Source organism: Coregonus clupeaformis, chromosome 2 (assembly GCF_020615455.1).
Source record: "Coregonus clupeaformis isolate EN_2021a chromosome 2, ASM2061545v1, whole genome shotgun sequence".
In the NCBI taxonomy this organism is placed as follows: domain Eukaryota; kingdom Metazoa; phylum Chordata; class Actinopteri; order Salmoniformes; family Salmonidae; genus Coregonus; species Coregonus clupeaformis.
In genome coordinates, this window is record NC_059193.1 from 20,715,030 (window position 1) to 20,787,118 (window position 72,089).

Sequence of the window (72,089 nt, forward strand, 5' to 3'; positions counted from 1 at the left end):
GAGGACATTTCTCCAAAAAGTACGATATTTGTCCCCATGTGCAGTTGCAAACCATAGTCAGGCTTTTTTATGGCAGTTTTGGAGCAGTGGCTCTTCCTTGCTGAGCGGCATTTCAGGTTATGTCAATATAGGACTCGTTTTATGAAAAGCAAGGTATGAAAAAAAGTATGAAAATGTATGCACTCACTAACTGTAAGTTGCTCTGGATAAGAGCGTCTGCTAAATGACTAAAATGTAAAATGTTTTACTGTGGATATAAATACTTTTGTACCCGTTTCCTCCAGCATCTTCACAAGGTCCTTTGCTGTTGTTCTGGGATTGATTTGCACTTTTCGCACCAAAGTACGTTCATCTCTAGGAGACAGAACGCATCTCCTTCCTGAGCAGTATGACGACTGCATGGTGTTTATACTTGCGTATTATTGTTTGTACAGATGAGCGTGGTACCTTCAGGCATTTGTAAATTGCTCCCAAGGATGAACTAGACGTGTGGAGGTCTACAATTTTATTTCTGAGGTCTTGGCTGATTTCTTTAGATTTTCCCATGATGTCAAGCAAAGAGGCACTGAGTCTGTAAACAATTGTTGGTAAAATTACTTGTGTCATGCACAAAGTAGATGTCCTAACCGACTTGCCAAAACTATAGTTTGTAAACAAGAAATTTGTGGAGCGGTTGAAAAACGAGTTTTAATGACTCCAACCTAAGTGTATGTAAACTTCCGACTTCAACTGTATGTCTTTCAACACTTACTTTTCCCATTTGGTTAATTCTAATATATAACAAATAAATACAACCCTTTTTTTTCCCGTTCCAAGTAAATTTTTTATTTGGAATTACCCATCCACATTTATTCAACTGGGTTACAATGAAATACATTTCCTGTAAATCAAGAAATAAGTTGGTTCAATAACTTGAAATAATGTTTTCAAACATACTATTTACACAAGACTGTCATATATAGTAGACACAATATATAAACCTTACCCTTCTCTTTAGTAGCGCATGCACTTATGCAAGTATAATTACAAAAATGGTGGCAGTGTATCAGTTTAAGTATAAATAACAAATGCAAAAGACCACATTAACTGGAATGACATTCATTCTCACGGGTAGGCAAAAATAACAAACTGAAAGCCACGCCATCAATAAGCCACGCCTCCAACTCTTCTTATAGGCTGCCACCACTACATTCAATGCACATGCGCATGAGGTGTTGAAAGCAATTTAAAAGCTTTCATTCAATTAAAAAAATCACATTGATCTGTCGAAATTGTTATTTGACATCAGAAAAAATGAATAATAGGTTGAACGAACCAAAGCATAATTTTAAATATTTCCAACAGTGTCATCCCACTTTGTACAGTGTAGGCTCTAGGGTGGCCTAATGCAAGGGATAGTTCATCCATTTGCAGAAAAATTGATGTTCTTCTCCAATTTTTGCCGATCAGGCATTTCAATTTCTGCTTTGGCACAGACCGGATTTCTCTTGTAGGATAATTACGCAGCAATAGAAATTAAACACAATACAGTGGGGGAAAAAAGTATTTAGTCAGCCACCAATTGTGCAAGTTCTCCCACTTAAAAAGATGAGAGAGGCCTGTAATTTTCATCATAGGTACACGTCAACTATGACAGACAAAATGAGAAAAAAATATCCAGAAAATGACATTGTAGGATTTTTAATGAATTTATTTGCAAATTATGGGGGAAAATAAGTATTTGGTCAATAACAAAAGTTTCTCAATACTTTGTTATATACCCTTTGTTGGCAATGACACAGGTCAAACGTTTTCTGTAAGTCTTCACAAGGTTTTCACACACTGTTGCTGGTATTTTGGCCCATTCATCCATGCAGATCTCCTCTAGAGCAGTGATGTTTTGGGGCTGTCGCTGGGCAACACGGACTTTCAACTCCCTCCAAAGATTTTCAATGGGGTTGAGATCTGGAGACTGGCTAGGCTCACTCCAGGACCTTGAAAAATGCTTCTTCTACGAAGCCACTCCTTCGTTGCCCGGGCGGTGTGTTTGGGATCATTGTCATGCTGAAAGACCCAGCCACGTTTAATCTTCAATGCCCTTGCTGATGGAAGGAGGTTTTCACTCAAAATCTCACGATACATGGCCCCATTCATTCTTTCCTTTACACGGATCAGTCGTCCTGGTCCCTTTGCAGAAAAACAGCCCCAAAGCATGATGTTTCCACCCCAATGCTTCACAGTAGGTATGGTGTTCTTTGGATGCAACTCAGCATTCTTTGTCCTCCAAACATGACGAGTTGAGTTTTACCAAAAAGTTCTATTTTGGTTTCATCTGACCATATGACATTCTCCCAATCCTCTTCTGGATCATCCAAATGCACTCTAGCAAACTTCAGACGGGCCTGGACATGTACTAGCTTAAGCAGGGGGACACGTCTGACACTGCAGGATTTGAGTCCCTGGCGGCGTAGTGTGTTACTGATGGTAGGCTTTGTTACTTTGGTCCCAGCTCTCTGCAGGTCATTCACTAGGTCCCCCCGTGTGGTTCTGGGATTTTGCTCACCGTTCTTGTGATCATTTTGACCCCACGGGGTGAGATCTGCAGTGGAGCCCCAGATCGAGGGGAGATTATCAGTGGTCTTGTATGTCTTCCATTTCCTAATAATTGCTCCCACAGTTGATTTCTTCAAACTAAGCTGCTTACCTATTGCAGATTCAGTCTTCCCAGCCTGGTGCAGGTCTACAATTTTGTTTCTGGTGTCCTTTGACAGCTCTTTGGTCTTGGCTATAGTGGAGTTTGGAGTGTGACTGTTTGAGGTTGTGGACAGGTGTCTTTTATACTGATAACAAGTTCAAACAGGTGCCACTAATACAGGTAACGAGTGGAGGACAGAGGAGCCTCTTAAAGAAGAAGTTACAGGTCTGTGAGAGCCAGAAATCTTGCTTGTTTGTAGGTGACCAAATACTTATTTTCCACCATAATTTGCAAATAATTCATAAAAAATCCTACAATGTGATTTTCTGGATTTTTTTTTCCTGAATTTGTCTGTCATAGTTGACGTGTACCTATGATGAAAATTACAGGCCTCTCTCATCTTTTTAAGTGGGAGAACTTGCACAATTGGTGGCTGACTAAATACTTTTTTTCCCTACTGTATATACTGCAGCTTCCCTTTATACTGGCACTGCCTGGAACCTAAACTACCTTGTGTTTATATAGAAAAAACATTCCTACACAACGCAGCACGCATTGGTGGTGGATTGAGGTGTTTTATAGGCTTATGTAATGGAATGCAAATAAAAGTCCTAATAATTGCTATTTTTTTCTGTAGCTTGTCTGCAAATAGTCTGGGTTGCATTTCACCTTTGATTTCTTCTTCACTACAGCTGTTTCCAATAGGGGTTCACTAGCAGTTTGGTCACTGTAATGTCATGCCACATTCATTCATAATGTTCTGTGTGTTCCGGTCCAGCACGAGCAACAAGTCCATCTAACAAGGGGTTACTAGTGTTAACATTGTGAGGGGTGGCAAAGCCGCATTACGGACCTCTTCATGCAAATGATTGCTAGCGATTAGCAAGGCACGAAGGCTAACTGAGAGGTTACTCTGATGGTGGCCTGTCAGTCAGTCTGGAAACATTTTGAGCTGAATTCATAACACAATAACACAATAACCTTAATGATCTGTCATTACCCCTGGAGTTAGATGTGTTGATGTTTTCATCCTGATGATTAGCACATGCCAGAGAAGCTAATGTGGCTTACCCCACACGCATCCCCCGTCTGGTCAAATATACAGTACATAGATCACATTTGTACCAGTCAGTGCTCTATTTAGAGTGGTCTCCAGATGTCTGATTCTGTATAGAGAGTCTGTCCCTGCCCATATATGTTTGATCTGTAGAAACATAACTAAGGAGACCACTTTGTTTAGCTGCATGTGAGACTTATTTACATCATATGATTTTGACACCACAGCAAAACAAGCTCTCACTCATAATCAATGAAGAGGCCAAAATTCTCTCTCTCTCTCTCTCTCTCTCTCTCTCTCTCTCTCTCTCTCTCTCTCTCTCTCTCTCTCTCTCTCTCTCTCTCTCTCTCTCTCTCTCTCTCTCTCTCTCTCTCTCTCTCTCTCTCTCTCTCTCTATCTCTCTCTCTCTCTCTCTCTCTCTTTCTCTCTCTCCCTCCCTCTCTTGCTTTCTCTCTCTCTCTAGCTATCTTTCTCTCTCTCTCTCTCTCTCTCTCTCTGTCTCTTTGCTCTCTCTCTCTCTCTCTCTCTCTCTCTCTCTCTCTCTCTCTCTCTCTCTCTCTCTCTCTCTCTCTCTCTCTCTCTCTCTCTCTCTCTTTCTCTCTCTCTCCCTCCCTCTCTTGCTTTCTCTCTCTCTCTAGCTCTCTTTCTCTCTCTCTCTCTCTCTCTCTCTCTCTCTGTCTCTTGCTCTCTCTCTCTCTCTCTCTCTCTCTCTCTCTCTCTCTCTCTCTCTCTCTCTCTCTCTCTCTCTCTCTCTCTCTCTCTCTCTCTCTCTCCCTCCCTCTCTCTCTTTCTCTTTCTCAGAACCTTTGCAGATAATTGAGCTTCAAAGGAGTATTTCCTAGAAAGACCGCATTTCTCAAATCCTACTCTTATTGTCAGCCAGCACACTGTAAATCCATGACAAAACAACCTATGAAACTGGGAATCCAAGTCCTAAATCCCAGGAATTGCTACTAGAAAATAGCGGCCTGGTGATGTTGTTGGTCAAAATGCTTGTCACAGCTGTACGCTGTAAAAGTCTGTTAAACTGGTCCTCGATGATTTTCAGACACTGTATTGTGCTGTGCTTTTGTTGTTGTTGTTTGTTAATGTAACATATGACCTCCGGGACCCCTTCAGAAACAGGGGATATCGACTTGCCGAAAGAGCTTCAGCACACAGCCATGTCCATATCTGGAAGAGTTTACGATTCTGAGCACCCTAACTTCAAACGTATGAATAGCCCTTGTCTTTGTTTAGGGAAGACAAAATCCTTTAAAACAAGAGAAACCATTTTTTGATTATGTTGCTTGGCCACAGGCCTCTACGCAGTACTATGTTTTATTATTATTATTTCTCCCCCTCTGAAAAAAAGCTCTAGATTCTACTAGTCTTCTGGAGCAGACCGACTGTCCCTGGAGATTGTGATTGAGCATCAAGCAATGAGAGCCATTTGTGTGAGACAGCATGCAGGGAGAGAAGAGGGAGGGAGAGAGAGGAGGAGAGGGAAGAGAGAGAATATAGAAAGAGAGACAAATATAAAGAGTAAAAGGAAGCGAGTAACTTTCCATAACAGCCATCACCTACAGAGAGATGAACTTGGAGAAGAGTCCCCTATATAAGTTTGTCCTGGGCTCTGCCCACAAACACAAACAGACCCCACACAGCCACAGGACACACTTAATACCAACAACACAACTAGACCCAACCAACCATGAGAAAACAAAAAGAGAATTACTTGACACATTGAAAGAAACAAACAAAAAACAGAGCAACTAGAATGCTATTTGGCCCTAAATAGAGAGTACACAGTGGCAGAATACCTGACCACTGTGACTGACCCAAACTTAAGGAAAGCTTGACTATGTACAGACTCAGTGAGCATAGCCTTGCTATTGAGAAAGGCCGTAGGCAGACCTGGCTCTCAAGAGAAGACAGGCTATGTGCACACTGGCCCACAAAAATGAGGTGGAAACTGAGCTGTACTTCCTAACCTCCCACAAAGCATGACCATATTAGAGACATTTCCCTCAGATTGCTAAAGCATCCACAAAGAATTCGAAAACAAACCCAATTTTGATAAACTCTTATCTACTGGGTGAAAACTACAGTGTGCCATCACAGCTGCAGATTTGTGACCTGTTGCCACAAGAAAGGCAACCAGTGAAGAACAAACACCATTGTAAATACAACCTATATTTATGTTTATTTATTTTCCATTTGTACTTTAACTATTTGCAATAACACACTGTATATATATACATAATATGACATTTGAAATGTCTTTTTATTCTTTTGAAACTTCTGAGTGTAATGTTTACTGTTATTATTTATTGTTTATTTCTACTTTTAAGTTTACGTCCACTCACACAATGTTAACACACGTTTCCCATGCCAATAAAGCATCTCAATTGAGCCATTGAAGAATGAGATTACAGCACGAGCAGGCAGGGAGAGAGAGGAAAGGTGAGAGAGAGAGAGAGGGGAGAGAGGTGAGAGAGAGAGAGAGACAGAGAGAGAGAGAGAGAGTAGAGAGACGATATAGAGAGAGAGACACAGAGAGAGAGAGAAAGAGTGGAAGAGAGGGCGGAGAGCTTGCCAGGTTCTCACTCATTGCCCAGCATTGCGCAACACACATAGTTCGCTCCATAAACCCTTCTCCAATGGCACGCAACAACAATCAGCACGCAACACCACTCTGCAAGCTCATGTATTCATATAAGGACACAGCATACATTCACTCAGCCATTGGAACATGTAGAGGGTAGGTTAGAGACCTTTACCTGTAATGTATACTCTGTAACGCAAGACCACGTTAGCCTACTGAGCCAACACCTCCACTCGCTAACCTCTAAACATTGAATTAAATTATATCACTATCCTCAGGTCTCTGGCGATCTCTCTACAACAGCCAAGCAATTGAACTATCCCATCCACAATGAGAAAGCCAGCCTTATAAAACGTCAGAATGGTGGAAGTTGGATACATATTTTGTGCTCTCCAGGGACAGACATCGTGGTTCCTGTTGAATGTTTCTGTGTTATACGATGACTCGAAGTGACAGAAGATATTTCGGGAGGGAAATTCGAATGACTCACTCTGCCTCCTGGAATGGCACTTTAAATGGGAACTGAATTTAGGCAGTCGTTCACAGCTCTGATTGGAATACATCTCACAGAGAGAATAGCGCTAGAGAGATATTAATCGCTTGAGTGGTTACAGTACGATAATATTTCACCGTTGTTACTTTTTTATTTTCTAATAATACAGAGCAGTTTGAGTTGTTTCACACCCCAGAAAAAAACAGCGCTGTAACTGAATGGCTTTCATTTAGAAATAATGGTCCGTTCTTAAAGTTTCTAATTTCATGCAGATATTTTTGTCTTGCCTTTGCAGCTTGAAAATGTATTATTAATATACATCCCAGCAAATTGAGTACTGGGTTGAGATTAAATAACTCCCTTGACAGAGACAGCCATTCAATAAGTATTTCAGCTAAAATGTTATGGTCCCCACTGAATAGAACACATTTTCCCTCATCCTAACCCAAAAGGCTGATTCAGTTGGTTAATGTGGTCTGTTGTTCGGCTTACACAGCACTGCTATTTAATTTTTAGGGCTATCCTGCAGACACTGTACAATAACACAAACACAGTTTCTAAACTCTGGTGGGATGGTTTGTCAGCGCTCTTATATACAGTAGATCTCACCCAGTCCCCTCAGAACACTGGCCATACAGGAATAGAGATAAGGAAAGAAAGACGGTAATGATAGTTGGCACCCAGCCATAGCCCTCTTAACGTATTGACTTTGATCTTTCCCTATAGATCGCCAGTGTAATATGGATTTCTGGACCTGTCAATCACAGGTCTGTTAGGCGTGGTAAAGTTCAGAGAGGCTTCTCAGGTTTCTGTCCCTAGATGAGCTGTTATTAACAAAGGTGCTACGTCCCAAATGGCATCCTATTCCTTATATAGTGCACTACTTTTGACCAGAACATATGGGCCCTGGTCAAAAGTAGTGCGCTATAAAGGAAATAGGGTGTCATTTGGGACGCACTTAGGATGTTCTAATCACATTAATAGCCCCACATTAACGCCCCCCTCCCAGAGACCCTGTTGTTGCCACGTTGAGCACAGCACAGTTCAGAACAGCACAGTACAGTTCAGAACAGCACAGAACAGCACAGTTAAGAACAGCACAGAACAGCACAGTTAAGAACAGCACAGAACAGCACGGTTCAAAACAGTTCAGTTCAGAACAGCATAGCTCAGAACAGTTCAGAACAATTCAGTTCAGAACAGCAAAGCACAGTTCAGAACAGTTCAGTTCAGAACAGTTCAGAACAGCACAGAACAGTTCAGAACAACACAGAACAGTTCAGGGAGACAATAAATGTGTATTGCTCTCTCTCTGTCTGTCCCTCTCTCTTTGTATTGCTCTCTCTCTCTCTCTCTCTCTCTCTCTCTCTCTCTCTCTCTCTCTCTCTCTCTCTCTCTCTCTCTCTCTCTCTCTCTCTCTCTCTCTCTCTCTCTCTCCTCAACCAGCTAAATAAGTTCAATCATGTAGTTTTGTTGCCACTGTGCTAGAGAGGGCTATAAGGACACCGTAATCTTTTGGCTGTTGAGTAGTATGGATGATTAGCTTTTGTTATTGGCAATGGGGCTTGGATAGCATGCAGCTCTGATGACTGACAGGGAAGAGAGATACTGTGAAACACTGTGTCCTGCCTTCTGTCGGACAAAACACACACACACACACACACACACACACACACACACACACACACACACACACACACACACACACACACACACACACACACACAAACACACAAACACACAAACACACACTGCTCCTCTCCTCTTTTCTCACTTCTTCTCTCTCACCATCGGGAGAAGTTACCACGGCAGCCCAGGTGGTGACAGTCACAGCCCATACAGTTATATACACCAAGCCACCCACTATTTACTACCACAGGTCAATATGAGCCCAGAGGCAATGAACAGGTGGCCACCGGGTGATTTCTGCCCCTCCACAATCAAAATGCAAGCCTGGCACTTTCTGAGGAAAGTGGGGTCATTCAACCTGCTCCATTAATATGATGGAGCAGGTTGTTTGACAGAAAAAGGCAGGGGAGTATGAGAGGTTAGATAGCCACTGTGTGTTGTCATGTGGGGTACAGGTTGGCATGTCTATCAGGTTGAATGCCTGCATGGGCCTCGGCTGGCTGATGAAGGGGGGACTGTTGTTGGATGAAGGGATCTGTCTGGCAGTCACCCAACCTGCTCGCAGCAGGTTGCTGAGTGGACGCTTTAGCTCGGAGTCTGACCATTAGATGATTGAATTTCTGGCTTTCTGAGGAGTGTGGTTCGTTATACAGTATATCTTCTGTTGGGTCATGGTGATTAGAACTCTGACCCTCACGGTCCAGAACTGTCCTCTGTGCTCTATACAATACACACATAATCCAGATTTATTTTATAACTATAATTATATACTGTAGGATGAGCCATGACTATAATAATGTATATACATATAAAGTGGGTAAAACAGTATGGAAACATTATTAAAGTGACCAGTGTTCAATGACTCTATGTAAATAGGGCAACAGTCTCCAAGGTGCAGGGTAGAGTACCGGGTGGTCTAAGATGAAGAGGTGATTTTCCATAGACAGAGAAAGGATTAATGGGAAGGTGGAAGTATCATTAGTGTGGTATCTCTGATGAACAATCTCAACCATATTGTTATTCACATTCTCAGACTGGAATGTGTGTTTTAGCAAAGAACTTAGAACTATTAATAGTAGTAAAAAAAAGAACATTTCACACGCATACACACATGTACACGCACACCACACACACACATACACACACCACACACCACACACACACCACACTACACACTACACACTACAAACACACACCACACACCACACACTACACTCCACACACACACCACACACCACACACACACCACACACTCACACACTACACACTACACACACACACACACCACACACTACACACCACACACGCACCACACACTACACGCTACACACACACACACACCACACACACCACACACTACACACCACACACACCACACACTACACACCACACACACTACACACCACACACACTACACACCACATACTACACACTACACACTACACACATACCACACACTACACACTACACACACACACTACACACTACCACACACCACACACTACACACCACACACCCACACCACACACCACACACACCACACACACACACCACACACAACACACACCACACACCACACACAACACACACACACACACCACACACAACACACACTACACACCACACACACTACACACCACACACACTACACACCACACCACACACCACACATACACACACACACTACACACATACCACACACCACACACTACACACCACACACACACAACACGCCACACACACCACACACACACACCACACACAACACACACCACACACCACACTCAACACACACCACACACACCACACACACACCACACACACCACACACATCACACACACACAAACACACAGGCTCTTCTTTCCTCCAGACTGAGATAACAGGACATTCTTACTGGGATTAAATGAAAATAAAGCTGCTACAATAACATCAGTCTATTTTTTGGATCATAGACTTACAGCGGCAATCAGCAGTTGAAACAATAACAAAGCTGTCCCCGCCCCTGTTTTGGTAAAAAGCTGAGAGATGGGGCTGGAGAAATGTAACCACTCTCAAATTCATAGACAGAGCTATGGATACAAGGACTGACCATCCATGATATCAAAATGATAGTTTAACCATGTTTTGAGGCTATACAGTCTTTGTTTACATTTACTTTGTTTACAAACATTGGAGTATAACAAGCTTATATGTTGGGTTCTGATGGGGTACGACACTTGAACTCATGAGGCATTTGTAAGTTATATTCTTTAAGAATAAATGGGTACATGTCATTCATTTATAAGTCAAAAAAATGGATGGAGCAACTGCAGATTGCCCCTTTAACCAACTCACCCAACACAAAGTTGGACAAAAGTTCAGAGTTCTTTTTTTTAACATTGCTGATCAAAGAAAATAAGGTACTGGTACTGGCCTGTATATACAACCACTCCAGTATCCCTGCACATTGAATAAGGTACTGACACTGACCTGTATATACAACCACTCCAGTATCCCTGCACATTGAATAAGGTACTGACGCTGACCTGTATATACAACCACTCCAGTATCCCTGCACATTGAATAAGGTACTGACACCGACCTGTATATATAACCACTCCAGTATCCCTGCACATTGAATAAGGTACTGACACTGACCTGTATATACAACCACTCCAGTATCCCTGCACATTGAATACGGTACTGACGCTGACCTGTATATACAACCACTACAGTATCCCTGCACATTGAATAAGGTACATTTCATTTAAATCAATTTCCCTCTTTGTTTTCCTCATCCGTCCCATACAGTGAATAGCTACAGGAGACCAAAGAATCGACTCTGTCATCACTCTGTGTCTGAGAAACTGAAAACATATTCAACTCTGCTACTTATGTAATTCCTCTACTCTGTCCATCAAGGAAATTAGCTTTAGCAGGAGAGGAGAGAGACCTTTAGAAAATGAAGTCAATGAAAGGCTGGCATCAAGCAGCACTGTTTAATGGAGCATTTGAAAAGGAGGCCTTTTTTCGTTTGTCAATGAGGTGCTATAAAAATGACATTCGATTTGGCATTATGCCTTCACTACGTAATGGAATGCTTTCAGCTAAAGGCTACTCAGAATATAAATTATGAATTTATAATCCCTCCACAGATTTGCAATCTGTCATTTTCTATTCCAGTGGCCCAGACTGTGTGATTTTGTATACTGTAGTAAATTAACTTTCTGTTCAAAGCATACAACAAAAGAACAATACTCAGTGTACTGTTTGTATTTAGCTCTATCTGTGTGTTCAGCTTTTCCATCTCTTCCAGAGTAATGTGAATTTGAGACTAACGTCATTAAAATTAGGACAAACAAAAGTCATTAAAACTGCAAAAACCCAGACAGAACAAACAACGCAAGAAAAACTTAGTGGTGTTCCATAGGCCTCAATATCTTGTAACTCACTTGAACCGGACCACCAGCCAGTTAGTGGAACATAACTCTTATGAAGTTTCAAGAACCAAATGTCAACGTTAGCAGCTGGCAGAATCAGGAGGAGAGGTAGAGGCAGAGATAACCACAAGGCATCCATGCAATTACAGGGATCATCTGCTGAAGTGGTCAACATCATCTGATTTTTCATTTCCTTGGGTAGAGATGCAGAATCGAGATCTGTTCAATTTTTTTATCAAATAATTGGGATGTTTTGCACGAAACGTTCATCTCAAATGTGCCCTTTTGTAAAATATTTTTCGTCTTTTACGACAAATCTGAGCAAAAAAGTATGTTTAGTTTCATCTTATGCAGATCAAAACATACACACCATATGGCCATAGGGGAGAGTGGGGGAAGTTGAGCCAAAGGGGAAGTTACGCCAGGTTTATGTTTCTAGGAAACCATACACAAAATGTATCATTTTACCAAATAAGTAAGGTACAAAACATTGGTTTTCACCAAGTCAAATGAATGTATTGTGTTAGAGGTTTCATAATGCTTGTATCTAAACCAAAGTAGATCATTTTAAGATTGTTCTATAGATCAGTTGGGGTCTTTTTAAGCTTCAATATGAGGTCCTAAACCTACCATGAAAGTGCATCCTTGTAGCTGTGTGGGCTAATATAGTCCAAATGTTTGCCTTGGAGTAAGTTGAGCCAATGGTTGAGCCAATGGCAAGTTGAGCAAATTGAAGTGTTTTCTTCCCAAGCCTAATGCAAGGCATTATTGCTGGGATAGAGGTAACAACAGGGTCTATGTTAAAAGTGTTTAAAAAAGTACAAAGTGTTTGTTAGGTGTTAAGGATGTGTTAAAATATGCTTAAAATTATTTAAATAGTGATTGTGATCGTGTTTAATTGTGTTTGGGAAAAAAAGATAGACATGGTTTTAAAAAGGTTGTGGTAATATTTAATTCAGTACAGAAATGTGTAGGCGGCTCAACTTACCCCGTCCCACTGCTCAACGTACTCCATACCCAGGGTAAGAGAGACCACTTTTTTTGGACAAGTTATGTTTTCAAAATTGGAATGTGTACATTAATTCTGATTATTTCCAGGGATACACAACATCCTGAAATATATGTAGATGTTTTTTGTTGTTGAAATAATACTAGATTTCCCTTGACGGAGTGATTCTGAATTTAAACAAATATCCTCTACTGATCAAAAACATACAACAAGACCAACTGGTTCTGTAATCGAGAGGGGGTCTTTCATTCATATATAAATTATATTTATAGATGCTAGCATGCATTTTGCTATATGAAGACTGTATTTCTCACAGAGATCCAGGCCTGTTTAGTGAACCCAGACATCTGACATTGCTGAAGCGCAATATCTTTGAAAGCTGTGAAATCCCTCTGATGGAGCCTTCAGGGGCCCGGGACCCCTTACAGCAGAGTTAAGGCCCCTGCAGGGCCCCTATTGAGATATGAACTGTCAACACAAGGGCTTAGTCCCAAATGGCACGCTATTCCCCATACGTGCACTATTTTTGACCAGGGCCCGTGACTTTATATAGGGAACAGGGTGCCATCCCGCATTCAAAATACGCTGATTCCACAAGTGAAGATTTCCCAAGAATGCATTGTCTAAGACTTTCTACTTGGCAGAGTCTTTTGGCTTTATATCTGGTCTGTTGTCAAGTTGCTGAATGTTCTGTAAAGTGTTGTGCAGGCTTTTTCTGAATCACTCATTCGATCCAAATGTCACTCTATTCCCTTTGTAGTACACTACCTTTGACCAGGGTCCATAGGGCTCTGCTCAAAAGTAGTGCACTATATAGGGAATAGGGTGCCATTTGGGATGCACACATTGAGTGCCACACTCCACCCTGCCAGCTCCCCTCAGCACTGTCCCGATACATGTTCTAGTGAACAAGAAACTTTACTGGAACACCTGTAGAGGGAGGGCTCAATGATGATGATGATGATGATGATGACGCAGGTTAAGGTGTGCTGTGTTGGCATATTGGTTATTAGACAAACAGTCACTGACCGGCAAGAGAGATCCGGGATGAGAGCAGAGATGCTACCCACAGCACAGAGTTATTGGTCTCCAAGATGGAGATTGTATTTATAGGGTCATATGTTTTTGCTGCCATAGTAAATGACAACCCTGGGGTGTTAAGGAACAGAGTGTGGTCATCAACCATGTCTTTACCGGACAGTCAGTAATCAGTAATAGATTCCATGGATCTGCTGAGGCTGCTGGTCTGACTTTACTGTAGATGATCATAAACCTGGATGGCTGTTCTAGAAGTATTGTTCTGGTCAAACTCATCTCTGAGAGATGACACACACATATGGAGTGATTTCAGTGCCAACATAAATTTTACTTGAAATCCATAATTTAGAATTTTTATTAGGATATTGAATGTGTGTGTGTGTGTGTGTGTGTGTGTGTGTGTGTGTGTGTGTGTGTGTGTGTGTGTGTGTGTGTGTGTGTACGATTTCAGTACCAACAGAAGTTGTATATGAATTCCATAATTTTGCATTTGATATTAAATTTGAATTTCAATATTTTGGAATTTGTCATGCACAAATTGAATCATTGAATTCATAAATGTAACTTGTATGTTATGTTTTGAAACTGAATTGAGTCAATGTCACGGTTTCTGCCGAGGCTGCTCCTTCTCCTTGTTCGGGCAGGCTTCGGCGGTCGTCGTCCCCGGAGTACTAGCTGCCACCGTTCGTTGTTTCTGTGTGTGTTTGGTTTGGTCTGTTTTGTTACACCTGTTGCTCATTTTGTCTTGATTATGTGTCCTTTAAGTTCTCGTTGTTTCTGCTCTTGTGGTTGTGTGTAGTTGTTCGATGTCAGCAGGTGTTGCTCTATTTTTATAGAGAGTCCCGCACTGTTGTGCGTTGTTGTACTTTTTACGCTTTAGTGCGTTATTTGCCTTGTTCTTCCGGCTCAGTCTGTAGCCGTTCATTCTGTGGACTTTATTAAAGTATTTTGGACTTGCATCTGCATCCTGCATTTGATTCCACACCACCTACGCCCGTCCTTGACAGTCAATATTGCATTCAGTTTAAAATTCAATTTCAATTTAATTTAATATTCAAATTCAGATGCATTCAGATTCAGTTTTCAAATTCAGTTCTCCTAAATTCAGATTCAAACCAGAGACAACATCCTGGTACTTTGCCAGACAGGAAAATTAGAGGAGAACAGATAGAATAAAACACTCTCTCTGTGGTGAACAGAAGCTTGGCTGTGTTTCTGAAGCCAATGTGGCTTTTTTTCTTCCTATGAATTTGGCTCTAGCGTTCGGACTGTTTCGGCTATAAACTATTATGAACCCATTCCTAAGACTGTCTGGAATATATCTGTGCCTTCAGTTTCCCTCTATGATGATCACAGGCCGCGTTAGAAAGGGAGTGTCACAAAAACCACAGTTTGGCCCCCCATAAGAATACAGTTGAATAGCCCTGTCATAGCCCTTCTAAGGATAGCCTTTCCACTCCCTATTTGACCTTGGTCATGTGACTGACTGGGTTCAAACCAGGTCTCCTACATGTCACAAGACTGTGTTAGCCCACTTAGCTAAAGCCCATGAGTTCAGGAAGCTAACACAAGTCTTCAGCAAGGTTACTCATCAAAAGAGCATGGTCATCGAACTACCTGTGTTACACTTCACCCCCCTTTGACCTCCTCCTTGAAGAGACCCATCCAAGTCACAGGACCAATGCCTAGGCTTTAGCTCAACAGGCTAACACAGTCTTAACCCAGTCAGTCACATGTAACCTTTAATGACTACCCTTGCCAGAAACGTTAAACTAACACACCAAGAGCATTGTATTTGGTACAAATCATTCCCTAAGTTCTAGACCTCAGCTGAATCTGATAATGAATAATGTCGCTGTTGAACAAGTTGAGGAGACTAAATTACTTGGAGTTACTTTGGATTGTAAACTGTCATGGTCAAAACATTTGATTCAATGGTTGTGAAGATGGGGAGAGGTCTGTCCGTGATAAAGAGATGCTCTGCTTTTTTTGACACCACACAAAGCAAGTCTTGCAGGCTCTAGTTTGATCTTATCTTGATTATTGTCCAGTCATATGGTCAGCTGCTGCAAAGAAGGACCTAGAAAAACTGCAGCTGGCCTAGAACAGAGGCAGGGTTTTGTCTTCATTGTAATCAGAGGGCTAATATCAATACTATGCATGCCAGTCTCTCTTGGCTAAGAGTTGAGGAAAGACTGACTGCATCACTTCTTGTTTTTATAAGACAAATTGTGTTAAAAATTCCAAATAGTTTGCATAGACACCCAGCTCTGACACACACACTTACCCCACCAGAAGGGTCTTTTCACAGTCCCCAGGTACAGAACAAATTCAAGACAATGTACAGTATTATATAGAGTCATTATTGCATGGAACTCCCTTCCATCAAAGATTGCTCAAGTGAGCAGCAAACCTTGTTTAAAAAAACAGATAAAGCAACACCTCATGGCACAACGCCGCTCCCCTATTTGAGCTAGATATTGTGTGTATGTATTGATATATATTGTAGGCTTTGTGTGACATTTTCAATTTATGTAGTTCTGTACTTGAGCTGTTCTTGTCTATTAATGTTCTGTATTATGTTTCATGTTTTGTGTGGACCCCAGGAAGAGTAGCTGCTGCTATCGCAACAGCTAATGGGGATCCTAATAAAATGCCCAAAATAACAAGTCTTCAGGTCTCATGCAAGGTTCTCATCACATAAGCATGGATCACCAAACCTCTTTTGATGATTAACCTTGCTGGATCTTAGTGTAGCAGATGGGGATCTGTGAAACTCACTCATCAGCCTGAAGTGTCGCCCTTTGCGCAGTTGACAAAGGCCTTTTTCAATAGCATGGTGGGCTGGAACACTTCAGGAGAGCTGGGCGACTTACAGGAGCAATTAGGGTTAAGTGCCTTACTCAAGGGCACATTGACATATTTTTTACCTAGCCGGCTCGGGATTCAAACAAGCTACCTTTTGGTTACTGGCCCAATGCTCTTAACCGCTAGGCTACCTGCCGCCCTATAAATCAAATCAAACCAAATCAAATTGTATTAGTCACATACACATTTAGCAGAAGTTATTGCGGGTGTAGTGAAATGCTTGTGTTTCTAGCTCCAACAGTGCAGTAATATCTAACAATTCACAACAATACACACAAACACTCAAATATAAATAAATATTAGGACGAGCAATGTCGGAGTGGCATAGAATAAAATACAGTAGAATAGAATACAGTGTATACATATGAGATGAGTAAAGCAAAATATGTAAACATTAAAGTTACTAGTGTTCCATTATTAAAGTGGCCAGTGATTTCAAGTCTATGTATATAGGGCAGCAGCCTCTAAGGTGCAGGGTTACGTAACTCCGGTGGAAGCCACCTAGTGATGGCTATTTAACAGCCTGATGGCCTTGAGATAGAAGCTGTTTTTTCAGTCTCTCGATCCCAGCTTTGATGCACCTGTACTGACCTCGCTTCTGGATGATAGCGGGTGAACAGGCAGTGGCTCCGGGTGGTTGTTGTCCTTGATGATCTTTTTGGCCTTCCTGTGACATCGGTGCTGTAGGTGCCCTGGAGGGCAGGTAGTTTGCCCCGGATGATGCGTTAAGGGGCAGACCGCACCACCCTCTGGAGAGCCCCTTCGGTTGCGGGCGGTGCAGTTGCCGTACCAGGCGGTGATACAGCCCGACAGTTTTTTAGATATCTCTCTGGACATCGTCCTTTGCCAAGCCTCAGTGAGGAGTGAGGTATTTTCATCCTCAGAAATGTGAAGTGTCCTGAGATCCTTCAGCTGAGAGGAAAACAGGAGGAGAGTAGGTAGGAACAGAGGACACTATTCAGATCCCTTGACTTTTTCCACATTTTGTTACGTTACAGCCTTATTCTTAAATGTATTAAATTGATATTTTTTCTGATCGATCTACACACAATACCCCATAAGGACAAAGCAAAAACAGGTTTTTAAAATTTGTTGCTTATTTATAAAAAAAATACAAAATAATTTAATTTACATAAGTAAAGCCCTGACTCAGAGGACGCTTATATGTTGAGTCAGGGTGTGTATATTCATTGTTGTGATGTTCTATGTTGTATTTTTCTATGTTTAGATCTAGGATGTCTAGATCTATGTTGGCCGGTGTGGTTCCCAATCAGAGACAGCTGTCGCTCGTTGTCTCTGATTGGGGACCATACTTAGGCAGCCTATTGGCACTAGTGTGTTGTGGGATCTTGTTCCAGTTAAGGTATGTTGTGTTGTGCTGCCTTGGACTTCACGTTTTGTTTTGTTTGTTGTTTTGTCGTTGTGTTTAATATTTAATAAACATGTACGCATATCACGCTGCGCCTTGGTCTGACCCGTGTGTAAACGAACGTGACAGAAGATCCCACCAAACGAGGACCAAGCAGCGTGCCCAGGAAGAGCGAATAGCCATGTCACAGGTGGGTAAATTGTGGTCATGGGAAGAGATATTCGCGGGGAAAGGGCCATTGGCGAAGGTAGATGCCCAGGCAGGAGAGGAGCAACGGCAACACGGAAGCCGGCCGAGGAGGAGGCCTGAGAAGCAGCCCCCATAAATTTTTTTGGGGGGGGCTAAAGGGGTGGTCGGGGAGCGATAGAGAATAGCCCCGACCACTGCACCCGGTTGGGTTTCAGATTGGGTCCCTACGACCTTGGGAAGAGGAGTGGGAACAGTATTACACTGAGGAGTCGGAGGATGACGACGACGAGTGTCTGTTCCCTAACTCGTGGGGGCTCCCGGAGGAGTCCTCACGGGAAGAGAAGTGCCGACAACGGAGACCCGAGAGGCTACCCCAAGAAAATGTTTGGGGGGTCACACGGTGTGGACGAAGAGGCAGAAGGAGGCCGCGACAGGGCGGATCTGCAGGTTAGGAGAGGAGGCCACCATGTTACGGGGGCTATTGGTTCAGAGGGAGCAGGGGTTATTCGGTCAGAGGGAGGAGCTACAGGAGGCTAAAAGGGAGAAGGAAAGTATAGAGGCACGGCGAGAGGAGCTGGTTAGGCAGGAGAAGGAGCGGGGGTTAATAAAGGAACCCAGTCCCGCTCCTCGCACCAAGCAAGTGGTGCGTGTCGCCAGTCCGGTCCGGCCCGTTCCTGCTCCCCGCACTAAGCCAGTGATGCGTGTTCCCAGTACGGCCTGACCCGTTCCTGCTCCCCGCACTAAGCCAGTGGTGCGTGTTCCCAGTACGTCCGCCCGCACCTACTCCCTCGCATCAAGCCAGTGGTGCGCGCCGCCAGCCCGCGTCCGCCTGTTCATGTCTCTCACCTAAAGCCAGTTGTGCATCGCACCCGGTCCGGCCTGTTCCTGTCCTCACCAAGCCAGTGGTGCGCGTCGCCAGCCCGGTCCGGTTCCTGTCCTCGCACCAAGCCAGTGGTGCGTCGCCAGCCCGGTCCGGCCTGTTCCTGTCCCTCCACCAAGCAAGTGGTGCGCGCCAGCCCGGTCCGGCCTGTTCCTGCCCTCGCAGGGCCAGTGGTGCGCGCCGCCAGCCCGGTCCGGCCTGTTCCTGCATCTCGCACCAAGCCAGTGGTGCGTGTCGCCAGCCCGGCCCGGCCTGTTCCTATCCCTCGCACCAAGCCAGTGGTGTGCGTCGCAAGCCCGGTCCTGCCGGTTCCTGTCCCTCGCACCAAGCCAGTGGTGCGCGTCGCCAGCCCGGCCCGGCCTGTTCCTGTACCTCGCACCAAGCTGTTGGTGCGCGTCGCCAGCCCGGCCTGGCCTGTTCCTGCCCCTCGCACCAAGTCAGTGGTGCGCGTCGCCAGCCCGGTCTGACCTGTTCCTGCTCCTCGCACCAAGCCAGTGGTGCGTGTGTCCAGTCCGGCATGGCCCGTGCCTGTTTCACCTGTGCCTGATCCAGCTCCGGTCAGCTGCTCCACTCCGGAGCCAGAGCAATCCGCTCCACCGGGGTCCAGTCCAGCTCCGGTCAGCGGCTCCACTCCGGAGCCAGAGCAGTCCGCTCCACCGGTGCCTGATCCAGCTCCGGTCAGCGGCTCCACTCCGGAGCCAGAGCAGTTCGCTCCACCGTCGTCGGGTCCAGCTCCAGTCAGCGGTTCCAGTCCAGACCCAGACGTCAGCCCCTCTCCAGGTTAGGGGTCTCCCACACCAGGATCCAGACAGGGCTTGGTACTTCGTGGGAGGAAGGAGAGGGCAAGCAGTGCGCTGAGGTCCAGACCAGACCAGGGGCGCAACAGGGAGGCGGAGAATCGGTGGTTGTCACGTCCTGAGCCGGATCTGCTTCCGAGGCGGAATGCCCACCCGGCCCTATCCTGTTATGTGTATGTTGTGCGGTCGGAGTCCGCACCTTTGGGGTACTGTCACGCCCTGACTCAGAGGATGCTTATATGTTGAGTCAGGGTGTGTATATTCATTGTTGTGATGTTCTATGTTGTATTTTCTATGTTTAAATCTAGGATGTCTAGATCTATGATGGCCGGTGTGGTTCCCAATCAGAGACAGCTGTCGCTCGTTGTCTCTGATTGGGGACCATACTTAGGCAGCCTATTGGCACTAGTGGGTTGTGGGATCTTGTTCCAGTTAAGGTATGTTGTGTTGCCTTGGACTTCACGTTTCGTTTTGTTTGTTGTTTTGTTTAATATTTAATAAACATGTACGCATATCACGCTGCGCCTTGGACTGACCCGTGTGTAAACGAACGTGACACTTTGCCAGCGATTACAGCATTGAGTTTTCTTGGGTATGACGCTACAAGCTTGGCACACCTGTAATTGGGGAGTTTCTCCCATTATTCTCTGCAGATCCTCTCAAGCTCTGTCAGGTTGGATGGAGAACATTGCTGCACAGCTATTTTCAGGTCTCTGCAGAGACGTTAGATCGGGTTCAAGTCTGGGCACTGGCTGGGCCACTCAAGGACATTCAGAGACTTGTCCCGAAACCACTCCTGCATTGTCTTGGCTGTGTGCTTAGGGTCGTTGTCCTGTTGGAAGGTGAACCTTCGCCCCAGTCTGAGGTCCTGAGCGCTCTGGAACAGGTTTTCATCTCTCTGGACTTTGCTCCATTCATGTTTGCCTCGATTCTGACTTGTCTCCCAGTCCCTGCCGCTGAAAAACATTCCCCCAGCATGATACTGCCACCACCATGCTTCACCGTAGGGATGGTGCTTGGTTTCCTCCAGACGTGACGCTTGGCATGCAGGCCAAAGAGTTCAATCTTGGTTTCATGGTCTGAGAGTCTTTAGGTGCCTTTTGGCAAACTCCAAGTGGGCTGTCATGTGCCTTTTACTGAGGAGTGGCCTCCATCTGGCCACTCTACCATAAAGGCCTGATTGGTGGTTGTCCTTCTGAAAGGTTCTCCCATCTCCACAGAGGAACTCTGGAGCTCTGTCAGAGTGACCATCTGGTTCTTGGTCACCTCCCTGACCAAGGCCCTTCTCCCCCGATTGCTCAGTTTGGCCGGGTGGCCAGCTCTAGGAAGAGTCTTGGTGGTTCCAAACTTCTTCCATTTAAGAATGATGGAGGCCACTGTGTTCTTGGGGAACTTCAATACTGCAGAAATTGGGGTGGCAGCATCATGCTGTGGGGATGTTTTTCAGCGGCAGGGAGACTAGTCAGGATCGAGGCAAAGATGAACGGAGCAAAGTACAGAGAGATCCTTGATGAAAACCTGCTCCAGAGCGCTCAGGACCTCAGACTGGGGCGAAGGTTCACTTTTGTCATATTCAGAATTTCTATGTCATGTTCCATATTTGCTCCTTTGGATATAGTCAGCTTAGCTTCTACATTTTCCTTCACAGTATTTAATGAAGGAAGACTCAGTGACTGAGGGCTGAGGACTGCTGAATGAAGCATGATCTCTGTTCTGCCTCCCTATGTCTCTCAGGCTTGGTGACTCTCTAAAAGCAATTAGACGACTCACTTTATCAGCACCTAACGAGGAGAAACAGCTGAGCTTTATTTCATTGAGTACTCTCCCTCCCTCCCTCCTTCTACCTCTCTCTCTCGCTCTTTATCCTTCCCTCTCTCTCTCTCTCTCTCTCTCTCCCTCAACGGGGCTGTTGTGGAGCAGGTTGAGAGCTTCAAGTTCCTTGGTGTCCACATCAATAAGGACCTGTCATAGTCCAAACACATTAACACGGTCATGAACAGGGAACGACAGGCTGAAAAGATTAGGCATGGGCCCTCAGATCCTCAAAACTTTCTAAAGCTGCACCATTGAGAGCATCTTGACTGGCTGCATCACCGCTTGGTATGGCAACTGCTTGGCATCTGTCCTCAAGGCACTACAGAGGGTAATGCGTACAAGCTCCCTGCCATCTAGGAACTCTATACCAGGCGGTGTCAGAGGAAGGTCCTAAAAATTGTGAAAGACTCCAGCCACCCAAGTCATAGACTGTTCTCTCTGTTACCGCACGGCAAGTGGTACCGATGCACCAATCCTGGAACCAACAGGACCCTGAACAGCTTCTACCTCCAAGCCATAAGACTGCTAAATAGTTAATCAAATAACTACCCAGACTATCTGCATTGACCCTTTTTGCATTACCTCTGACTCATCACATACGCTGCTGCTACTGTCTATCATCTATCCTGTTGCCTAGTCAATTTATCCCTACCTATATGTACATATGTACCTCAATTACCTCGTACCCCTGCACATCGACTCGGTACTGGTACCCCGTGTATATAGCCAAGTTATCATAACTCATTGTGTATTTATTCCTTGTGTTATTATCTTTCTATTATTTTTCTATTCTCTTTCTGCATTGTTGGGAAGTAAGTATTTCACTGTAAGTTTAAACCTGTTGTTTTCAAAGCATGTGACAAATTTAATCTGATTTGATTTAGACACATTTAATACCATGTGTAGACTGATGCATTTCTGAAATGTGAGCACAATCAAGACACAGGATGAGGTATAGCACCAGGTATAAACAAGGCTTTAGATAGTTTTCAAGATTTACAGAACTCTACAGAGGGGAAAAAAAGACTCTGTTTCGTTACTAATATTACATTGTTTTATTTTCTTGCTAATAAAGTACTGACATCAAAACCATAATTTAATTCAACACTGAAGACAAGACTCTCGCTACAGTGAGGTGGAAGCAGGAAGGATCTAGTGTCATCACTAAGAAACCCCATCTTTCTCTGTAAATTACTGTATTGGTCAGGTCTGCTCTGGCTCTGTATCTGCCTGTAAGATCTCTGGTCCAGACTTCTATCAGGACATTAACCATACATTAACCATACTAGTGTGTCAAACGTAATAAATCTTATACAAGTATCACTCAGATGAATCCCAATTGAGATTCCACGGAGGTGGCAGAAGTGTGTGGAGGGACCTTTGGGGGACATAAATATTTAGAAGAGGTTCAAATTCTTCACAGATGGAAACACATGGTTGCAGTTAAGGCAGAAATATATAAAGTCAAATCAAATCAAATGTTATTTTCCACATGCGCCGAATACAACAGGTGTAGACATTACAGTGAAATGCTTACTTACAAGCCCTTAACCAACAATGCAGTTTTTAAGAAAAAAATAGAAAAGTAATTTTTTTTTAAATAAAAATAAATAAAGAGCAGCAGTAAAATAAAATAACAGCAGGCAGGCTATATACAGGGGGTACCGCTACAGAGTCAATGTGCGGGGCACCGGTTAGTCGAAGTTAGACTTGAAGACAAATGTGAGCTTGTGAGTTTGCGTGAGTGAGCTTGAGGGTGTTTGTATGCATTTTTGTTGTGCGTGGTGCGTGTGTGTGTGTGCGTGTTCCTGTGTGTGTGTTTGTGTGTACAGTATATGTTGAACACCAGGCATCATGAAACCTGTCAGCTGTAATCAGTTTATTATCTCTGCCTCTCTATTATCTCTGCCTCTCTATTATCTCTGCCTCTCTATTATCTCTGCCTCTCTATTATCTCTGCCTCTCTACTATCTTTGCCTCTTATTGTTTCCTTCATCCAATGGTGACTCATGTTCTATTCTCCACAAATGAACTTTGAACAAACATTTATTTTAATCCAGGTCCATCTCTGCTTTCTAAACATTGGATTCCATTCTGCGGGTCTGATTAAGTCAACTTGTACAAGTGTTTAGTCAACAGAGTACTCTCGCTGCTGAGTGGTATTGAGTTGTAGAGGGGCATCTGCCCAAGCTCTGTGGTCTACTAATGGTGGAGAGACATGGTTACAAGTTTTCAACTTCAAGGTGAGAAGAAGAACTATGGTTGTCAGCTAATGTCATATTCAGCATTTCTATGTCATGTTCTGTATTTGCTCCTTGGATATAGTCTGCTTAGCTTCTACATTTTCTTTCACAGTATTTAATGAAGGAAGACTCAGTGACTGAGGGCTGAGGACTGCTGAATGAAGCATGCTCTCTGTTCTGCCTCCCTATCTCTCTCAGGCTCGGTGACTCTCTAAAAGCAATTAGACGACTCACTTTATCAGCACCTAACGAGGAGAAATAGCTGAGCTTTTCTCTCTCTCTCTCTCTCTCTCTCTCTCTCTCTCTCTCTCTCTCTCTCTCTCTCTCTCTCTCTCTCTCTCTCTCCTCCTCTCTCTCTCCCCCCTGTCTTTCACCCTTTCTCTCTTCCTTCAGGAGGTGTGTGCTGATGAAGCTGTTTTTCCTAATTAAAATAAAAAGGTATCGTTCAATTTGAGCGCAGGTAATGGATCAATGCTCTGTGTGATAGACAGAGGAACAGCTAATTTCATGGAACATTTGCTTTTGGAGAGCTGCATGCGTGGGATAAATAAAGGGGATATTCATTTTCATTAACCTGGAGTTCTTATAAATGAACTTTTGTGTGAAAAAGCATAAATCAAATATCAAATACTGTATATCCTGGAAACTCTGCCATTGTCTGGAAAGACTGCTGTTATCTGAACTGGCCAGACTTTCCCCTTCAATGGTACTGCTGCGTTTGAAATAATTAGTCTGGAATTAATTTGCCACCGCCACTATGAGTCTCATCAGAGAATGAAGACCACCTGGTCTTGAAGGGATGGTTTTGACTAGAGGTATCACTGTGGCATCTCTGTAATAACATCCTATAGTATGATAATAAAGGTATGTAATGACAATCTGGCAAGGATCAGGGGGCCATTTGTAGGGGTTGGGTTACAAATAGTAAGCCTCATAGACTAACTCATGGCCCCTTGAATCTATACGTGGTTCTGTATTTCCTTATATAGTTGTGCATAAGTAAGGGACATGAACCATTGAATGGACCCTATCTATTGGTACGTTTGCATGGGACTTATGTAAGATGGTTGCTAGGTCAAAAAGTAGGTCATCCGAAAGATTCTGATCACTCATCAGGCTCATGTGATTTTATTTCTTGCAAATGATCAAAATGAAGCCACGGGAGAGCTTATTTAGATAATTATTTCATTGTAAATCTCTGCATCTTTTCCATGAAGTGGTTACTAATTGCAGGCAATTTGGGTGACCAAAGATAATTGCTTCCAGACTGTACCATACTGTTGTCACCACAGCATTTCAACTCCTGAATCTGTTTCCTTCTGTGTTGGCCTCAATAAAGTTCAAGCTGCTAGCAAACTGGATCACAATCTCACAGCTGTCCACTTGATCCTAAGTGGAGGAGACATATGAGGGTTATCACATGATCATAAACAGAGTCATATCACACCCAGCTCTGACCACATCAGAAGTCAAGATTTGAAAGATAAGTTACTCTACTCTCAATAAACTGGCCCAAAACAGATTTGAGGATTTCGAGGACTCTTTGAGGACGTTGAGGTCTCAACCCCTGGGAAGTCAGTTGTGTTTATGGCTTCATAGGAGCAAGGCATTCTAGGATAGACGAATCTGCCCTAAAGGGCAGACATTCCTCAGCTAGCCATGATCTGAGTTGAGCTGCGACAAATAAAATTTTTCGCAAACAGGATAATGCTGGAATGCAGCCTAGACTCTAGTGGATTACGGCGTATTTCCGCATATTTGAAATGGTGAAATTACATTGTCATATCATTTCCATGGAAATGCCCTACTGTCCACTAGAGGCAACACCAGCGCCTGTTACCATCTAGTGGGATAGGGTGGTGGGGACGGGGTTGAAGATAGACTTAAACCGTGAGCTTTAGAGGATTGCAGGTTCAATCCCAGTGCTAGGCACTCATTTTGTAAATATTTTCTGTTTGAACCCTATCCCAAACCTTTCGCTTAACCAGTAGGAATTATTGCCAAAGGTTAATAACACTGTTGCCTAAATTTAACCAAAGTCTCGGAATTAATTCCTAAATTAAACCGTCGAGTTACATTTCGGTTTCAATTTTGCACAGTTTGACTGACAGCTAACATACGGCAAAATGTGCCTAAATTAAAATGACAACATACTCCATAATCTACAGACACCATCATTAAAAGGGCAAGCCATGCCATATCTCTGTTGCTGCAGTTATGGCAAAGTATGGCATTTCTTTGGAGATTGCATTGCATCGGCAATGACAGATGTTGCTGTGTGTTTACACAAACATCCTTGAGTTTAAAACAAGACTGGGGACCGGAGATTAAGTATCAGCTTCCTGTCTGAGACATGAACCACTGTTTCCTTCCAAAGTGGGACAGGACATGCTGTATGAGACTCAATGTGCTGGTTTTAATTAGTAGTATCACGATAGATCAAACCCAATGTAAACACTGTCTCTCGGGGAACATGTTCATTTCACTGTTTTGCCAACAGATATAAACATATTTATAAGGAAACTCAATGTTTCGCTACCTTTATGGCGCAGCTGATCCCAGAGATTGGAGACATTACCTATATGGCGCAGCTGATCACAGAGCTTGACCTCCAAAGCTCTAAAAGTCTGACATTTATCCCTCTCATGAACAGGCACACACACACACACACACACACAATGAGAAACACCGAAACATTGAGTTTCCTTATAGATATGTTTATCTCTGTTGGCAAAACACCGAAATGAACATGTTCCCCGAGAGACAGTGTTTACATTGGGTTTGATCTATCGTGATACTACTAATTAAAACCAGCACATTGAGTCTCATACAGCATGTCCTGTCCCACTTTGGAAGGAGACAGTGGTTCATGTCTCAGACAGGAAGCTGATACTTAATCTCCGGCCCCCAGTCTTGTTTTAAACTCAAGGATGTTTGTGTAAACACACAGCAACATCTGTCATTGCCGATGCAATGCAATCTACAAAGAAACGCCATACTTTGCCATAACTGCAGCAACAGAGATATGGCATGGCTTGCCCTTTTAATGATGGTGTCTGTAGATTATGGAGTATGTTGTCATTTTAATATAGCCACATCTTCCCGAGTGGCGCGGTGGTCTAAGACACTGCATCGCAGTGCTAGCTGTGCCACTAGAGATCCTGGTTCGAATATAGGCTCTGTCGTAGCCGGCCGCGACCCGGAGACCCATGGGGCGGCGCACACTGGCCCAGCGTCGTCCCAGGGTAGGGGAGGGAATGGCCGGCAGGGATGTAGCTCAGTTGGTAGAGCATGGCATTTGCAACGCCAGGGTTGTGGGTTCGATTCCAACGGGGGGCCAGTAAGAAAAATATAAAATATATAATGTATGCACTCACTAACTGTAAGTCGCTCTGGATAAGAGCGTCTGCTAAATGACTAAAATGTAAATGTAAATGTCTCCAAGCTCTGGGATCAGATGCGCCATATAGGTACTGTCTCCAAGCTCTGGGATCAGCTGGACCATATAGGTACTGTCTCCAAGCTCTGGGACCAGCTGGACCATATAGGTAATAATAATAATAATATGCCATTTAGCAGACGCTTTTATCCAAAGTGTGCATACATTTTTACATATGGGTGGTCCCGGGGATCGAACCCACTACCCTGGCGTTACAAGTGCCATGCTCTACCAATTGAGCTACAGAAAACCACACTCTGGGATCAGCTGTACCATATAGGTATTGTCTCCAATCTCTGGGATCAGTTGTACCATATAGGTAATGTCTAAAAGCTCTGGGATCAGGTGTACCATATAGGTACTGTCTCCAAGCTCTGGGACCAGCTGGACCATATAGGTAATAATAATAATAATATGCCATTTAGCAGACGCTTTTATCCAAAGTGTGCATACATTTTTACATATGGGTGGTCCCGGGGATCGAACCCACTACCCCTGGCGTTACAAGTGCCATGCTCCACCAATTGAGCTACAGAAAACCACACTCTGGGATTAGCTGTACCATATAGGTATTGTCTCCAATCTCTGGGATCAGTTGTACCATATAGGTAATGTCTAAAAGCTCTGGGATCAGCTGTACCATATAGGTACTGTCTCCAAGCTCTGGGATCAGCTGTACCATATAGGTACTGTCTCCAAGCTCTGGGATCAGCTGTACCATATAGGTACTGTCTCCAAGATCTGGGATCAGATGGACCATATAGGTACTGTCTCCAACCTCTGGGATCACTCTACCATATAGGTACTGTCTTCAAGCTCTGGGATCAGCTGTACCATATAGGTACTGTCTGCAAGCTCTAGGATCAGCTGTACCATATAGGTACTGTCACCAAGCTCTGGGACCAGCTGAGCCATATAGGTAATAATAATAATAATAATATGCCATTTAGCAGACGCTTTTATCCAAAGTGTGCATACATTTTTACATATGGGTGGTCCCGGGGATCGAACCCACTACCCTGGCGTTACAAGTGCCATGCTCTACCAATTGAGCTACAGAAAACCACACTCTGGGATCAGCTGTACCATATAGGTATTGTCTCCAATCTCTGGGATCAGGTGTACCATATAGGTACTGTCTCCAAGCTTTGGGATCAGCTGTACCATATAGGTACTGTCTCCAAGCTCTGGGATCAGCTGTGCCATTTAAGTACTTTCTCCAAGCTCTGGGATCAGCTGGACCATATAGGTACTGTCTCCAAGCCCTGGGATCAACTGTACCATATAGGTGTTGTCTCCAAGCTCTGGGATCACGTGTACCATATAGTTACTGTCTCCAAGCTCTGCGATCAGCTGGACCATATAGGTACTGTCTCCAAGCTCTGGGATCAGCTGAAAAATATAGGTACAGTCTCCAAGCTCTGGGATCAACTGTACCATATAGGTCCTGTCTCTAAGATCTGGGATCAGCTGAACAATATAGTTACTGTCTCCAAGCTCTGGGATCAGCTGCACCATATATGTACTCTCTCCAAGCTCTGGAATCAGCTGGACCATATAGGTATTGTCTCCAAACTCTGGGAGAAACTGTACCATATAGGTACTGTCTCCAAGCTCTGGGATCAGCTGTACCATATAGGTACTGTCTCCAAGCTCTGGGATCAACTCTACCATATAGGGAATGTCTCTCTAAGCTCTGGGATCAGATGGACCATACCGTACTGTCTCCAAATTCTGGGATCACTGTACCATATCTGTACTGTCTCCAAGCTCTGGGGATAAGCTGTACCATATAGGTACTGTCTCCAAGCTCGAAATCAGCTGCACCAGTTAGGTACTGTCTCCAAACTCTGGGATCAGTTGTAATATAGGTGCTGTCGCCAAGCTCTGGTACCAGCTGTACCATATAGGTACTGTCTCCAAGCTCTGGGATCAGTTGTACCTAGGGGGTGTAACAATTCGTTTTAACAACGATTCGATTTGTATCACGAGTCGTGGTTGTCGATACGATTCAAGGGACGATATTGGTTCATTTAGAACGATACGATCCGAATGATTCAGTGACTTGAAATCGATTCAGTAACCTTTTAGCCAAAAATTCAACCAGTGTGACTGAAATAAATACCTGGATACTGGACAGTGCAGGTGAAGTTTCCTAGATTCCTGTTTCTTGTAATGGAATCAGGTATCAATTAATTATGAATATAAATAAACAAGTAAACAACAATGGTGGCGCTTGATAATTTCTCGCTCGTCGGCTTCTCCTCTGTCGTCCGCCATGCTATGTTTTGTTGTCTTTGCGCGCTTGCGCTGCTGCTGGCTCGGGCGATGACGCCACGGATAGGCAGACTGAATCGAGTAATGTTTAAAACATCCATATAAAGTCTGACGTGCTTAAATCCAATGGGTTATTTCCTAGTATCGATACAATCGATTTATTACATTTTAAAACGATGTTAGATTGATATATGTTGTCCAAAAGGCCAACTCGCCGAGCACAGATCGATGTAGTTGGATCATAGGGAATATAAATCGATACATCGATGTAGTAGATGGATCGTTACACCCCCTAGTTGTACCATATAGGTACTGTCTCCAAGCTCAGGGATCAGTTGTACCATATAGGAATGTCTCCAAGCTCTGAAATCAGCAGCACCATTTAAGTACTCTCTCCAAGCTCTGGGATCAGCTGCCCATATAGGTAATGTCTTAAAGCTCTAAGATCAGGTGTACCATATAGGTACTGTCTCCAAGCTCTGGGATCAGCTGTACCATATAGGTACTGTCTCAAAGCTCTGGGATCAGCTGGACCATATAGGTACTGTCTCCAACCTCTGGGATCACTCTACCATATAGGTACTGTCTCCAAGAAATGGGATCAGCAGGACGATTTAGGTACTGTCTCCAAGCCCTAGGATCAACTGTACCAAATAGGTGTTGTCTCCAAGCTCTGGGATCCACTGTACCATATAGGTGTTGTCTCCAAGTTCTGGGATCAGCTGGACCATATAGGTACTTTCTCCAAGCTCTGGGATCTGCTGCACCATATGTACTCTCTCCAAGCTCTGGGATCAGCTGGACCATATAGGTATTGTCTCCAAGCTCTGGGATCAGCTGTACCATATAGGTACCGTCTCCAAACTCTGGGAGAAACTGAACCATATAGGTACTGTCTCCAAGCTCTGGGATCATTCTGTACCATACAGGTACTGTCTTCAAGCTCTGGGATCAGCTGTACCATATAGGTACTGTCTCCAAGCTCTGGGATCAACTCTACCATATAGGGAATGTCTCTAAGCTCTGGGATCAGATGGACCATACCGTTACTGTCTCCAAATTCTGGGATCACTGTACCATATCTGTACTGTCTCCAAGCTCTGGGATAAACTGTACCATATGTGTACTGTCTTCAAGCTACTGGGACCAGCTGTACAATATAGGTACTGTCTCCAAGCTCTGAAATCAGCTGCACCATTTAGGTACTGTCTCCAAACTCTGGGATCAGCTGCACCATATAGGTACTGTCTCCAAGCTCTGAAATCATCTGCACCAATTAGGTACTGTCTCCAAGCTCTGGGATAAGATGTACCATAGAGGTACTCTCTCCAAGCTCTGGGATCAGTTGTACCATATAGGTACTGTCTCCAAGCTCTGGGATCAGATGGACCATACAGGTACTCTCTCCAAGCTCTGGGATCAGTTGTACCATATAGGTAATGTCTCCAAGCTCTGAGATCAGCTGTACATATAGGTACTGTCTCCAAGCTCTGGGGATAAGCTCTACTTTATAGGTACTGTCTCCAAGCTCTGGGATTATGTGTACCATATAGGTACTGTCTCCAAGCTCTGGGATCAACTGTGCCATATAGGTACTGTCTCCAAGCTCTGGGATCAGCTGTGCCATATGGGTACTGTCTCCAAGCTCTGGGATCAGCTGGACCTTATACGTACTGTCTCCAAGCTCTGGGATCAACTGTACCATATATGTACTGTCTCCAAGCTCTTGAATCAGCTCTACCATATAGGTACTGTCTCCAACCTCTGGGATCAACTGTACCATATAGGTATTGTTTCCAAGCTCTGGGATCAGCTTTACTATATAGGTACTGTATCCAAGCTCTGGGATCAGCTTTACCATATAGGTCCTGTCTCCAAGCTCTGGGATCAGCTGGACCATATAGGTACTGTCTCCAAGCTATGGGATCAACTGTACCATATAGGTACTTTCTCCATGCTCTGGGATCAGCTCTACCATATAGGTACTGTCTCCAACCTCTGGGATCAGCTGTGCCATATAGGTACTGTCTCCAAGCTCTGGGATCAGCTGTGCCATATAGGTACTGTCTCCATGCTCTGGGATTAGCTGCACCATATATGTACTCTCTCCAAGCTCTGGGATCAGCTGCGCCACATAGGTACTGTCTCCAAGCTCTGGGATGAGCTCTACCATATAGGTACTGTCTCCAAGCTCTGGGATAAGGAGTACCATATAGGTAAAATCTCCAAGCTCGGGGATCAGCTGTACCATAAAGGTACTGTCTCCAAGCTCCACGATCAACTGTACCATATAGATACTGTCTCCAAGCTCTGGGATCAGTTGTACCATATAGGTACTGTCTCCAAGCAATGGAATCAGCTGGACCATACAGGTACTGTCTCCAAGCTCTGGGATCAGCTGTACCATATAGGTACTGTCTCCAAGCTCTGGGATCAGCTGGACCATATAGGTACTGTCTCCAAGCTCTGGGATCAGCTCTACCATATAGGTACTGTCCCCAAGCTCTGGGATTATGTGTACATAGGTACTGTCTCCAAGCTTTGGGATCAACTGTACCATATAGGTACTGTCTCCAAGCTCTATGATCAACTGTACCATATAGGTTCTGTCTCCAAGCTCTGGGATTATGTGTACCATATAGGTGCTGTCTCAAAGCTCTGGGATCAGCTGGACCATATAGGTACTATCTCCAAACTCTGGGATCAGCTGGACCATATAGGTACTGTCTCCAATATCTGGGATCAGCTGTGCCATATAGGGACTGTCTCAAAGCTCTGGGATCAGCTGCACCATATATGTACTGTCTCCAATATCTGGGATTATCTGTACCATATAGGTACTGTCTCTAATCTCTGGGATCAGCTGTACCAAATAGGTACTGTGTCCAAGATCTGGGATCAACTGTACAATATAGGTACTGTCTCCAAATCTGGGATCAGTTGTACCATATAGGTAATATCTGTGGTCCTCTGTAGCTCAATTGGTAGAGCATGGCGCTTGTAAGGCCAGGGTAGTGGGTTCGATCCCGACAACCCATACGTAAAAATGTATGCGCACATGACTGTAAGTCGCTGGATAAAAGCGTCTGCTAAATGGCATATTATATTATTATATTATTATTATTATATTATTATCTCCAAGCTATGAGATCAGCTGGACCTTATACGTACTGTCTCCAAGCTCTGGGATCACTGTACCATATATGTACTGTCTCCAAGCTCTGGGATCAGCTATACAATATAGGTACTGTCTACAACCTCTGGGATCAACTGTACCATATAGGTACTATTTCCAAGCTCTGGGATCAGCGTTACTATATAGGTACTGTATCCAAGCTCTGGGATCAACTGGACCATATAGGTACTGTCTCCAAGCTCTGGGATCAACTGTACTATATATGTACTGTCTCCAAGCTCTACGATCAACTGTACCATATTGGTACTGTCTCCAAGCTCTTGTATCAGCTTTACTATATAGGTACTGTATCCAAGCTCTGGGATCAGTTGTACCATATAGGTACTGTCTCCAACCTCTGGGATCAACTGTACCATATAGGTACTGTTTCCAAGCTCTGGGATCAGCTCTACCATATAGGTACTGTCTCCAAGCTCTAGGAACAGCTTTACCATATAGTTACTGTCTCCAAGCTCTGGGATCAGCTGGACCATACAGGTACTCTCTCCAAGCTCTGGGATCAGCTGTACCATATAGTTACTGTCTCCAAGCTCTGGGATCATCTGTACCATATAGTTACTGTCTCCAAGCTCTGGGATCAGATGGACCATACAGGTACTGTCTCCAAGCTCTAGGAACAGCTTTACCATATAGGTACTGTCTCCAAGCTCTGGGATCAGCTGTACCATATAGTTACTGTCTCCAAGCTCTGGGATCAGCTGGACCATATAGGTACTCTCTCCAATCTCTGGGATCAGCTGGACCATATAGGTACTGTCTCCAAGCTCTGGGATCAGCTGAACAATATAGGTACTGTCTCCAAGCTCTGGGATCAACTGTACCATATAGGTCCTGTCTCTAAGATCTGGGATCAGCTGAACAATATAGTTACTGTCTCCAAGCTCTGGGATCAGCTGCACCATATATGTACTCTCTCCAAGCTCTGGGATCAGCTGGACCATATAGGTATTGTCTCCAAACTCTGGGAGAAACTGTACCATATAGGTACTGTCTCCAAGCTCTGGGATCATCTGTACCATATAGGTACTGTATCCAAGCTCTGGGATCAGCTGTACCATATAGGTACTGTCTCCAAGATCTGAAATCAGCTGCACCATTTAGGTACTGTCTCCAAACTCTGGGATCAGCTGTACCATATACAGTGGGGAAAAAAATATTTAGTCAGCCACCAATTGTGCATGTTCTCCCACTTAAAAAGATGAGAGAGGCCTGTAATTTTCATCATAGGTACACGTCAACTATGACAGACAAATGAGAAAAAGAAATCCAGAAAATCACATTGTAGGATTTTTTAATGAATTTATTTGCAAATTATGGTGGAAAATAAGTATTTGGTCAATAACAAAAGTTTCTCAATACTTTGTTATATACCCTTTGTTGGCAATGACACAGGTCAAACGTTTTCTGTAAGTCTTCACAAGGTTTTCACACACTGTTGCTGGTATTTTGGCCCATTCCTCCATGCAGATCTCCTCTAGAGCAGTGATGTTTTAGGGCTGTCGCTGGGCAACACGGACTTTCAACTCCCTCCAAAGATTTTCTATAAGGTTAAGATCTGGAGACTGGCTAGGCCACTCCAGGACCTTGAAATGCTTCTTACGATGCCACCTTCGTTGCCCGGGCGGTGTGTTTGGGATCATTGTCATGCTGAAAGACCCAGCCACGTTTCATCTTCAATGCCCTTGCTGATGGAAGGAGGTTTTCACTCAAAATCTCACGATACATGGCCCCATTCATCTTTCCTTACACGGATCAGTCGTCCTGGTCCTTTGCAGAAAAACAGCCCCAAAGCATGATGTTTCCACCCCCATGCTTCACAGTAGGTATGGTGTTCTTTGGATGCAACTCAGCATTCTTTGTCCTCCAAACACGACGAGTTGAGTTTTTACCAAAAAGTTATATTTTGGTTTCATCTGACCATATGACATTCTCCCCAATCCTCTTCTGGATCATTCAAATGCACTCTAGCAAACTTCAGATGGGCCTGGACATGTACTGGCTTAAGCAGGGGGACACGTCTCGCACTGCAGGATTTGAGTCCTGGCGGCGTAGTGTGTTACTGATGGTAGGCTTTGTTACTTTGGTCCCAGCTCTCTGCAGGTCATTCACTAGGTCCCCCGTGTGGTTCTGGGATTTTTGCTCACCGTTCTTGTGATCATTTTGACTTCACGGGGTGAGATCTTGCGTGGAGCCCCAGATCGAGGGAGATTATCAGTGGTCTTGTATGTCTTCCATTTCTAATAATTGCTCCCACAGTTGATTTCTTCAAACCAAGCTGCTTACCTATTGCAGATTAAGTCTTCCCAGCCTGGTGCAGGTCTACAATTTTGTTTCTGGTGTCCTTTGACAGCACTTTGGTCTTGGCCATAGTGGAGTTTGGAGTGTGACTGTTTGAGGTTGTGGACAGGTGTCTTTTATACTGATAACAAGTTCAAACAGGTGTCATTAATACAGGTAAGGAGTGGAGGACAGAGGAGCCTCTTAAAGAAGAAGTTACAGGTCTGTGAGAGCCAGAAATCTTGCTTGTTTGTAGGTGACCAAATACTTATTTTCCACCATAATTTGCAAATAAATTCATAAAAAATCCTACAATGTGATTTTCTGGATTTTTTTTCCTCAATTTGTCTGTCATAGTTGAAGTGTACCTATGATGAAAATTACAGGCCTCTCTCATCTTTTTAAGTGGGAGAACTTGCACAATTGGTGGCTGACTAAATACTTTTTTCCCCCACTGTAGGTGCTGTCGCCAAGCTCTGGGACCAGCTGTACCATATAGGTACTGTCTCCAAGCTCTGGGATCAGTTGTACCTAGGGGTGTAACGATTCGTTTTAACAATGATTCGATTTGTATCACGATTCGTGGTTGTCGATACGATTCAAGGACGATATTGGTTCATTTAGAACGATACGATCCGAAACGATTCAGTGACTTGAAATCGATTCAGTAACCTTTTAGCCAAAAATTCAACCAGTGTGACTGAAATAAATACCTGGATACTGGACAGTGCAGGTGAAGTTTCCTAGATTCCTGTTTCTTGTAATGGAATCAGGTATCAATTAATTATGAATATAAATAAACAAGTAAACAACAATGGTGGCTTGATAATTTCTCGCTCGTCGGCTTCTCCTCTGTCATCCGCCATGCTATGTTTTGTTGTCTTTGCACCTTTGCGCTGCTGCTGGCGCGGGGCGATGACGTCACGGATAGGCAGACTGAATCGAGTAATGTTTAAAGCCTTTATCATTAAAAGTGCTAAGAAAAAACATCCATATAAAGTCTGACGTGCTTAAATCCAATGGGTTATTTCTTAGTATCGATACAATCGATTTATTACATTTTAAAACGATGTTAGATTGATATATGTTGTCCAAAAGGCCAACTCGCCGAGCACAGATCGATGTAGTTGGATCATAGGAATATAAATCGATACATCGATGTAGTAGATGGATCGTTACACCCCTAGTTGTACCATATAGGTACTGTCTCCAAGCTCAGGGATCAGTTGTACCATATAGGGAATGTCTCCAAGCTCTGAAATCAGCAGCACCATTTAAGTACTCTCTCCAAGCTCTGGGATCAGCTGTGCCATATAGGTAATGTCTAAAAGCTCTGAGATCAGGTGTACCATATAGGTACTGTCTCCAAGCTCTGGGATCAGCTGTACCATATAGGTACTGTCTCCAAGCTCTGGGATCAGCTGGACCATATAGGTACTGTCTCCAACCTCTGGGATCACTCTACCATATAGGTACTGTCTCCAAGAAATGGGATCAGCAGGACGATTTAGGTACTGTCTCCAAGCTCTGGGATCAGCTGGACCATATAGGTACTGTCTCCAAGCCCTAGGATCAACTGTACCAAATAGGTGTTGTCTCCAAGCTCTGGGATCCACTGTACCATATAGGTGTTGTCTCCAAGCTCTGGGATCAGCTGGACCATATAGGTACTTTCTCCAAGCTCTGGGATCAGCTGCACCATATAGGTATTGTCTCCAAGCTCTGGGATCAGCTGTACCATATAGGTACCGTCTCCAAACTCTGGGAGAAACTGAACCATATAGGTACTGTCTCCAAGCTCTGGGATCATTCTGTACCATACAGGTACTGTCTTCAAGCTCTGGGATCAGCTGTACCATATAGGTACTGTCTCCAAGCTCTGGGATCAACTCTACCATATAGGGAATGTCTCTAAGCTCTGGGATCAGATGGACCATACCGTTACTGTCTCCAAATTCTGGGATCACTGTACCATATCTGTACTGTCTCCAAGCTCTGGGATAAACTGTACCATATGTGTACTGTCTTCAAGCTCTGGGATCAGCTGTACAATATAGGTACTGTCTCCAAGCTCTGAAATCAGCTGCACCATTTAGGTACTGTCTCCAAACTCTGGAATCAGCTGCACCATATAGGTACTGTCTCCAAGCTCTGAAATCATCTGCACCAATTAGGTACTGTCTCCAAGCTCTGGGATAAGATGTACCATAGAGGTACTGTCTCCAAGCTCTGGGATCAGTTGTACCATACAGGTACTGTCTCCAAGCTCTAGGAACAGCTTTACCATATAGGTACTCTCTCCAAGCTCTGGGATCAGTTGTACCATATAGGTACTGTCTCCAAGCTCTGGGATCAGATGGACCATACTGGTACTCTCTCCAAGCTCTGGGATCAGTTGTACCATATAGGTACTGTCTCCAAATCTGGGATCAGTTGTACCATATAGGTAATGTCTCCAAGCTCTGAGATCAGCTGTACATATAGGTACTGTCTCCAAGCTCTGGGATCAGCTCTACTTTATAGGTACTGTCTCCAAGCTCTGGGATTATGTGTACCATATAGGTACTGTCTCCAAGCTCTGGGTTCAGCTGTACCTATAGGTACTGTCTCCAAGTTCTGGGATCAACTGTGCCATATAGGTACTGTCTCCAAGCTCTGGGATCAGCTGTGCCATATGGGTACTGTCTCCAAGCTCTGGGATCAGCTGGACCTTTTACGTACTGTCTCCAAGCTCTGGGATCAACAGTACCATATATGTACTGTCTCCAAGCTCTTGAATCAGCTCTACCATATAGGTACTGTCTCCAACCTCTGGGATCAACTGTACCATATAGGTATTTTTTCCAAGCTCTGGGATCAGCTTTACTATATAGGTACTGTATCCAAGCTCTGGGATCAGCTTTACCATATATTCCTGTCTCCAAGCTCTGGGATCAGCTGGACCATATAGGTACTGTCTCCAAGCTATGGGATCAACTGTACCATATAGGTACTTTCTCCATGCTCTGGGATCAGCTCTACCATATAGGTACTGTCTCCAACCTCTGGGATCAGCTGTGCCATATAGGTACTGTCTCCAAGCTCTGGGATCAGCTGTGCCATATAGGTACTGTCTCCATGCTCTGGGATTAGCTGCACCATATATGTACTCTCTCCAAGCTCTGGGATCAGCTGCGCCACATAGGTACTGTCTCCAAGCTCTGGGATCAGCTCTACCATATAGGTACTCTCTCCAAGCTCTGGGATAAGGAGTACCAAATAGGTAAAATCTCCAAGCTCGGGGATCAGCTGTACCATAAAGGTACTGTCTCCAAGCTCCACGATCAACTGTACCATATAGATACTGTCTCCAAGCTCTGGGATCAGTTGTACCATATAGGTACTGTCTCCAAGCAATGGAATCAGCTGGACCATACAGGTACTGTCTCCAAGCTCTGGAATCAGCTGTACCATATAGGTACTGTCTCCAAGCTCTTTGATCAGCTGGACCATATGGGTACTGTCTACAACCTCTGGGATCAACTGTACCATATAGGTACTATTTCCAAGCTCTGGGATCAGCTTTACTATATAGGTACTGTATCCAAGCTCTGGGATCAACTGGACCATATAGGTACTGTCTCCAAGCTCTGGGATCAACTGTACCATATATGTACTGTCTCCAAGCTCTACGATCAACTGTACCATATTGGTACTGTCTCCAAGCTCTTGTATCAGCTTTACTATATAGGTACTGTATCCAAGCTCTGGGATCAGTTGTACCATATAGGTACTGTCTCCAACCTCTGGGATCAACTGTACCATATAGGTACTGTTTCCAAGCTCTGGGATCAGCTCTACCATATAGGTACTGTCTCCAAGCTCTAGGAACAGCTTTACCATATAGTTACTGTCTCCAAGCTCTGGGATCAGCTGGACCATACAGGTACTCTCTCCAAGCTCTGGGATCAGCTGTACCATATAGTTACTGTCTCCAAGCTCTGGGATCAGCTGTACCATATAGTTACTGTCTCCAAGCTCTGGGATCAGATGGACCATACAGGTACTGTCTCCAAGCTCTAGGAACAGCTTTAACATATAGGTACTGTCTCCAAGCTCTGGGATCAGCTGTACCATATAGTTACTGTCTCCAAGCTCTGCGATCAGCTGGACCAAATAGGTACTCTCTCCAATCTCTGGGATCAGCTGGACCATATAGGTACTGTCTCCAAGCTCTGGGATCAGCTGAACAATATAGGTACTGTCTCCAAGCTCTGGGATCAACTGTACCATATAGGTCCTGTCTCTAAGATCTGGGATCAGCTGAACAATATAGTTACTGTCTCCAAGCTCTGGGATCAGCTGCACCATATATGTACTCTCTCCAAGCTCTGGGATCAGCTGGACCATATAGGTATTGTCTCCAAACTCTGGGAGAAACTGTACCATATATGTACTGTCTCCAAGCTCTGTGATCATCTGTACCATATAGGTACTGTATCCAAGCTCTGGGATCAACTCTACCATATAGGGAATGTCTCTAAGCTCTGGGATCAGATGGACCATACCGGTACTGTCTCCAAATTCTGGGATCACTGTACCATATCTGTACTGTCTCCAAGCTCTGGGATAAGCTGTACCATATGTGTACTGTCTCCAAACTCTGGGATCAGTTGTACCATATAGGTGCTGTCGCCAAGCTCTGGGACCAGCTGTACCATATAGGTACTGTCTCCAAGCTCTTTGATCAGCTGGACCATATAGATACTATCTCCAAGCTCTGGGATCAGCTGGACCATATAGGTACTGTCTCCAAGCTCTGGGATCAGCTGTGCCACAGGGACTGTCTCCAAGGTCTGGGATTATATGTACCATATAGGTACTGTCTCCAAGCTCTGGGATCAGCTGGACCATACAGGTAATCTCTCCAAACTCTGGGATCAGCTGGACCATATAGGTACTGTCTCAAAGCTCTGGGATCAGCTCTACCATATAGGTACTGTCTCCAAGCTCTGGGATAAGGTGTACCATATAGGTACTGTCTCCAAGCTTTGGGATCAACTGTACCATATAGGTACTGTCTCCAAGCTCTACGATCAACTGTACCATATAGGTTCTGTCTCCAAGCTCTGGGATCAGCTGTACCATATAGGTACTGTCTCCAAGCTCTGGGATTATGTGTACCATATAGGTGCTGTCTCAAAGCTCTGGGATCAGCTGGACCATATAGGTACTATCTCCAAACTCTGGGATCAGCTGGACCATCTAGGTACTGTCTCCAATATCTGGGATCAGCTGTGCCATATAGGGACTGTCTCAAAGCTCTTTGATCAGCTGCACCATATATGTACTGTCTCCAATATCTGGGATTTACTGTACCATATAGGTACTGTCTCTAATCTCTGGGATCAGCTGTACCAAATAGGTACTGTGTCCAAGATCTGGGATCAACTGTACCATATAGGTACTGTCTCCAAGCTCTGGGATCAGCTGTGCCATACAGGGACTGTCTCCAAGCTCTAGGAACAGCTTTACCATATAGGTACTGTCTCCAAGCTCTGGGATCAGCTGTACCATATAGTTACTGTCTCCAAGCTCTGCGATCAGCTGGACCAAATAGGTACTCTCTCCAATCTCTGGGATCAGCTGGACCATATAGGTACTGTCTCCAAGCTCTGGGATCAGCTGAACAATATAGGTACTGTCTCCAAGCTCTGGGATCAACTGTACCATATAGGTCCTGTCTCTAAGATCTGGGATCAGCTGAACAATATAGTTACTGTCTCCAAGCTCTGGGATCAGCTGCACCATATATGTACTCTCTCCAAACTCTGGGATCAGCTGGACCATATAGGTATTGTCTCCAAACTCTGGGAGAAACTGTACCATATATGTACTGTCTCCAAGCTCTGTGATCATCTGTACCATATAGTTACTGTCTCCAAGCTCTGGGATCAGCTGGACCATACAGGTACTCTCTCCAAGCTCTGGGATCAGCTGTACCATATAGTTACTGTCTCCAAGCTCTGGGATCAGCTGTACCATATAGTTACTGTCTCCAAGCTCTGGGATCAGATGGACCATACAGGTACTGTCTCCAAGCTCTAGGAACAGCTTTACCATATAGGTACTGTCTCCAAGCTCTGGGATCAGCTGTACCATATAGTTACTGTCTCCAAGCTCTGCGATCAGCTGGACCAAATAGGTACTCTCTCCAATCTCTGGGATCAGCTGGACCATATAGGTACTGTCTCCAAGCTCTGGGATCAGCTGAACAATATAGGTACTGTCTCCAAGCTCTGGGATCAACTGTACCATATAGGTCCTGTCTCTAAGATCTGGGATCAGCTGAACAATATAGTTACTGTCTCCAAGCTCTGGGATCAGCTGCACCATATATGTACTCTCTCCAAGCTCTGGGATCAGCTGGACCATATAGGTATTGTCTCCAAACTCTGGGAGAAACTGTACCATATATGTACTGTCTCCAAGCTCTGTGATCATCTGTACCATATAGGTACTGTATCCAAGCTCTGGGATCAACTCTACCATATAGGGAATGTCTCTAAGCTCTGGGATCAGATGGACCATACCGGTACTGTCTCCAAATTCTGGGATCACTGTACCATATCTGTACTGTCTCCAAGCTCTGGGATAAGCTGTACCATATGTGTACTGTCTCCAAACTCTGGGATCAGTTGTACCATATAGGTGCTGTCGCCAAGCTCTGGGACCAGCTGTACCATATAGGTACTGTCTCCAAGCTCTTTGATCAGCTGGACCATATAGATACTATCTCCAAGCTCTGGGATCAGCTGGACCATATAGGTACTGTCTCCAAGCTCTGGGATCAGCTGTGCCATACAGGGACTGTCTCCAAGGTCTGGGATTATATGTACCATATAGGTACTGTCTCCAAGCTCTGGGATCAGCTGGACCATACAGGTAATCTCTCCAAACTCTGGGATCAGCTGGACCATATAGGTACTGTCTCAAAGCTCTGGGATCAGCTCTACCATATAGGTACTGTCTCCAAGCTCTGGGATAAGGTGTACCATATAGGTACTGTCTCCAAGCTTTGGGATCAACTGTACCATATAGGTACTGTCTCCAAGCTCTACGATCAACTGTACCATATAGGTTCTGTCTCCAAGCTCTGGGATCAGCTGTACCATATAGGTACTGTCTCCAAGCTCTGGGATTATGTGTACCATATAGGTGCTGTCTCAAAGCTCTGGGATCAGCTGGACCATATAGGTACTATCTCCAAACTCTGGGATCAGCTGGACCATCTAGGTACTGTCTCCAATATCTGGGATCAGCTGTGCCATATAGGGACTGTCTCAAAGCTCTGGGATCAGCTGCACCATATATGTACTGTCTCCAATATCTGGGATTTACTGTACCATATAGGTACTGTCTCTAATCTCTGGGATCAGCTGTACCAAATAGGTACTGTGTCCAAGATCTGGGATCAACTGTACCATATAGGTACTGTCTCCAAGCTCTGGGATCAGCTGTGCCATACAGGGACTGTCTCCAAGGTCTGGGATTATATGTACCATATAGGTACTGTCTCCAAGCTCTGGGATCAGCTGGACCATACAGGTAATCTCTCCAATCTCTGGGATCAGCTGGACCATATAGGTACTGTCTCAAAGCTCTGGGATCAGCTCTACCATATAGGTACTGTCTCCAAGCTCTGGGATAAGGTGTACCATATAGGTACTGTCTCCAAGCTTTGGGATCAACTGTACCATATAGGTACTGTCTCCAAGCTCTACGATCAACTGTACCATATAGGTTCTGTCTCCAAGCTCTGGGATCATCTGTACCATATAGGTACTGTCTCCAAGCTCTGGGATTATGTGTACCATATAGGTGCTGTCTCAAAGCTCTGGGATCAGCTGGACCATATAGGTACTATCTCCAAACTCTGGGATCAGCTGGACCATATAGGTACTGTCTCCAATATCTGGGATCAGCTGTGCCATATAGGGACTGTCTCAAAGCTCTGGGATCAACTGCACCATATATGTACTGTCTCCAATATCTGGGATTTACTGTACCATATAGGTACTGTCTCTAATCTCTGGGATCATCTGTACCAAATAGGTACTGTGTCCAAGATCTGGGATCAACTGTACCATATAGGTACTGTCTCCAAATTTGGGATCAGTTGTACCATATAGGTAATATCTCCAAGCTATGAGATCAGCTGGACCTTATACGTACTGTCTCCAAGCTCTGGGATCACTGTACCATATATGTACTGTCTCCAAGCTCTGGGATCAGCTATACAATATAGGTACTGTCTCCAAGCTCTTGTATCAGCTTTACTATATAGGTACTGTTTACAAGCTCTGGGATCAGCTCTACCATATAGGTACTGTCTCCAAGCTCTAGGAACAGCTTTACCATATAGTTACTGTCTCCAAGCTCTTGGATCAGCTGGACCATACAGGTACTCTCTCCAAGCTCTGGGATCACCTGTACCATATAGTTACTGTCTCCAAGCTCTGGGATCAGCTGGACCATACAGGTACTCTCTCCAAGCTCTGGGATCAGCTGTACCATATAGGTACTGTCTCCAAGCTCTGGGATCAGATGGACTATACAGGTACTGTCTCCAAGCTCTAGGAACAGCTTTACCATATAGGTACTGTCTCCAAGCTCTGGGATCAGCTGTACCATATAGTTACTGTCTCCAAGCTCTGGGATCAGCTGGACCATATAGGTACTGTCTCCAAGCTCTAGTATCAGCTTTACCATATAGGTACTGTCTCCAAGCTCTGGGATCAGCTGGACCATACAGTTACTCTCTCCAATCTCTGGGATCAGCTGGACCATATAGGTACTGTATCCAAGCTCTGGGATCAGCTCTACCATATAGGTACTGTCTCCAAGCTCTCGGATAATGTGTACCATATAGGTACTGTCTCCAAGCTTTGGGATCAACTTTACCATATAGGTACTGTCTCCAAGCTCTGGGATTATGTGTACAATAGAGGTACTGTCTCCAAGATATGGGATCAGCTGTACCATATAGGTACTGTTTCCAAGCTCTGGGATCAGATGGAACACACAGAAACTGTCTCCAAGCTCAAGGATCAGCTCTACCATATAAGTACTGTCTCCAAGCTCTGGGATCAGCTGGACCATACAGGTACTCTCTCCAATATCTGGGATCAGCTGGACCATATAGGTACTGTCTCCATGCTCTGGGATCTGTTGTACCATATAGGTACTGTCTCCAAGCTCTGGGATCAGCCGTACCATATAGATACTCTCTCCAAGCTCTGGTATCAGCTCTACCATATAGGTACTGTCTCCAAGCTCTGGGATCAACTGTACCATATAGGTACTGTCTCCAAGCTCTATGATAAACTGTACCATATAGGTACTGTGTCCAAACTCTGGGATCAGTTGTACCATATAGGTACTGTCTCCAAGCTCTGGGATCAGCTGTACCATATAGGTACTGTCTCCAAGCTCTGGGATCAGATGGACCATACAGGTACTGTCTCCAAGCTCTAGGAACAGCTTTACCATATAGGTACTGTCTCCAAGCTCTTGGATCAGCTGTACCATATAGTTACTGTCTCCAAGCTCTGGGATCAGCTGGACCATATAGGTACTGTCTCCAAGCTCTAGTATCAGCTTTACCATATAGGTACTGTCTCCAAGATATGAGATCAGCTGTACCATATAGGTACTGTCTCTAATCTCTGGGATCAGCTGTACCAAATAGGTACTGTGTCCAAGATCTGGGATCAACTGTACCATATAGGTACTGTCTCCAAGCTCTGGGATCAGCTGTACCATACAGGGACTGTCTCCAAGGTCTGGGATTATATGTACCATATAGGTACTGTCTCCAAGCTCTGGGATCAGCTGGACCATACAGGTAATCTCTCCAATCTCTGGGATCAGCTGGACCATATAGGTACTGTCTCAAAGCTCTGGGATCAGCTCTACCATATAGGTACTGTCTCCAAGCTCTGGGATAAGGTGTACCATATAGGTACTGTCTCCAAGCTTTGGGATCAACTGTACCATATAGGTACTGTCTCCAAGCTCTGGGATTATGTGTACCATATAGGTGCTGTCTCAAAGCTCTGGGATCAGCTGGACCATATAGGTACTATCTCCAAACTCTGGGATCAGCTGGACCATATAGGTACTGTCTCCAAGCTCTGGGATCAACTGTACCATATAGGTACTGTCTCCAAGATATGAGATCAGCTGTACCATATAGGTACTGTCTCCAAGCTCTATGATAAACTGTACCATATAGGTACTGTGTCCAAACTCTGGGATCAGTTGTACCATATAGGTACTGTCTCCAAGCTCTAGGAACAGCTTTACCATATAGGTACTGTCTCCAAGCTCTTGGATCAGCTGTACCATATAGTTACTGTCTCCAAGCTCTGGGATCAGCTGGACCATATAGGTACTGTCTCCAAGCTCTAGTATCAGCTTTACCATATAGGTACTGTCTCCAAGATATGAGATCAGCTGTACCATATAGGTACTGTCTCCAAGCTCTGGGATCAGCTGGACCATACAGGTACTCTCTCCAAGCTCTGGGATCAGCTGTACCATATAGGTACTGTCTCCAAGCTCTGGGATCAGATGGACTATACAGGTACTGTCTCCAAGCTCTAGGAACAGCTTTACCATATAGGTACTGTCTCCAAGCTCTGGGATCAGCTGTACCATATAGTTACTGTCTCCAAGCTCTGGGATCAGCTGGACCATACAGGTACTCTCTCCAAGCTCTGGGATCAGCTGTACCATATAGGTACTGTCTCCAAGCTCTGGGATCAGATGGACTATACAGGTACTGTCTCCAAGCTCTAGGAACAGCTTTACCATATAGGTACTGTCTCCAAGCTCTGGGATCAGCTGGACCATATAGGTACTGTCTCCCTCTAGTATCCTTCTACTGTCTCCAAGCTCTGGGATCAGCTGGACCATACAGGTACTCTCTCCAATCTCTGGGATCAGCTGGACCATATAGGTACTGTCTCCAAGCTCTGGGATCAGCTCTACCATATAGGTACTGTCTCCAAGCTCTCGGATAATGTGTACCATATAGGTACTGTCTCCAAGCTTTGGGATCAACTTTACCATATAGGTACTGTCTCCAAGCTCTGGGATTATGTGTACAATAGAGGTACTGTCTCCAAGATATGGGATCAGCTGTACCATATAGGTACTGTTTCCAAGCTCTGGGATCAGATGGAACACACAGAAACTGTCTCCAAGCTCAAGGATCAGCTCTACCATATAAGTACTGTCTCCAAGCTCTGGGATCAGCTGGACCATACAGGTACTCTCTCCAATATCTGGGATCAGCTGGACCATATAGGTACTGTCTCCATGCTCTGGGATCTGTTGTACCATATAGGTACTGTCTCCAAGCTCTGGGATCAGCCGTAACATATAGATACTCTCTCCAAGCTCTGGTATCAGCTCTACCATATAGGTACTGTCTCCAAGCTCTGGGATCAACTGTACCATATAGGTACTGTCTCCAAGCTCTATGATAAACTGTACCATATAGGTACTGTGTCCAAACTCTGGGATCAGTTGTACCATATAGGTACTGTCTCCAAGCTCTGGGATCAGCTGTACCATATAGGTACTGTCTCCAAGCTCTGGGATCAGATGGACCATACAGGTACTGTCTCCAAGCTCTAGGAACAGCTTTACCATATAGGTCCTGTCTCCAAGCTCTTGGATCAGCTGTACCATATAGTTACTGTCTCCAAGCTCTGGGATCAGCTGGACCATATAGGTACTGTCTCCAAGCTCTAGTATCAGCTTTACCATATAGGTACTGTCTCCAAGATATGAGATCAGCTGTACCATACAGGTACTGTCTCTAATCTCTGGGATCAGCTGTACCAAATAGGTACTGTGTCCAAGATCTGGGATCAACTGTACCATATAGGTACTGTCTCCAAGCTCTGGGATCAGCTGTACCATACAGGGACTGTCTCCAAGGTCTGGGATTATATGTACCATATAGGTTCTGTCTCCAAGCTCTGGGATCAGCTGGACCATACAGGTAATCTCTCCAATCTCTGGGATCAGCTGGACCATATAGGTACTGTCTCAAAGCTCTGGGATCAGCTCTACCATATAGGTACTGTCTCCAAGCTCTGGGATAAGGTGTACCATATAGGTACTGTCTCCAAGCTTTGGGATCAGCTGTACCATATAGGTACTGTCTCCAAGCTCTGGGATTATGTGTACCATATAGGTGCTGTCTCAAAGCTCTGGGATCAGCTGGACCATATAGGTACTATCTCCAAACTCTGGGATCAGCTGGACCATATAGGTACTGTCTCCTAGCTCTGGGATCAACTGTACCATATAGGTACTGTCTCCAAGATATGAGATCAGCTGTACCATATAGGTACTGTCTCCAAGCTCTATGATAAACTGTACCATATAGGTACTGTCTCCAAGCTCTAGGAACAGCTTTACCATATAGGTACTGTCTCCAAGCTCTTGGATCAGCTGTACCATATAGTTACTGTCTCCAAGCTCTGGGATCAGCTGGACCATATAGGTACTGTCTCCAAGCTCTAGTATCAGCTTTACCATATAGGTACTGTCTCCAAGATATGAGATCAGCTGTACCATATAGGTACTGTCTCTAATCTCTGGGATCAGCTGTACCAAATAGGTACTGTGTCCAAGATCTGGGATCAACTGTACCATATAGGTACTGTCTCCAAGCTCTGGGATCAGCTGTACCATACAGGGACTGTCTCCAAGGTCTGGGATTATATGTACCATATAGGTACTGTCTCCAAGCTCTGGGATCAGCTGGACCATACAGGTAATCTCTCCAATCTCTGGGATCAGCTGGACCATATAGGTACTGCCTCAAAGCTCTGGGATCAGCTCTACCATATAGGTACTGTCTCCAAGCTCTGGGATAAGGTGTACCATATAGGTACTGTCTCCAAGCTTTGGGATCAACTGTACCATATAGGTACTGTCTCCAAGCTCTACGATCAACTGTACCATATAGGTTCTGTCTCCAAGCTCTGGGATCAGCTGTACCATATAGGTACTGTCTCCAAGCTCTGGGATTATGTGTACCATATAGGTGCTGTCTCAAAGCTCTGGGATCAGCTGGACCATATAGGTACTATCTCCAAACTCTGGGATCAGCTGGACCATATAGGTACTGTCTCCAATATCTGGGATCAGCTGTGCCATATAGGGACTGTCTCAAAGCTCTGGGATCAACTGCACCATATGTACTGTCTCCAATATCTGGGATTTACTGTACCATATAGGTACTGTCTCTAATCTCTGGGATCAGCTGTACCAAATAGGTACTGTGTCCAAGATCTGGGATCAACTGTACCATATAGGTACTGTCTCCAAATTTGGGATCAGTTGTACCATATAGGTAATATCTCCAAGCTATGAGATCAAATGGACCTTATACGTACTGTCTCCAAGCTCTGGGATCACTGTACCATATATGTACTGTCTCCAAGCTCTGGGATCAGCTATACAATATAGGTACTGTCTCCAAGCTCTTGTATCAGCTTTACTATATAGGTACTGTATCCAAGCTCTGGGATCAGTTGTACCATATAGGTGCTGTCTCCAACCTCTGGGATCAACTGTACCATATAGGTACTGTTTCCAAGCTCTGGGATCAGCTCTACCATATAGGTACTGTCTCCAAGCTCTAGGAACAGCTTTACCATATAGTTACTGTCTCCAAGCTCTGGGATCAGCTGGACCATACAGGTACTCTCTCCAAGCTCTGGGATCAGCTGTACCATATAGTTACTGTCTCCAAGCTCTGGGATCAGCTGGACCATACAGGTACTCTCTCCAAGCTCTGGGATCAGCTGTACCATATAGGTACTGTCTCCAAGCTCTGGGATCAGATGGACTATACAGGTACTGTCTCGAAGCTCTAGGAACAGCTTTACCATATAGGTACTGTCTCCAAGCTCTGGGATCAGCTGTACCATATAGTTACTGTCTCCAAGCTCTGGGATCAGCTGGACCATATAGGTACTGTCTCCAAGCTCTAGTATCAGCTTTACTATATAGGTACTGTCTCCAAGCTCTGGGATCAGCTGGACCATACAGGTACTCTCTCCAATCTCTGGGATCAGCTGGACCATATAGGTACTGTATCCAAGCTCTGGGATCAGCTCTACCATATAGGTACTGTCTCCAAGCTCTCGGATAATGTGTACCATATAGGTACTGTCTCCAAGCTTTGGGATCAACTTTACCATATAGGTACTGTCTCCAAGCTCTGGGATTATGTGTACAATAGAGGTACTGTCTCCAAGATATGGGATCAGCTGTACCATATAGGTACTGTTTCCAAGCTCTGGGATCAGATGGACCACACAGAAACTGTCTCCAAGCTCAAGGATCAGCTCTACCATATAAGTACTGTCTCCAAGCTCTGGGATCAGCTGGACCATACAGGTACTCTCTCCAATATCTGGGATCAGCTGGACCATATAGGTACTGTCTCCATGCTCTGGGATCTGTTGTACCATATAGGTACTGTCTCCAAGCTCTGGGATCAGCCGTACCATATAGATACTGTCTCCAAGCTCTGGTATCAGCTCTACCATATAGGTACTGTCTCCAAGCTCTGGGATAATTGTACCATATCGGTACTGTCTCCAAGATATGAGATCAGCTGTACCATATAGGTACTGTCTCCAAGCTCTATGATAAACTGTACCATATAGGTACTGTCTCCAAACTCTGGGATCAGTTGTAACATATAGGTACTGTCTCCAAGCTCTGGGATCAGCTGTACCATGTACTGTCTCCAAGCTCTGGGATCAGATGGACCATACAGGTACTGTCTCCAAGCTCTAGGAACAGCTTTACCATATAGGTACTGTCTCCAAGCTCTTGGATCAGCTGTACCATATAGTTACTTTCTCCAAGCTCTGGGATCAGCTGGACCATATAGGTACTGTCTCCAAGCTCTAGTATCAGCTTTACCATATAGGTACTGTCTCCAAGATATGAGATCAGCTGTACCATATAGGTACTGTCTCCAAGCTCTATGATAAACTGTACCATATAGGTACTGTCTCTAATCTCTGGGATCAGCTGTACCAAATAGGTACTGTGTCCAAGATCTGGGATCACTGTACCATATAGGTACTGTCTCCAATCTCTGGGATCAGCTGTGCCATACAGGGACTGTCTCCAAGGTCTGGGATTATATGTACCGTATAGGTACTGTCTCCAAGCTCTGGGATCAGCTGGACCATACAGGTAATCTCTCCAATCTCTGGGATCAGCTGGACCATATAGGTACTGTCTCAAAGCTCTGGGATCAGCTCTACCATATAGGTACTGTCTCCAAGCTCTGGGATAAGGTGTACCATATAGGTACTGTCTCCAAGCTTTGGGATCAACTGTACCATATAGGTACTGTCTCCAAGCTCTACGATCAACTGTACCATATAGGTTCTGTCTCCAAGCTCTGGGATCAGCTGTACCGTATAGGTACTGTCTCCAAGCTCTGGGATTATGTGTACCATATAGGTGCTGTCTCAAAGCTCTGGGATCAGCTGGACCATATAGGTACTATCTCCAAACTCTGGGATCAGCTGGACCATATAGGTACTGTCTCCAATATCTGGGATCAGCTGTGCCATATAGGGACTGTCTCAAAGCTCTGGGATCAACTGCACCATATATGTACTGTCTCCAATATCTGGGATTTACTGTACCATATAGGTACTGTCTCTAATCTCTGGGATCAGCTGTACCAAATAGGTACTGTGTCCAAGATCTGGGATCAACTGTACCATATTGGTACTGTCTCCAAATTTGGGATCAGTTGTACCATATAGGTAATATCTCCAAGCTATGAGATCAGCTGGACCTTATACGTACTGTCTCCAAGCTCTGGGATCAGCTATACAATATTGGTACTGTCTCCAAGCTCTTGTATCAGCTTTACTATATAGGTACTGTATCCAAGCTCTGGGATCAGTTGTACCATATAGGTACTGTTTCCAAGCTCTGGGATCAGCTCTACCATATAGGTACTGTATCCAAGCTCTAGGAACAGCTTTACCATATAGTTACTGTCTCCAAGCTCTGGGATCAGCTGGACCATACAGGTACTCTCTCCAAGCTCTGGGATCAGCTGTACCATATAGTTACTGTCTCCAAGCTCTGGGATCAGCTGGACCATACAGGTACTCTCTCCAAGCTCTGGGACCAGCTGTACCATATAGGTACTGTCTCCAAGCTCTGGGATCAGATGGACTATACAGGTACTGTCTCCAAGCTCTAGGAACAGCTTTACCATATAGGTACTGTCTCCAAGCTCTGGGATCAGCTGTACCATATAGTTACTGTCTCCAAGCTCTGGGATCAGCTGGACCATATAGGTACTGTCTCCAAGCTCTAGTATCAGCTTTACCATATAGGTACTGTCTCCAAGCTCTGGGATCAGCTGGACCATACAGGTACTCTCTCCAATCTCTGGGATCAGCTGGACCATATAGGTACTGTATCCAAGCTCTGGGATCAGCTCTACCATATAGGTACTGTCTCCAAGCTCTCGGATAATGTGTACCATATAGGTACTGTCTCCAAGCTTTGGGATCAACTTTACCATATAGGTACTGTCTCCAAGCTCTGGGATTATGTGTACAATAGAGGTACTGTCTCCAAGATATGGGATCAGCTGTACCATATAGGTACTGTTTCCAAGCTCTGGGATCAGATGGACCACACAGAAACTGTCTCCAAGCTCAAGGATCAGCTCTACCATATAAGTACTGTCTCCAAGCTCTGGGATCAGCTGGACCATACAGGTACTCTCTCCAATATCTGGGATCAGCTGGACCATATAGGTACTGTCTCCATGCTCTGGGATCTGTTGTACCATATAGGTACTGTCTCCAAGCTCTGGGATCAGCCGTACCATATAGATACTGTCTCCAAGCTCTGGTATCAGCTCTACCATATAGGTACTGTCTCCAAGCTCTGGGATAATTGTACCATATCGGTACTGTCTCCAAGATATGAGATCAGCTGTACCATATAGGTACTGTCTCCAAGCTCTATGATAAACTGTACCATATAGGTACTGTCTCCAAACTCTGGGATCAGCTGTACCATATAGGTACTGTCTCCAAGCTCTGGGATCAGCTGTACCATATAGGTACTGTCTCCAAGCTCTGGGATCAGATGGACCATACAGGTACTGTCTCCAAGCTCTAGGAACAGATTTACCATATAGGTACTGTCTCCAAGCTCTTGGATCAGCTGTACCATATAGTTACTGTCTCCAAGCTCTGGGATCAGCTGGACCATATAGGTACTGTCTCCAAGCTCTAGTATCAGCTTTACCATATAGGTACTGTCTCCAAGCTCTGGGATCAGCTGGACCATACAGGTACTCTCTCCAATCTCTGGGATCAGCTGGACCATATAGGTACTGTATCCAAGCTCTGGGATCAGCTCTACCATATAGGTACTGTCTCCAAGCTCTCGGATAATGTGTACCATATAGGTACTGTCTCCAAGATATGGAATCAGCTGTACCATATAGGTACTGTTTCCAAGCTCTGGGATCAGATGGACCACACAGAAACTGTCTCCAAGCTCAAGGATCAGCTCTACCATATAAGTACTGTCTCCAAGCTCTGGGATCAGCTGGACCATACAGGTACTCTCTCCAATATCTGGGATCAGCTGGACCATATAGGTACTGTCTCCATGCTCTGGGATCAGTTGTACCATATAGATACTGTCTCCAAGCTCTGGTATCAGCTCTACCATATAGGTACTGTCTCCAAGCTCTGGGATAATTGTACCATATCGGTACTGTCTCCAAGATATGAGATCAGCTGTACCATATAGGTACTGTCTCCAAGCTCTATGATAAACTGTACCATATAGGTACTGTCTCCAAACTCTGGGATCATCTGTACCATATAGGTACTGTCTCCAAGCTCTGGGATCAGCTGTACCATGTACTGTCTCCAAGCTCTGGGATCAGATGGACCATACAGGTACTGTCTCCAAGCTCTAGGAACAGCTTTACCATATAGGTACTGTCTCCAAGCTCTTGGATCAGCTGTACCATATAGTTACTGTCTCCAAGCTCTGGGATCAGCTGGACCATATAGGTACTGTCTCCAAGCTCTAGTATCAGCTTTACCATATAGGTACTGTCTCCAAGATATGAGATCAGCTGTACCATATAGGTACTGTCTCCAAGCTCTATGATAAACTGTACCATATAGGTACTGTCTCTAATCTCTGGGATCAGCTGTACCAAATAGGTACTGTGTCCAAGATCTGGGATCACTGTACCATATAGGTACTGTCTCCAAGCTCTGGGATCAGCTGTGCCATACAGGGACTGTCTCCAAGGTCTGGGATTATATGTACCATATAGGTACTGTCTCCAAGCTCTGGGATCAGCTGGACCATACAGGTAATCTCTCCAATCTCTGGGATCAGCTGGACCATATAGGTACTGTCTCAAAGCTCTGGGATCAGCTCTACCATATAGGTACTGTCTCCAAGCTCTGGGATAAGGTGTACCATATAGGTACTGTCTCCAAGCTTTGGGATCAACTGTACCATATAGGTACTGTCTCCAAGCTCTACGATCAACTGTACCATATAGGTTCTGTCTCCAAGCTCTGGGATCAGCTGTACCGTATAGGTACTGTCTCCAAGCTCTGGGATTATGTGTACCATATAGGTAATATCTCCAAGCTATGAGATCAGCTGGACCTTATACGTACTGTCTCCAAGCTCTGGGATCAGCTATACAATATTGGTACTGTCTCCAAGCTCTTGTATCAGCTTTACTATATAGGTACTGTATCCAAGCTCTGGGATCAGTTGTACCATATAGGTGCTGTCTCCAACCTCTGGGATCAACTGTACCATATAGGTACTGTTTCCAAGCTCTGGGATCAGCTCTACCATATAGGTACTGTATCCAAGCTCTAGGAACAGCTTTACCATATAGTTACTGTCTCCAAGCTCTGGGATCAGCTGGACCATACAGGTACTCTCTCCAAGCTCTGGGACCAGCTGTACCATATAGGTACTGTCTCCAAGCTCTGGGATCAGATGGACTATACAGGTACTGTCTCCAAGCTCTAGGAACAGCTTTACCATATAGGTACTGTCTCCAAGCTCTGGGATCAGCTGTACCATATAGTTACTGTCTCCAAGCTCTGGGATCAGCTGGACCATATAGGTACTGTCTCCAAGCTCTAGTATCAGCTTTACCATATAGGTACTGTCTCCAAGCTCTGGGATCAGCTGGACCATACAGGTACTCTCTCCAATCTCTGGGATCAGCTGGACCATATAGGTACTGTATCCAAGCTCTGGGATCAGCTCTACCATATAGGTACTGTCTCCAAGCTCTCGGATAATGCGTACCATATAGGTACTGTCTCCAAGCTTTGGGATCAACTTTACCATATAGGTACTGTCTCCAAGCTCTGGGATTATGTGTACAATAGAGGTACTGTCTCCAAGATATGGGATCAGCTGTACCATATAGGTACTGTTTCCAAGCTCTGGGATCAGATGGACCACACAGAAACTGTCTCCAAGCTCAAGGATCAGCTCTACCATATAAGTACTGTCTCCAAGCTCTGGGATCAGCTGGACCATACAGGTACTCTCTCCAATCTCTGGGATCAGCTGGACCATATAGGTACTGTCTCCATGCTCTGGGATCTGTTGTACCATATAGGTACTGTCTCCAAGCTCTGGGATCAGCCGTACCATATAGATACTGTCTCCAAGCTCTGGTATCAGCTCTACCATATAGGTACTGTCTCCAAGCTCTGGGATAATTGTACCATATCGGTACTGTCTCCAAGATATGAGATCAGCTGTACCATATAGGTACTGTCTCCAAGCTCTATGATAAACTGTACCATATAGGTACTGTCTCCAAACTCTGGGATCAGTTGTACCATATAGGTACTGTCTCCAAGCTCTGGGATCAGCTGTACCATATAGGTACTGTCTCCAAGCTCTGGGATCAGATGGACCATACAGGTACTGTCTCCAAGCTCTAGGAACAGATTTACCATATAGGTACTGTCTCCAAGCTCTTGGATCAGCTGTACCATATAGTTACTGTCTCCAAGCTCTGGGATCAGCTGGACCATATAGGTACTGTCTCCAAGCTCTAGTATCAGCTTTACCATATAGGTACTGTCTCCAAGCTCTGGGATCAGCTGGACCATACAGGTACTCTCTCCAATCTCTGGGATCAGCTGGACCATATAGGTACTGTATCCAAGCTCTGGGATCAGCTCTACCATATAGGTACTGTCTCCAAGCTCTCCGGATAATGTGTACCATATAGGTACTGTCTCCAAGATATGGAATCAGCTGTACCATATAGGTACTGTTTCCAAGCTCTGGGATCAGATGGACCACACAGAAACTGTCTCCAAGCTCAAGGATCAGCTCTACCATATAAGTACTGTCTCCAAGCTCTGGGATCAGCTGGACCATACAGGTACTCTCTCCAATATCTGGGATCAGCTGGACCATATAGGTACTGTCTCCATGCTCTGGGATCAGTTGTACCATATAGATACTGTCTCCAAGCTCTGGTATCAGCTCTACCATATAGGTACTGTCTCCAAGCTCTGGGATAATTGTACCATATCGGTACTGTCTCCAAGATATGAGATCAGCTGTACCATATAGGTACTGTCTCCAAGCTCTATGATAAACTGTACCATATAGGTACTGTCTCCAAACTCTGGGATCAGCTGTACCATATAGGTACTGTCTCCAAGCTCTGGGATCAGCTGTACCATGTACTGTCTCCAAGCTCTGGGATCAGATGGACCATACAGGTACTGTCTCCAAGCTCTAGGAACAGCTTTACCATATAGGTACTGTCTCCAAGCTCTTGGATCAGCTGTACCATATAGTTACTGTCTCCAAGCTCTGGGATCAGCTGGACCATATAGGTACTGTCTCCAAGCTCTAGTATCAGCTTTACCATATAGGTACTGTCTCCAAGATATGAGATCAGCTCTACCATATAGGTACTGTCTCCAAGCTCTTATAACTGTACCTATGTTGTCTCTAATCTCTGGGATCAGCTGTACCAAATAGGTACTGTGTCCAAGATCTGGGATCACTGTACCATATAGGTACTGTCTCCAAGCTCTGGGATCAGCTGTGCCATACAGGGACTGTCTCCAAGGTCTGGGATTATATGTACCATATAGGTACTGTCTCCAAGCTCTGGGATCAGCTGGACCATACAGGTAATCTCTCCAATCTCTGGGATCAGCTGGACCATATAGGTACTGTCTCAAAGCTCTGGGATCAGCTCTACCATATAGGTACTGTCTCCAAGCTCTGGGATAAGGTGTACCATATAGGTACTGTCTCCAAGCTTTGGGATCAACTGTACCATATAGGTACTGTCTCCAAGCTCTACGATCAACTGTACCATATAGGTTCTGTCTCCAAGCTCTGGGATCAGCTGTACCGTATAGGTACTGTCTCCAAGCTCTGGGATTATGTGTACCATATAGGTGCTGTCTCAAAGCTCTGGGATCAGCTGGACCATATAGGTACTATCTCCAAACTCTGGGATCAGCTGGACCATATAGGTACTGTCTCCAATATCTGGGATCAGCTGTGCCATATAGGGACTGTCTCAAAGCTCTGGGATCAACTGCACCATATATGTACTGTCTCCAATATCTGGGATTTACTGTACCATATAGGTACTGTCTCTAATCTCTGGGATCAGCTGTACCAAATAGGTACTGTGTCCAAGAATTGGGATCAACTGTACCATATTGGTACTGTCTCCAAATTTGGGATCAGTTGTACCATATAGGTAATTTCTCCAAGCTATGAGATCAGCTGGACCTTATACGTACTGTCTCCAAGCTCTGGGATCAGCTATACAATATTGGTACTGTCTCCAAGCTCTTGTATCAGCTTTACTATATAGGTACTGTATCCAAGCTCTGGGATCAGTTGTACCATATAGGTGCTGTATCCAAGCTCTAGGAACAGCTTTACCATATAGTTACTGTCTCCAAGCTCTGGGATCAGCTGGACCATACAGGTACTCTCTCCAAGCTCTGGGATCAGCTGTACCATATAGTTACTGTCTCCAAGCTCTGGGATCAGCTGGACCATACAGGTACTCTCTCCAAGCTCTGGGATCAGCTGTACCATATAGGTACTGTCTCCAAGCTCTGGGATCAGATGGACTATACAGGTACTGTCTCCAAGCTCTAGGAACAGCTTTACCATATAGGTACTGTCTCCAAGCTCTGGGATCAGCTGTACCATATAGTTACTGTCTCCAAGCTCTGGGATCAGCTGGACCATATAGGTACTGTCTCCAAGCTCTAGTATCAGCTTTACCATATAGGTACTGTCTCCAAGCTCTGGGATCAGCTGGACCATACAGGTACTCTCTCCAATCTCTGGGATCAGCTGGACCATATAGGTACTGTATCCAAGCTCTGGGATCAGCTCTACCATATAGGTACTGTCTCCAAGCTCTCGGATAATGTGTACCATATAGGTACTGTCTCCAAGCTTTGGGATCAACTTTACCATATAGGTACTGTCTCCAAGCTCTGGGATTATGTGTACAATAGAGGTACTGTCTCCAAGATATGGGATCAGCTGTACCATATAGGTACTGTTTCCAAGCTCTGGGATCAGATGGACCACACAGAAACTGTCTCCAAGCTCAAGGATCAGCTCTACCATATAAGTACTGTCTCCAAGCTCTGGGATCAGCTGGACCATACAGGTACTCTCTCCAATATCTGGGATCAGCTGGACCATATAGGTACTGTCTCCATGCTCTGGGATCTGTTGTACCATATAGGTACTGTCTCCAAGCTCTGGGATCAGCCGTACCATATAGATACTGTCTCCAAGCTCTGGTATCAGCTCTACCATATAGGTACTGTCTCCAAGCTCTGGGATAATTGTACCATATCGGTACTGTCTCCAAGATATGAGATCAGCTGTACCATATAGGTACTGTCTCCAAGCTCTATGATAAACTGTACCATATAGGTACTGTCTCCAAACTCTGGGATCAGTTGTACCATATAGGTACTGTCTCCAAGCTCTGGGATCAGCTGTACCATATAGGTACTGTCTCCAAGCTCTGGGATCAGATGGACCATACAGGTACTGTCTCCAAGCTCTAGGAACAGATTTACCATATAGGTACTGTCTCCAAGCTCTTGGATCAGCTGTACCATATAGTTACTGTCTCCAAGCTCTGGGATCAGCTGGACCATATAGGTACTGTCTCCAAGCTCTAGTATCAGCTTTACCATATAGGTACTGTCTCCAAGATATGAGATCAGCTGTACCATATAGGTACTGTCTCCAAGCTCTATGATAAACTGTACCATATAGGTACTGTCTCCAAACTCTGGGATCAGTTGTACCATATAGGTACTGTCTCCAAGCTCTGGGATCAGCTGTATCATATAGGTACTGTCTCCAAGCTCTGGGATCAGATGGACCATACAGGTACTGTCTCCAAGCTCTAGGAACAGCTTTACCATATAGGTACTGTCTCCAAGCTCTTGGATCAGCTGTACCATATAGTTACTGTCTCCAAGCTCTGGGATCAGCTGGACCATATAGGTACTGTCTCCAAGCTCTAGTATCAGCTTTACCATATAGGTACTGTCTCCAAGCTCTGGGATCAGCTGGACCATACAGGTACTCTCTCCAATCTCTGGGATCAGCTGGACCATATAGGTACTGTATCCAAGCTCTGGGATCAGCTCTACCATATAGGTACTGTCTCCAAGCTCTCGGATAATGTGTACCATATAGGTACTGTCTCCAAGATATGGAATTAGCTGTACCATATAGGTACTGCTTCCAAGCTCTGGGATCAGATGGACCACACAGAAACTGTCTCCAAGCTCAAGGATCAGCTCTACCATATAAGTACTGTCTCCAAGCTCTGGGATCAGCTGGACCATACAGGTACTCTCTCCAATATCTGGGATCAGCTGGACCATATAGGTACTGTCTCCATGCTCTGGGATCAGTTGTACCATATAGGTACTCTCTCCAAGCTCTGGGATCAGCTGTACCATATAGTTACTGTCTCCAAGCTCTGGGATCAGCTGGACCATACAGGTACTCTCTCCAAGCTCTGGGATCAGCTGTACCATATAGGTACTGTCTCCAAGCTCTGGGATCAGATGGACTATACAGGTACTGTCTCCAAGCTCTAGGAACAGCTTTACCATATAGGTACTGTCTCCAAGCTCTGGGATCAGCTGTACCATATAGTTACTGTCTCCAAGCTCTGGGATTAACTGTACCATATAGGTACTGTCTCCAAGCTCTAGTATCAGCTTTTACCATATAGGTACTGTCTCCAAGCTCTGGGATCAGCTGGACCATACAGGTACTCTCTCCAATCTCTGGGATCAGCTGGACCATATAGGTACTGTATCCAAGCTCTGGGATCAGCTCTACCATATAGGTACTGTCTCCAAGCTCTCGGATAATGTGTACCATATAGGTACTGTCTCCAAGCTTTGGGATCAACTTTACCATATAGGTACTGTCTCCAAGCTCTGGGATTATGTGTACAATAGAGGTACTGTCTCCAAGATATGGGATCAGCTGTACCATATAGGTACTGTTTCCAAGCTCTGGGATCAGATGGACCACACAGAAACTGTCTCCAAGCTCAAGGATCAGCTCTACCATATAGGTACTGTCTCCAAGCTCTGGGATCAGCTGGACCATACAGGTACTCTCTCCAATATCTGGGATCAGCTGGACCATATAGGTACTGTCTCCATGCTCTGGGATCTGTTGTACCATATAGGTACTGTCTCCAAGCTCTGGGATCAGCCGTACCATATAGATACTGTCTCCAAGCTCTGGTATCAGCTCTACCATATAGGTACTGTCTCCAAGCTCTGGGATAATTGTACCATATCGGTACTGTCTCCAAGATATGAGATCAGCTGTACCATATAGGTACTGTCTCCAAGCTCTATGATAAACTGTACCATATAGGTACTGTCTCCAAACTCTGGGATCAGTTGTACCATATAGGTACTGTCTCCAAGCTCTGGGATCAGCTGTACCATATAGGTACTGTCTCCAAGCTCTGGGATCAGATGGACCATACAGGTACTGTCTCCAAGCTCTAGGAACAGATTTACCATATAGGTACTGTCTCCAAGCTCTTGGATCAGCTGTACCATATAGTTACTGTCTCCAAGCTCTGGGATCAGCTGGACCATATAGGTACTGTCTCCAAGCTCTAGTATCAGCTTTACCATATAGGTACTGTCTCCAAGATATGAGATCAGCTGTACCATATAGGTACTGTCTCCAAGCTCTATGATAAACTGTACCATATAGGTACTGTCTCCGAACTCTGGGATCAGCTGTACCATATAGGTACTGTCTCCAAGCTCTGGGATCAGCTGTATCATATAGGTACTGTCTCCAAGCTCTGGGATCAGATGGACCATACAGGTACTGTCTCCAAGCTCTAGGAACAGCTTTACCATATAGGTACTGTCTCCAAGCTCTTGGATCAGCTGTACCATATAGTTACTGTCTCCAAGCTCTGGGATCAGCTGGACCATATAGGTACTGTCTCCAAGCTCTAGTATCAGCTTTACCATATAGGTACTGTCTCCAAGCTCTGGGATCAGCTGGACCATACAGGTACTCTCTCCAATCTCTGGGATCAGCTGGACCATATAGGTACTGTCTCCATGCTCTGGGATCTGTTGTACCATATAGGTACTGTCTCCAAGCTCTGGGATCAGCCGTACCATATAGATACTGTCTCCAAGCTCTGGTATCAGCTCTACCATATAGGTACTGTCTCCAAGCTCTGGGATAATCTGTACCATATCGGTACTGTCTCCAAGATATGAGATCAGCTGTACCATATAGGTACTGTCTCCAAGCTCTATGATAAACTGTACCATATAGGTACTGTCTCCAAACTCTGGGATCAGTTGTACCATATAGGTACTGTCTCCAAGCTCTGGGATCAGCTGTATCATATAGGTACTGTCTCCAAGCTCTGGGATCAGATGGACCATACAGGTACTGTCTCCAAGCTCTAGGAACAGCTTTACCATATAGGTACTGTCTCCAAGCTCTTGGATCAGCTTTACCATATAGTTACTGTCTCCAAGCTCTGGGATCAGCTGGACCATATAGGTACTGTCTCCAAGCTCTAGTATCAGCTTTACCATATAGGTACTGTCTCCAAGCTCTGGGATCAGCTGGACCATACAGGTACTCTCTCCAATCTCTGGGATCAGCTGGACCATATAGGTACTGTATCCAAGCTCTGGGATCAGCTCTACCATATAGGTACTGTCTCCAAGCTCTCGGATAATGTGTACCATATAGGTACTGTCTCCAAGATATGGAATCAGCTGTACCATAGAGGTACTGTTTCCAAGCTCTGGGATCAGATGGACCACACAGAAACTGTCTCCAAGCTCAAGGATCAGCTCTACCATATAAGTACTGTCTCCAAGCTCTGGGATCAGATGGACCATACAGGTACTCTCTCCAATATCTGGGATCAGCTGGACCATATAGGTACTGTCTCCATGCTCTGGGATCAGTTGTACCATATAGGTACTGTCTCCAAGCTCTGGTATCAGCTCTACCATATAGGTACTGTCTCCAAACTCTGGGATAATTGTACCATATCGGTACTGTCTCCAAGATATGAGATCAGCTGTACCATATAGGTACTGTCTCCAAGCTCTATGATAAACTGTACCATATAGGTACTGTCTCCAACTCTGGGATCAGTTGTACCATATAGGTACTGTCTCCAAGCTCTGGGTTCATCTGTACCATATGGTACTTTCTCCAAGTTCTGGGATCAGCTGTGCCATATAGGTACTTTCTTCAAGCTTTGGGATCAGCTGTGCCATATAGGTACTCTCTCCGAGCTCTGGGATCAACTGTACCTTATATGTACTGTCTCCAAGCTCTGGGATCAGTTGTACCATATAGGTACTGTCTCCAACCTCTGGGACCATCTGTACCATATAGGTACTGTTTCCAATCTCTGGGATCAGCTCTACCATACAGGTACTGTCTCCAAGCTCTGGGATCAGCTGGACAAAATAGGTACTGTCTCCAAGCTCAAGGATAATCTTTACTATATAGTTACTGCATCCAAGTTCTGGGATCAGCTTTACCATACATGTACTGTCTTCAAGCTCTGGGATCAGTTGGACCATATAGGTACTGTCTCCAAGCTCTAGTATCAGCTTCACTATATAGGTACTGTATCCAAGCTCTGGGATCAGCTTTACCATATAGGTACTGTCTCCAAGCTCTGGGATCAGCTGTACCATATAGGTAATGTCTCCAAGCTCTGGGATCAGTTGTACCATATAGGTATTGTCTCCAAGCTCTGGGATCATCTGTACCATATAGGTACTGTCTCCAAGCTCTGGGATCAGATGGACAATACAGGTACTGTCTCCATGCTCAAGGATCAGCTTTACCATATAGGTACTGTCTCCAAGGTCTGGGATCACCTGTACCATATAGGTACTGTCTCCATGCTCTGGGATCAGCTCTACCATATAGGTACTCTCTCCAAGCTCTGGGATAAGGTGTACCATATATGTACTGTCTCCAAGCTCTGGTATCAGCTGTACCATATAGGTACTGTCTCCAAGCTCTATGATCAAATGTACCATATAGGTACTGTCTCCAAGCTCTGGGATCAGCTGTACCATATAGGTACTGTCTCCAATCTCTGGGATCAGCTGGACCATATAGGTACTGTCTCCAATCTCTAGTATCAGCTTTAATATATAGGTACTGTATCCAAGCTCTGGGATCAGCTGGGCCATACAAGTACTCTCTCCAATCTCTGGGATCAGCTGGACCATATAGGTACTGTCTCCAAGCTCTGGGATCAGTTGTACCATATAGGTACTGTCCCCAAGCTCTCGGATAATGTGTACCATATAGGTACTGTCTCCAAGATATGGAATCAGCTGTACCATATAGGTACTGTTTCCAAGCTCTGGGATCAGATGGACCACACAGAAACTGTCTCCAAGCTCAAGGATCAGCTCTACCATATAAGTACTGTCTCCAAGCTCTGGGATCAGCTGGACCATACAGGTACTCTCTCCAATATCTGGGATCAGCTGGACCATATAGGTACTGTCTCCATGCTCTGGGATCAGTTGTACCATATAGGTACTGTCTCCAAGCTCTGGTATCAGCTCTACCATATAGGTACTGTCTCCAAACTCTGGGATAATTGTACCATATCGGTACTGTCTCCAAGATATGAGATCAGCTGTACCATATAGGTACTGTCTCCAAGCTCTATGATAAACTGTACCATATAGGTACTGTCTCCAACTCTGGGATCAGTTGTACCATATAGGTACTGTCTCCAAGCTCTGGGTTCATCTGTACCATATAGGTACTTTCTCCAAGTTCTGGGATCAGCTGTGCCATATAGGTACTTTCTTCAAGCTTTGGGATCAGCTGTGCCATATAGGTACTCTCTCCGAGCTCTGGGATCAACTGTACCTTATATGTACTGTCTCCAAGCTCTGGGATCAGTTGTACCATATAGGTACTGTCTCCAACCTCTGGGACCATCTGTACCATATAGGTACTGTTTCCAATCTCTGGGATCAGCTCTACCATACAGGTACTGTCTCCAAGCTCTGGGATCAGCTGGACCAAATAGGTACTGTCTCCAAGCTCAAGGATAATCTTTACTATATAGTTACTGCATCCAAGTTCTGGGATCAGCTTTACCATACATGTACTGTCTTCAAGCTCTGGGATCAGTTGGACCATATAGGTACTGTCTCCAAGCTCTAGTATCAGCTTCACTATATAGGTACTGTATCCAAGCTCTGGGATCAGCTTTACCATATGGTACTGTCTCCAAGCTCTGGGATCAGCTGTACCATATAGGTAATGTCTCCAAGCTCTGGGATCAGTTGTACCATATAGGTATTGTCTCCAAGCTCTGGGATCATCTGTACCATATAGGTACTGTCTCCAAGCTCTGGGATCAGATGGACAATACAGGTACTGTCTCCATGCTCAAGGATCAGCTTTACCATATAGGTACTGTCTCCAAGGTCTGGGATCACCTGTACCATATAGGTACTGTCTCCATGCTCTGGGATCAGCTCTACCATATAGGTACTCTCTCCAAGCTCTGGGATAAGGTGTACCATATATGTACTGTCTCCAAGCTCTGGTATCAGCTGTACCATATAGGTACTGTCTCCAAGCTCTATGATCAAATGTACCATATAGGTACTGTCTCCAAGCTCTGGGATCAGCTGTACCATATAGGTACTGTCTCCAAGCTCTGGGATCAGTTGGACCATATCTGTACTGTCTCCAATCTCTGGGATCAGCTGGACCATATAGGTACTGTCTCCAATCTCTAGTATCAGCTTTAATATATAGGTACTGTATCCAAGCTCTGGGATCAGCTGGGCCATACAAGTACTCTCTCCAATCTCTGGGATCAGCTGGACCATATAGGTACTGTCTCCAAGCTCTGGGATCAGTTGTACCATATAGGTACTGTCCCCAAGGTCTGGGATCATCTGTACCATATAGGTACTGTCTCCAAGCTCTGGGATCAGCTGGACCATATAGGTACTGTCTCCAAGTTCTGGGATCAGTTGTACCATATAGGTACAGTGTACAAGCTCTGTGATCACCTGTACCATAACGGTATTGTCTCCAAGCTCTGGGATCAGCTCTACCATATAGGTACTGTCTCCAAGCTCTGGGATCAGCTGGACCATATAGGTACTGTCTCCAAGCTTTGGGATCAGCTGTGCCATATAGGTACTGTCTCCAAGCTCTGGGACAAAATGTACCATATAGGTACTGTAGCCAAGCTCTGGGATCAGCTGTACCATTTAGGTACTGTCTCCAAGCTCTATGATCAACTGTACCATATAGGTACTGTCTCCAAGCTCTGGGATCAGTTGTACCTTATAGGTACTGTCTCCAAGCTCTAGTATTGCTTTACTATTTGGTACTCTATCCAAGCTCTTGGATCAGCTTTACCATATATGTACTGTCTCCAAGCTCTGGGATCAACTGTACCATATAGGTACTGTCTCCAAGCTCTGGGATCAGTTGGGCCATATATGTACTGTCACCAAGCTCTGGGATCAGCTGGACCATATAGGTACTGTCTCCAAGCTCTAGTATCAGCTTTACTATATAGGTACTGTATCCAAGCTCTGGGATCAGCTGTGCCATATAGGTACTGTCTCCAAGCTCTGGGATCAGCTGGACCATATAGGTACTGTCTCCAAGCTCTGGGATCAGATGGACCATACAGGTACTGTTCTCCAAGCTCAAGGATCAGCTTTACCATATAGGTACTGTCTCCAAGCTCTAGTATCAGCTTTACTATATAGGTACTGTATCCAAGCTCTGAAATCAGCTTTACAATATAGGTACTGTCTCCAAGCTCTGGGGTCAGCTGGACCATATAGGTACTGTCTCCAAGCTCTGGGATCATCTGTACCATATAGGTACTGTCTCCAAGCACTGGGATCAATTGGACCATATATGTACTGTCACCAAGCTCTGGCATTAACTGGACCATATAGGTACTGTCTCCAAGCTCTAGTATCAGCTTCACTATATAGGTACTGTATCCAAGCTCTGGGATCAGTTGTACCATATAGTTATTGTCTCCAAGCTCTGGGATCAGTTGTACCACATAGGTACTGTCTCCAAGCTCTGGGATCAGATGGACCATATAGGTACTGTCTCCAAGGTCTGGGATCAGCTGTACCATATAGGTACTGTCTCCAAGCTCTGGGATCAGCTCTACCATATAGGTACTGTCTCCAAGCTCTGGGATAAGGTGTACCATATAGGTACTGTCTCCAAGCTCTGGGATCAGCTGTACCATATAGGTACTGTCTCCAAGCTCTGGGATCAGCTCTACCATATAGGTACTGTCTCCAAGCTCTGGGATTATGTTTACCATATAGGTACTGTCTCCAAGCTCTGGGATTATGTTTACCATATAGGTACTATCTCCAAGCTCTGGGTTCAACTGTACCATATAGGTACTGTATCCAAGCTCTGGGATCAGCTGTGCCATATAGGTACTGTCTCCAAGCTTTGGTATCAGCTGTGCAATATAGGTACTGTATCCAAGCTCTCTGATCAGCTGTACCATATATGTACTGTCTACAAGCTCTGGGATCAGTTGTACCATATAGGTACTTACTCGAACCTCTGGGATCAACTGTGCCATATAGGTACTGTTTCCAAGCTCTGGGATCAGCTCTACCATATACAGTGAGGGAAAAAAGTATTTGTTCCCCTACTGATTTTGTAAGTTTGCCCACTGACAAAGAAATGATCAAGTCTATAATTTTAATGGTAGGTTTATTTGAACAGTGAGAGACAGAATAACAACAACAAAAAATCCAGAAAAACGCATGTCAAAAATGTTATAAATTGATTTGCATTTTAATGAGGGAAATAAGTATTTGACCCCCTCTCAATCAGAAAGATTTCTGGCTCCCAGGTGTCTTTTATACAGGTAACGAGCTGAGATTAGGAGCACACTCTTAAAGGGAGTGCTCCTAATCTCAGTTTGTTACCTGTATAAAAGACACCTGTCCACAGACGCAATCAATCAATCAGATTCCAAACTCTCCACAACGGCCAAGAGCAAAGAGCTCTCCAAGGATGTCAGGGACAAGATTGTAGACCTACACAAGGCTGGAATGGGCAACAAGACCATCGCCAAGCAGCTTGGTGAGAAGGTGACAACAGTTGGTGCGATTATTCACAAATGGAAGAAACAAAAAATAACTGTCAATCTCCCTCGGCCCGGGGGTCCATGCAAGATGTCACCTCGTGGTGTTGCAATGATCATGAGAACGGTGCGGAATCAGCCCAGAACTACACAGGAGGATCTTGTCAATGATCTCAAGGCAACTGGGACCATAGTCATCAAGAAAACAATTGGTAACACACTACGCCGTGAAGGACTGAAATCCTGCAGCGCCTGCAAGGTCCCCCTGCTCAAGAAAGCACATATACATGACCATCTGAAGTTTGCCAATGAACATCTGAATGATTCAGAGGAGAACTGGGTGGAAATGTTGTAGTCAGATGAGACCAAAATGGAGCTCTTTGGCATCAACTCAACTCGCCGTGTTTGGAGGAGGAGGAATGCTGCCTATGACCCCAAGAACACCATCCCCACCGTCAAACATGGAGGTGGAAACATTATGCTTTGGGGGTGTTTTCTGCTAAGGGGACAGGACAACTTCACCACATCAAAGGGACAATGGACGGGGCAATATACAATCAAATCTTGTGTGAGAACCTCCTTCCCTCAGCCAGGGCATTGAAAATGGGTCGTGGATGGGTATTCCAGCATGACAGTGACCCAAAACACACAGCCAAGGCAACAAAGGAGTGGCTCAAGAAGAAGCACATTAAGGTCCTGGAGTGGCCTAGCCAGTCTCCAGACCTTAATCCCATAGAAAATCTGTGGAGGGAGCTGAAGGTTCGAGTTGCCAAACGTCAGCCATAGGTACTGTATCCAAGCTCTGGGATCAGTTGTACCATATAGTTATTGTCTCCAAGCTCTGGGATCAGTTGTACCACATAGGTACTGTCTCCAAGCTCTGGGATCAGATGGACCATATAGGTACTGTCTCCAAGGTCTGGGATCAGCTGTACCATATAGGTACTGTCTCCAAGCTCTGGGATCAGCTCTACCATATAGGTACTGTCTCCAAGCTCTGGGATAAGGTGTACCATATAGGTACTGTCTCCAAGCTCTGGGATCAGCTGTACCATATAGGTACTGTCTCCAAGCTCTGGGATCAGCTCTACCATATAGGTACTGTCTCCAAGCTCTGGGATTATGTTTACCATATAGGTACTGTCTCCAAGCTCTGGGATTATGTTTACCATATAGGTACTATCTCCAAGCTCTGGGTTCAACTGTACCATATAGGTACTGTATCCAAGCTCTGGGATCAGCTGTGCCATATAGGTACTGTCTCCAAGCTTTGGTATCAGCTGTGCAATATAGGTACTGTATCCAAGCTCTCTGATCAGCTGTACCATATATGTACTGTCTACAAGCTCTGGGATCAGTTGTACCATATAGGTACTTACTCGAACCTCTGGGATCAACTGTGCCATATAGGTACTGTTTCCAAGCTCTGGGATCAGCTCTACCATATACAGTGAGGGAAAAAAGTATTTGTTCCCCTACTGATTTTGTAAGTTTGCCCACTGACAAAGAAATGATCAAGTCTATAATTTTAATGGTAGGTTTATTTGAACAGTGAGAGACAGAATAACAACAACAAAAAATCCAGAAAACGCATGTCAAAAATGTTATAAATTGATTTGCATTTTAATGAGGGAAATAAGTATTTGACCCCCTCTCAATCAGAAAGATTTCTGGCTCCCAGGTGTCTTTTATACAGGTAACGAGCTGAGATTAGGAGCACACTCTTAAAGGGAGTGCTCCTAATCTCAGTTTGTTACCTGTATAAAAGACACCTGTCCACAGACGCAATCAATCAATCAGATTCCAAACTCTCCACAACGGCCAAGAGCAAAGAGCTCTCCAAGGATGTCAGGGACAAGATTGTAGACCTACACAAGGCTGGAATGGGCAACAAGACCATCGCCAAGCAGCTTGGTGAGAAGGTGACAACAGTTGGTGCGATTATTCACAAATGGAAGAAACAAAAAATAACTGTCAATCTCCCTCGGCCCGGGGGTCCATGCAAGATGTCACCTCGTGGTGTTGCAATGATCATGAGAACGGTGCGGAATCAGCCCAGAACTACACAGGAGGATCTTGTCAATGATCTCAAGGCAACTGGGACCATAGTCATCAAGAAAACAATTGGTAACACACTACGCCGTGAAGGACTGAAATCCTGCAGCGCCTGCAAGGTCCCCCCTGCTCAAGAAAGCACATATACATGACCATCTGAAGTTTGCCAATGAACATCTGAATGATTCAGAGGAGAACTGGGTGGAAATGTTGTAGTCAGATGAGACCAAAATGGAGCTCTTTGGCATCAACTCAACTCGCCGTGTTTGGAGGAGGAGGAATGCTGCCTATGACCCCAAGAACACCATCCCCACCGTCAAACATGGAGGTGGAAACATTATGCTTTGGGGGTGTTTTCTGCTAAGGGGACAGGACAACTTCACCACATCAAAGGGACAATGGACGGGGCAATATACAATCAAATCTTGTGTGAGAACCTCCTTCCCTCAGCCAGGGCATTGAAAATGGGTCGTGGATGGGTATTCCAGCATGACAGTGACCCAAAACACACAGCCAAGGCAACAAAGGAGTGGCTCAAGAAGAAGCACATTAAGGTCCTGGAGTGGCCTAGCCAGTCTCCAGACCTTAATCCCATAGAAAATCTGTGGAGGGAGCTGAAGGTTCGAGTTGCCAAACGTCAGCCTCGAAATCTTAATGACTTGGAGAAGATCTGCAAAGAGGATTGGGACAAAATCCCTCCTTAGATGTGTGCAAACCTGGTGGCCAACTACAAGAACCGTCTGACCTCTGTGATTGCCAACAAGGGTTTTGCCACCAAGTACTAAGTAATGTTTTGCAGAGGGGTCAAATACTTATTTCCCTCATTAAAATGCTAATCAATTCATAACATTTTTGACATGCGTTTTTCTGGATTTCTTTTTTGTTATTCTGTCTCTCACTTTTCAAATAAACCTACCATTAAAATTATAGACTGATCATTTCTTTGTCAGTGGGCAAACATACAAAATCAGCAGGGGATCAAATACTTTTTTCCCTCACTGTAGGTACTGTCTCCAAGCTCTGGGATCAGCTGGACCAAATAGGTACTCTCTCCAAGCTCTGGGATCATCTGGATCATATAGGTACTGTCTCCAAGCTCTGGGATTATCTGCTCCAAATAGGTACTTTCTCCAAGCTCTGTGATCAGCTGCACCATATAGGTACTGTCTCCAAGCTCTGGGTTCAACTGTACCATATAGGTACTGTCTCCAAAATCTGGGATCAGTTGTTCCATATAGGTACTGTCTCCAAGCTCTGGGATCAGCTGTGCCATAAAGGTACTGTCTCCAAGCTCTGGGATTAGCTGCGCCATATAGGTACTGTCTCCAAGCTCTGGGATCAGCTGCGCCATATAGGTACTGTCTCCAAGCTCTGGGATCAGCTGTGCCAAATAGGTACTGTCTCCAAGCTCTGGGTTCAACTGTACCATATAGGTACTGTCTCCAAAATCTGGGATCAGTTGTTCCATATAGGTACTGTCTCCAAGCTCTGGGATCAGCTGTGCCATAAAGGTACTGTCTCCAAGCTCTGGGATCAGCTGCGCCATATAGGTACTGTCTCCAAGCTCTGGGATCAGCTGCGCCATATAGGTACTGTCTCCAAGCTCTGGGATCAGCTGTGCCAAATAGGTACTGTCTCCAAGCTCTGGGATCAGATGGACCATACAGGTACTGTCTCCAAGCTCAATAATCAGCTTTACAATTTAGGTACTGTCTCCAAGCTCTGGGATCAGCTGGACCATACAGGTACTATCTCCAATCTCTGGGATCAGCTGGACCATATAGGTACTGTCTCCAAGCTCTGGGATCAGCTGTACCATATAGGTACTGTCTCCAAGCTCTTGGATCAGCTCTACCATATAGGTACTGTCTCCAAGCTCTGGGATAAATTGTACCATATAGTTACTGTCTCCAAGCTCTGGGTTCAGCTGTACCATAATGGTACTGTCTCCAAGCTCTACGATCAACTGTACCATATAGGTACTGTCTCAAAGCTCTGGGATCAGCTGTACTATATAGGTACTGTCTCCAAGCTCTGGGATCAGCTCTACCATATAGGTACTCTCTCCAAGCTCTGGGATTATGTGTACCATATGTTACGCACTCCTCTCGGAAGAGGGAACGCAACCCCCTGCTACAACTCAACTCTCCGTGTTGTGAAAGAGGTATGAGACTGTAGGTGTGAGTAAGGATGACAAAAGACAGAGAATACCGTTAACAGGGAATTTATTCCTTCACACGGTAAATTTGGGGAAAAGGGGCTGGACGGAACCAAAGCAAAGAAAGTAAATATCAAAGCCCCCTCTCCTACCTTACCTGCCTACCCACTACTTCCTTAACTAGCACCACCTGGTGCACTAACCAAAATACAAGGGATGGTCCGCCCAGGTCTTTCCTAGTGTGCATAGACAGTCAACTTCTATGGGTAATGTATGCCCGCGGGCCTCTTGCCTAAGCACACCCTAGGTGCCTTCCCCTTCCCCCCTTGGGAACAAATGAAACAAAATAGCACAAACTGGTTCACAACAAAACCTGAGAAAAAAAAACTAACTCAGGACATTAGAGAAACTCTCTGAGCAACAAACTAACACAAAACATTACAATTGGTTCTCACAGCAACAACTACACAGTACATACCAAATGTTTTAGCAACAACCAACATGCTAACTCTCAGCCATTCTGGTTTCCCCCCACTTCTGAGCAACTGGGGCTTATATAGCTTCAGAAGGAGTTGGTAATTGGAGACAGCTGCGTCCTGACGAGGGCGCGGGGTCAGCTCTCCAATCATCTATGTTCATCGACCAATCAGCTGCTTGTTGGGGAATTTCAGGAACCCATTTCCTGAAATACATACATGAAAATACACAAACCACAACACAGAAACTGGGGAACGGAACACGCCCACAAAAACCAA